This window comes from Hordeum vulgare, chromosome 4H (assembly GCF_904849725.1).
Source record: "Hordeum vulgare subsp. vulgare chromosome 4H, MorexV3_pseudomolecules_assembly, whole genome shotgun sequence".
Classification (NCBI taxonomy): Eukaryota; Viridiplantae; Streptophyta; class Magnoliopsida; order Poales; family Poaceae; genus Hordeum; species Hordeum vulgare.
Genome location: NC_058521.1, coordinates 359058203 through 359130291, shown reverse-complemented (window position 1 = coordinate 359130291; position 72089 = coordinate 359058203). Strand labels below are relative to the sequence as shown.

Below are 72089 nucleotides of genomic sequence, written 5' to 3'. Positions count from 1 at the left end.
AAGTGCTAGTCGTGCGGCAACGTTATATCAAGGTAGGGGAGGGGGACGCAGTGCTCTCAGTGCCACTCCGCCTGGTGCACGGTGCACTCGCTCGCAAGGCGGACGGGAAGACGCCGACACGCGGGCAGGGACGGCGGGGGACTTGCCCTTGTCCTTTGCGGAGAAGAACCCCATGGTGGTGGTGGCTAGGGTTTGTCGCTCGCGGAGGAGCAGGGATGGCTAGATGTGGATTAGAAAAGGACGCTAGTGGGTCGGTGCCGCATGGGCCAACGGTGGGCGGTCGTCGTTAATAAAGATGCCGCTGGCTTTGACCGGGTGCCACGTGTGGACGGGCGTGGACATGAGAAGGCGCGCGTCGTGTCCGCTTCGCATCCACACCGACGCATTTCATGAGCAATTTTGGGCCAAAATGGATCCGTGCGAACGCGATTTGTGTTTGGGCCGTCACTTTTGTCCGCCGCGACCCAAACAGATGCACGGACGAAATGAGTGAGCGCGGCACAATTTCCCTCCTCTTCTCTTCCTCGTTTCCTTCTCGTCCTCCTTGTGCCGCTGCTGCTGCTCTAATTCTTAAATTAAGGAAAAAAACTTGTTAGAGTTGTGTCGAATATGGTGTACAAGGTAGGTTATAGTTGGACTCTGAGTAGTGTTGTGCTTAAACAGGATATGGAGTTGTGTCCTCATAGGACACTTCTATCCTAGGGCTCTCGTATATAACGGGAGTAGACATACGATGTAACCTATGCCACCTATGCCAACATAATAGCACGGGTACGCGGGGGAGCCGGCGACGTGTGCCGGCGCCCGGGCGGCCGAGGTGCGGTATTGTGACGGTGTCACGGGGAGGAGCGCCCGTAGTCAGGCCTCGGTGATGTAGCCATATCGATGAACCTCGTTAACAAATCTGGGTGTCGTGCTTGTGTGATTTCTTGGTCCTCGGTAGATCGACGGAAAGCATCGGATTATTCTAACAAGTGGTATCAGAGCCCAGGTGCCCCGAATAAATCTCAGTGGACTCACGGGTGGTCGGTCATGGTAGATGGGCTGGAACTCTGGTATTAGCGGGCCCATGGGTGACCGATGTGTGAGGGGGAGATTGTTGGGTTTAGTCCCACATCGGTTGTGGGAGGAGACATAACACGACTTATAAGGGTGAGGGTGTCCCCTCCTAACAGGTTAGTCTTTTGGGGGGAGAGGGCCCAAGGCCTGTCATAAGTCGGTGTTGCTCTCCGGTTGGGCCTGTTGACGCATGTGGGTCGGAAACCCTGGTGTTAGCGGACCTGGGATTGCGTAACAAGTGGTATCAGAGCAAGGTTCGATTTGAAGTTGTGGTCGTTGATCTAGAGGTGATGATGCCGAATGGTGCGAAAGAAATCAGTTTGATCCACGGTGTGTCGGGCGATCGGGAGCGATCTCGTGATAGTCGACGAGAAAGCCAAGACGATCAATGGAATTTTCTAAAGCAGCACATGTCGGCGAGTACAAGAAGCAATCCGGAGCGGGCAGGGTCATCGGCTTGTGTGCGTACGCTGGAGGTAGATCGTTGCGGATCAGATCGGCTCAGGGCATGCAGCGGCGTGCAGCAGCTGAAGACCGGAAGAAGCAGCGGAACTGTTCGGCAGGTACGACGGCAGCGGATCGGAGTAAATCGATGGCGGCTGCAAACCGTGCCACGCATGGACCAAGAGGCGTGCAGCAGGTTCGTGCGCATGGCGACTGGCGACCTGGCAGCGGCATGATAGATCGGATGCGACACATCGCGTGAGTCCGAACGCGTGGCCGGGTGGCGCGTAGGTCGAGGCACAGAGGCAGGGTCGCTGAACCCCAGGATGGGCCTGCATGTTCCAAAGGCGGGCATAGGCTGGTCCATGGGGCAATGCTGACAGGCCAAGGGAGAGTGAGCTGAGCTGGGACGTGAAGAGCTGTGTATGCATTGTTCGTGATTTGTTTGATGGAAAAAAGGGAAGCTACATAGCAACAGGCTAAAGCTAGTCACTGGGAGGAAATAGGAAGCCTAATGGACCTACAACCTATGAGAGCACATGATGGAGTTGGAGATTTTAGATCTTTTGATCTTCATGGATAAGTGCACACGGGAAGGCTTATGTGGTGGATTTCGGCTTTATTCTTTGCATACACGTGTTGTGTATAGGGATGATAGCGTAAGGGTTTGTGGTGCGCGTGGCGAGGACGACGTCGTGTATAAGACTTAAAGGAGTCTGGAGCGCGTCATGATGGGATCATGCATACACATGGCGTCCAACAATGCACGGAGTGCGGACGGACACGACGCAAGGTGGGGCATAGTTACAGTCGGATAATTTTCGCCTGGATTGAACTAGACTGTTTGACGGATCGACAGGAATGTCGGTTAAACCAGAAGACGGCGGTGATTTCAGCGACGACGACATAGGAGCGTGATGCTGATGGTGGCCGATTTTTGGGGCGTGGAAACACGTGGTGCAGGCCTGAGGGCTTGTGCGGCTTCGACGGACTATGGCGCAGGATTGATTCAAGGCGATGTACACATGAGAGCTTGAAGTCAAGGAGGCGCGGGGTAGCATGGCCAGCTACATGGAGTCATTTCGAAGGTGGAGCTGGAGTCTAGTGGAAGACTTCACTTTGTATTGATGGATGGGCTACGACGTAAATGCATGGAGAGTCGAAGCCTATTTCAGTGGGATAGTGAGAGACACGTGGATCGGACTAGGTACCAGTGGTCTGATGGAGACGTGACACTCGGCATAGGTCGGTGATGATCGGTGGTTCTCTGCAGTGGGGGTTGAGTGGTGTGGGTTCGCGACCTTGGAGACTCGACCATGACTGCAGAGGCTCGACGCGGTGATAGCGGCGAGGCGTGCGGTAAGCATGGGACACAGCGACAGACCAATGCACTGGTTGTCATACATGTGGTCACACAAATTGTGAAAAGGGTGCTGAAGCAGTGTTGGCGAGTATCGGATTCAAGTTGGTGGTTGGGTCTATCGGTGCCGGTTTGTTGGACGGGAGTTGACAATGGAGAATCTGAGAAAGTGACGGGAAGTCTGAATTGTCATAAGCGGAGAGAGTACATGGCCGTATATTCTGTGGGGTTTAGTGCACATGGCAAAGTGTGTATGACAAGTACAGAAGGAGGCGGAGTGCTATAGCTGTGGGACATATCAGAGACTATCCGAAAAAAGGGTGAGATAGCTACGAATTAGACTCAGGGTGACACAAGGCGACGGTGAAATTCCTTCATACGGACGGCCAAGAAAGAGCAAGGATGTTGAGTTCAAGTAACTCTTATTTGTGGCATTCAATTTGTGGGTTGTTCACTTTCACGCAGGTCAATGATTAGTGTGTGATGGCGTTGAATGGATACTCCGGAAGTTGAGAGCACAAAGTAGAGTAATGAGGAACTTAACTTTGCTTGAGGGTTGACTGTGAAGAAGACGAGAATGGACTACAGTTGCAGGTGGAGTCACATGGAGTCTGGAAGTAGCAGTAGTGCTCATGGCGTATCTCAAGTCCAATGTACATGGAAGTTTGACGCATGGATGAACTCAAGGTGGTGGAGAATATTCGCCAAGGTGGAGTTTGTTAGAGTTGTGTCGAATATGGTGTACAAGGTAGGTTATAGTTGGACTCTGAGTAGTGTCGTGTTTAAACATGATATGGAGTTGTGTCCTCATAGGACACTTCTATCCTAGGGCTCTCGTATATAACGGGAGTAGACATACGATGTAACCTTGCCACCTATGCCAACATAATAGCACGGGTACGCGGGGGAGCCGGCGACGTGTGCCGGCGTCCGGGCGGCCGAGGTGCGGTATTGTGACGGTGTCATGGGGAGGAGCGCCCGTAGTCAGGCCTCAGTGATGTAGCCATATCGATGAACCTCGTTAATAAATCTGGGTGTCGTGCTTGTATGATTACTTGGTCCTCGGTAGATCGACGGAAAGCATCGGATTATTCTGACAAAACTTGAAGATGAAACTCCGTATACTGAAGCTCCAGAAGTTGAGCAAGACCCTCGTTGGTTTTGTGGTGCATGAATGGGCAGCACAGCTGTCAGCTGACGCGCGCCCATTCAGCTATCTAGGCAAGAAGAGGAAACCACGATTTCGCCATGACTTCTGGCTGCATGAAGCAGCTCGCAAGTCTTCCTCTCATGCCAGGTCAGGTGCCTTTCCGGCCCAGAAAAAGGAGACAACCATTTCGGTGAGTTTGACGGACCGCCTACAGGTCACGTAGCGCGGGTCACTTTGTTTGAGGTTCCTAGCGTCGGTCACTAAAAAAAAAAAGATTAACATCCAACAGTTGAAAATAGATCAATGCACTGTTCATCTACAACCGGTCTTCTACTCTTCTTCCTCGCGTACCCCAGGCCTAACCGCCTGCCTCCGTCTCTGTCGCACTAGAAAACAACTCCGACGATTTCCTGTAGCCCCACCACTAATGCGTCTAGGCTTCTTAAAGATAAGATAATGAGATTATGACTTTCTCCATAAGATAGATATAGGCATCTTCAATAGTTTGTATGTAGTCTTGTTAGTAAAATTGTCCATGTCATCAACCAACAAGGGATCATACAACTACTTTAATGGTTCCATCTTAATTATTCAATAAAAAAAAGGAATAAATGCAATTGCCCTTTATGTAACCTTGGAGCTTGTGCGAGAGCTGTTGATTAATCTACATACAACTTTCCTCTTTTTCCTTATTTATTTATTGCCACATCATCATATATCCTAGATGGTAAAATTTACCAACAACTATCTTACAACCATTGAAGATGCCCTAATGGGCTATTTCTCCGACAAGTTCGAGGTGAACTAGAAAAATGAATGACGCTTTGAAAAAGTTCGGGTACGTGACAATAAGAAATAGCAATTTTTTTGAAACGCCGTTCTTAAGGCCCGATCCAATTAAAAAAGGTTGAAGAAAGTTATCCGGTTAATAAATGAAAAACCGGACTAAAATCGTCAGAAAGCGCTCGCTAAAACAAGATACACATGGCGACCTCACAACCTACACAAGAACGCACACACGCCGCTGGAGAAGAGCTCCGTCGAGGTTGCATTCCGACGTCATCGTCATCACGCCTCCGCGAGGGCGACTCCGATTTCACCATCGACGACCACCGATGTAGCCTCCACCGCAGACGAGCGCAGAGGCCTGCATCGGACAACGCCAAACAGTCCACCACACGCGCACGCGACTAGGCAACTTCGACTCTGTTGACGAGCATTGTAGGATAAAAAAGCGCTGGACTTGTGTCGAGCGAGCGCCAGAACCGACCACCCGTCTTACGTCATCGTCACCGCAAGGCTCCTCCTCAAACAACTCCGACTTCAGAAGACAAGAGAGGCACGATGACCCCTCGAACACTGTGACAGCCCGAGACCGACGCCCCAAAAGATTCCCCTTTTATTACGTTCCCGTCGTGTGGTTCGTTTGTCTCTCGCATTCATCATCGCATCAAGTACATCATCCGCATTGCATCGGCACTCCGTTGCCGTCAGTTTTTAAAACTTGCATCCGTTATTAGTTGTCGGTTCTCTCTGTTATCGTCGTTGACCGTTTGAGTCCAACCACACTTGCACGCGTCCGCGGCATCGTCAAATCCTTGTTTTAAAAAGTGTGTATAAAACTTTCTTGGATTGGATCGAAACTTGACGTGTGGTCTTTTTTAGTTATAGGTAGGCCGCCTGCCAATTTTCGTCGCAATCGGAGTCCGTTTGGTACCCGAACGGTCGACCGTAGCGGCACCGTCTTCGGTTATTCTTCGGGCGTGTTTAGGTGTTTTCAATATAGTTGCCGCGCCGCTCCATTTCCCTCTCATCTCCTCCTAGCCCCTCTGCACAGTGCACTGAGCTGCGCGCAACCTAGTCCGAAGGCCTCCCGGAACCAAACCCGACGGTCGTAACCGTTGGATCCGGATCAACGCCGTTTTTCCCTAAACCGTCATTGGTTTGTTCATTGGACTCTCTATCTAGTTTTTTCGACCGTCTGATTTAAATCGGAGGGTCTAACTAGCCCCTAGCCCTTCGTATATATATAGATGCCAACCCTAGGCCGCTTGTCCCATCAATCCCTTCAGCCACCGCCACCCAAATTGATCCACCTCCGGTGCTTCACCCCACCAGCCGCGCCAGCCCCAAGCATGCCCGCTCCCCCAGGTCCTTCCTCCGGTGAGCCACCCCTCGGATCCACCCCGTGCCTCCTTTTTTTTCTCCCTTCCCAAGCGCCTCCCCTGCTTGATCCCGGTGGATCCTCTGCTCGCTCTCATGTCTCTCTTTTGCGCGTTCACGGGATCCAACTACCGGACGAGCGTTGCTGCTCTCGTGCGCCTTCCACCTCCCCGTAGCCGTTTGCCTCATCGGGGACCGAACCTTGCGAAGCTGTTGACGCCGGTGGCCACCTCAACATGCCCCCATGCGCCCCTGATTCCTTCCCTCGCTGGTGCTCTTCCCCTTTCTCCTGTCGCTCACCACTTCCTCTTCTTCTTGTCTGCAGGAACAACCATGGAGCCGGTCGCCCGATCTCCACATCCGCGCCGCCCCAAGCCACCTCGTCGCCGGGAATGAAACCTCCAGTCCGGGATCTATTGATCCCCACCGTTCCCGCGCTGCCGGACTTCATCCCAAGCCGATCCCTTAGCTTGCTTAGTCCCCAACCCCAGCAACAGAGATATCTCTGTTTTGTTTTCAGTTTCTTCAGATTCACGAATAGGTATGGTTCATCTAGCAAGAACCTTATTTTTTAACATTGTCTGCTCGTAGCCTAGTGGCTGCATGTGCTGGCACACAACCGAGAGGTGCTGGGTTCGAATCTCACGCACCCTAGTTTTCTCTAGTTCTTTTTCTTGCGCACACATCTGCATCCGCATACATGTTTTATGTGCATTTGAATAGCCTTCAAAACCAACATTAGTGTGTAGCCGAGCTGGCTTGCTCAGCCTGCCTCTATTTGAGGGATCTTGGGTTCGAAACGTCTTCCTATTTTATATTTTTTGTTTTCCATGATGGTTTTTTTAGTTGCTCACATTTTATCATATGTCGTTTTTTCACAAACGGCCCTAACTTTTAAACCGTGCGTCGTATGCAAAAACCGTAAATATGTAACTCGTGTAGAATTTCGCGTAGATTATGATTTTACAACTTGCATGCATTTTTCGAGCAGTTTGACTTGCCGTATGCCTAGATTTACGTGCTGTCCTAATAGAGATTTGTCCTCTTTTATTTTCGTGCGTGTCCGGATTGCTCAAACCCCGTAGATAAAATGCTCATGTTTTTAGGGACCTTTTTCCATCTATTTTAGAGTAGTTGTTGGTATTTTTGCATGTAGGTTTCCTTCGCTAGTTTATTATATCGCGTTTAGGACATATTCTCGCATATACGTGTGGTGATATTTTTGTTTTGCAACCCCACATGTTATATATATTTTCGGGGTAGAAAAATCCATAGAATTTAACTGTGCATTTAGTTTTAGCTTTTGAGCAAGTTAGTGCGCGTGATATTTTGCCATGTTGCCTTTTGTTTATTTTGTGTGATTTAATCCCTGCATGATTTGAAGGAGTTGTCAACTAGAGATATGCCCTTGGATGTGTAGACTAGCCCCTGGTAATTTTGGTTGCAATAGAAATCCATGTTTAGGTGTGGTTTGCTTGTTCTCAACTTGCTAGGAAATAGTGTTGTTTTGGAGATGCTGAAATATTTCTAAGTCTAAAATCTGTTATATTTTGTTGCTGTCTTTGCGTGAGTTTATATGGTGATCTATAGCTCTTTTAAGGTTGGTGCAATGGATTTAGTTGTAGACTTTAAGATTCTTTAGCATGCTATCAATTTTCATGCCATTTGGAGTCCTGTAGCTTATGGTTTTGCTGCTGTCAATATGCCTTCAGATCGAAAACTGCACTTTCATAAACTGTGGTTTTCATTAAGTGTGAAACAGTGTGTGAGATGCCATTTTCTGACTTCTTTTCCTAGTGATCCATGCTTCCATGCTAGGTGTTACTAGTTGTTTGTTGTAGTGCTTCTTGCCCTCTACCGCCTCATGCCTTGGTTGAGCATATTGGATTTGTGTAGCTCGTAGTTGTGGGGTGTAGAAAATGCTATGTGGCTGATTTTGGTAGATCGTAGTCATTTCTTGTTTAGCTCGTAGTTGTTGAACCGTTGCTCCGTTTTGATCGTGTCCTATATGAAACTTGCTTAGAATATCGTGTATTTTCGTATTATCTTGCTGGTTGTATGATTTCAAATGCTTGTGACTGTCGTTGCACACATATTGCATTCATGCCATCATATCTTCCGGTGTTCGTATCTTTTGAACCATAGCTCCGTTGAAGATGTTCTCGATGTGTAAATTGTTTGTAACGACGCGTAGAATCACGTGTACCTATTTATTTTTCGGTTTAAAAAACGTTTAAACATGTTAGTTTAGATCTGGATAGAATTATAAATTAACGCATGAGGTCATCTCAGAGATGCTATATGTCATTTCTGACCTTATTTAAAATGCCTAGATAGGTAGATTAACTACGATTCACCTCTTTCCATGTTTAACCACATTTAATATTGCCGAGTACCTAATCGGTATAGAACTAAATAAGTCGTGTGTGGAGTTTCGACAATATTCAACTCGTTGCATATTGAAAGTCACTTAATGTGTAGTGTTTGATTGTTGTGAATTGACATGCCTTGTCTTGCATATATTCAGCTGCTCATGCATCATATGTGGTTTGCATCTTGTCGTGCACGTGCCTTGGTGAATATCGTGTGTTGATTCTTGTTTCCGGTTTGCTTCGTCTCGATAGAGTTCCGCAAGCGTGTCGGAAAGTGAGGCCCCGTTCGACTACGTCGGTTCGTCTGCTTCACGGAGTCATTCTTCTTCCAAGCGGGATCTCAGGCAAGATGACCATTTCCCCATATACCATTACTATCATTGCCTTGCTAGTTTTACCATTTCTATCATTATGTCTCGCTGCCTACCACCTGTTAAATATCAGCCTCTCAACATTGTCATGAAAACCTTCAACCTGTTCATAACCTAGCAAACCACTGATTGGCTATGTTACCGCTTACTTAACCATGTGTTAGCATTGCTAGTTGCAGGTGCAGTTGCTTCCATGTGTTAACATGGGTTCCTGGTTATATCACCGTATTAAATGCTATTTAATTTAATGCACCTATATACTTGGTAAAAGGTGGAAGGCTCGGCCATTCTAGCCTGGTGTTTTGTTCCACCTTTGCCCCCTTAGTTTCGGCTACCGGTGTTATGTTCCATAATTGAGCGGTCCTAACACGATCGGGGTTGTTATGGGGACCCCCTTGATAATTCATTTTAGTTTAAAGCTCGTCTGGCAAGGCCCAACATTCATACTATATTTTCCCAACATAATAATTCTGTTAATACTGAAATGCATAGGGAATTAGCGCTACCCGAGGATTAATTCTACATAATACAGGGAGGGCCAGTGCTGATGGTGCTGATCCAAAAGTAGAGCCGTTTGCGGGGCCAACCCGGGGCAACTCGGGAGATGTCTATCAGGCCACCTATGACGCCCTCGATTTAATCGTACGCTAATCATACACGCAAATGCGTACGATCAAACTCAAGGACTCACGAGAAGATATCACAACACAACTCTAGACACAAATAAAACAATATCAACTTCATATTACAAGCCAGGGGCCTCGAGTGCTAGAATACGGAAGCTCGATAAACACACGAGTCAGCGGAAGCAACAATATCTGAGTACAGACATAAAACATGGGGTGCCTTAGAGAAGGCTAGCACAAAAGATACAACGATCGAACGAGGCGAGGCCTCCTGCTTGGGAACCTCCTAACTACTCCTCGTCTTCAGCGGCCTTCACGTAGTAGTAGGCACTGTCGGGGTAGCAGTCTTCGTCGGCGGGAACCTCCATCTCCTGGGCTCCATCATCTGGTCGCAGCAACGGATCAAGGGAGCAAAGGGGGAGCAAAGCAACGGTGAGTATTCATCCAAAGTACTCGCAAGTCTTACATAAGAACTATTCTAAGTATGCATCGGTATCAAAGAAGAGGGGGTGGTTATATGTGGACTGACTGCAGCAATGCGAGAATAAAGAGATAAGGCCTAGTCCTACCAAAGACTAGCATCTTCAGGGTCTTGCAGCAATAGACGAGAGTAGAACAGGTGTAACACAATTAATAGTCATATTGTTGCAGCAATATTAAAGTGAGGTCACGCCGAGAGACCCTCCCTCGACTCCGTGCGAGGAAGCAATCCCGAGGCAACTAATTCCAGTTAAGTAACAATTGTAGTTGTTTAAGATCAGGGCACAACTCCAAGTCGTCCTGTAACCGTGGACACGACTATTCAATAGTTAATTTTCATCCCTGTAGGGGTGCACCACATTTCCCGTCACGCTCGATAACACTCTGGCCGGACACACTTTTCTGGGTCATGACCGGCCTCGGAATATCGACACGTCGCAGCCCCACGTAAGACTCAACAGAGAGGCCAGCCTGCCGGTCTAACTCCTAAGCACAAAGGGTTCGTGGGCCCAGTTCCCCTTCGCGCTCCTGCACGATGCGTGGGCGGCCGACGTCAGTCCTAGCATCCCTTAATCACAAGCACGATGCATCTCAGGACCACTCGGGCGCGCGCCGCTACATTGCTGACATCTGAAAAGCTTCGGCTGATACGGCGACGTCAAGTACCCATAATTCTTCCCGCGTAGCCGGTTATTGCGAAAAGGTCTCCAACCAACCCAGATCAAATACCCAAATCCATTATCATTTTAATTAGGCCATCGACACAATCTTGCGGGAATCCACCCGTCTAACATCTAATCACCAATGATCCCAGTAACATGGTCGAGTAACTATGTGGTTGTAACATCAGGGTGGAATCCGAGGTATCACCCTCGTTGGATTCTGAATGATGTATCCGTCAAGGTGGGCTTAGAGGAATCACCCACAGGGGTCCCACACTTGAGGGGTTGCACGACAGAGGCATCGTCGGGAATGGTGAAAGAGGAATCACCCTCGATAACCACGACCGACTAGCTATACTATAGAGATATTATCAAGAGTACTTAGCGAGGTGTCACCCTCGGTACTCGATAGTATCTCTGTAGCGTCGTACAACTAAGGGGGGTGTATGTGTTGTGTCGGGTGTGGCTTGTCGATCAGGGATCGAGATTTGAAAGCAAGCGGGGCAACTGTACTACGGGGTCAGAAGGGATGATTGCTCCACCTATACTAAGCAGATTTAAAGGTATAGTACTGAAAGTAGCAGTTCATCAAAAATAGGCTATGCATCAGATATAGGAGCTAACTACAACAGTAGCAAAATACTAATGCAAACAGTAGGGAGAAAGACATATGCGATATAGGAATGATCAAGGGGGGTTTGCTTGCCTTGCTGCTGTGCGGCAAAGGACTGGTCGGCAGGGTCGTAGATGTACCCGGCAGCATCGTCAGTCTGGGGGTCTACCGGTAGGAAGAGGGGGAAGAAACAATAAATAATAGCAACGGTGCAACATAATGCATGACATGGCAAGATGCAGGCTAGACATGAGCTAACGCAGCAACATCCGTCATAGACGGGTTGGAAGAATATCTGACAATATTTTCCGGGTTTCGGGCTACTACCGGTCAGATGGAAAACGATGAAAAAATTCCACGTTTGTTATGCTAGGGACGCGTGACAGATGAATGAACCGTGTATCCGGGTTCGTCTCGTTCTGCTGATCAACTTTCATGTTGACAATATTTTGATCTGACTTACGAATTATTTTATATTAATTTTTAAAGTTTTATTCAATATTTAGTAATTAAAAACAGATTTAATTAGATTGATTAAAAGCAATTATGACATCAGCATGATGTCACGCTGACATCAGCAGTTGACTGGTCAACTCACCAGTGGGTCCCATGCGTCATAGACTCAATTTTTAATTAAGATTAAGTAGTAATTAATCAGATTAATTTAGTGGGGGACCCACGTGTCATACTCTAATTACCTATTTAATTAATTAACTAATTAATTAAATAATATATCTAATTAATTATTTATTTATTTAATAAAAACATATTTATTTTTATTTTTAATTTTGATTTTTCTTAATAGCGTGTGGGGCCTCCGTGTAAGTGGGTGTGGAGGTATGGCCCCACCGGTAAGTGGCAGTAGCCACATACACAATTTTTACCTACATACATTAATCATAATGTATTCCTCTCTATACATGATATTACATACTTACATATATACATACGAAATACATACGTGCATCTCATACATACATACATACGGGCATCTAATACATACATACATACATCTTTTTCTTTTTCTTTTTCTCACATCTCATCTCCAACCTCTCTGACATCTCTATGTTCATCCCTCTCATCTCAACACAAAGAGAGAGGGGGCTATCTACACCTACACCTACATGATCTCAACGATGCCGGAACGGAGCGCCGATTGCCGGAATGGAACCGAGACGGCGCAAGAAAGAAGACGGTGGGAGACGCCCGAAAAGGGGCTCACCGGCGTTGATGAAAGGGCCCGGTGTAGCCGGAGTTCTCGGAAGGTGCGGAGGAGTGGGCGTCGGATCCGGCGTGGAGGAGAACGAGGTGGTGGCGTTGGCGGTTCCGGCGAGGTTGTTGACGAAGGGGCCGGCCGGTTGGTGGAGCGGGGCGACGGGGACGGCGCCTCGGTGAGGCCGACGGGGAGAGGGGGACCTCCCTGCTTGATCCCTCCTGGACCAAGTGGGAGGGAGGGAGCCCGATGGGGAGGGGCTCGGCCGGCGGGGGCCGAGGCAGGGCCGACGGAAGGATGGAGCTCCGGCCGGTTGATGCTTGTTGCCAGAAGTGGCGACGGGAGGAGAGGCAGGGCAGGGAGAGGGGCGTCGGGGCGCTGCGAGGGAGCAGGAGGCGACGGGAGGTGGGGCGCGTGAGGGAGGGAGGCCGACGGGAGGAGCTTGCGAGGCCAGGATGTGGGCAGCGATGGGGAGTGGGGGGATCGATGGGATCCTGTGCGCGTGGGGTTAGATGGGAGTGGGGCTCTCGGTGGTGGGTGAGACCGAGAGAGAGGGAGGGTGAGGGTGCGGTAGGTGGGGGGATCACGTGGGGAGGGAGGTGGGTGGCGGCGGCCAGGAAGTTGTGGAGCGAGGCTGGGAGAATTAGGGTTGCCCGGTGGGGGGGGGGGGCTTTATACCCCCACGTGATGGGCTGGATGAGGGGGGCCGGCTGGGCCAGTTTTGGCCTAGTTGGGCCAGGGGGTTTCTTGTTTTTTTAATATTCTTTTATTATTATCTTTGATTACTTTTTTTCCTTTATTTATTTTACACAAATCTTCTCTTTGAAATATATAGGGATCACCTAATAATTTCAATAGTGCCCGATTCACATTTATAATTCCTTAGAGAATTTTTATAACTCCCCGACGTTAACATAAAACCTTTCTCGTTCGACTTTAATTTTAAGTTTCGAATTTTGATTCGGTTTCAACTAACACGATATCATTGATATAATTAACGGTGACGTGGCATTATTAGCGCGGGATCACTGTCGCTTAATTACATGCCTTACTGTAGCAAAAGCTGAGGATGTCACACCACCATACGCTGTGCTTATCTGTCGTGTCGTGAGAACGAGATACGCGGGTCCTATCGGGATCGTCGACACGCCGGGCGGCATTGTTGGATTAGTTTTACCTTTGACGAATGTCTTGTGCATCAGGATTCTGGTGATGCTTTGGGTAATCTCAGAGTTGAGGTTTTCCACTAAGGAGTCCGACGAGATCGCGAGTTTCGCGATCGAGGATTTCTATGCGGCTTGTGGTAATTTGTGATGGATTAGTTGGAGCACCCCTGCAGGGTTAAATCTTTCGGAAAGCCGTGCCCGCAGTTATGTGGCAACGTGGAAACTTTGTTTAACACTGGTTCTAGACAACTTGAAGTTAACTTAGTTAAAATATGCCAACTGAGTGCGTAACCGTGACTGTCTCTTTCGTGAGTTCCTTCTCCGATCGAGGACACGGTGAGGTTATGTTTGACGTAAGTAGGTGTTCAGGATCATTCCTTTGATCATCATTAGTTCATGTCCACTATGCGAAGATCATCCCCCTCTTTATTCTTGTACTCGTAAGTTAGCCACCAAATATATGCTTAGTCGCTTGCTGCAGCCTCACCACTTAACCATACCTCACCCATTAAGCTTTGCTAGTCTTGATACCTTTGGAAATGAGATTGCTAAGTCCCCTCTGGCTCATAGATTACTACAACACCAGTTGCAGGTACATGTAAAGGTTACTTGACGCGAGCGCGTTGATTGTTCATTTGGAGCTGCTTCTTCTTCTTCTTCATCGATCTAGGATGGGTTCCAGGCCAGCAGCCTGGGATAACAAGGATGGACGTCGTTCTCTTTTCTCGTTTGTTTTCGTCCGTAGTCGGACCCTGCTCTTCTTCATGATATTTATGTATTGTACTGATGTGACTCTGATGTAGCTTGTGGCGAGTGTAAGCCAATTCTATATATCTAATCTTTTCAGTACATGTACTTGCAATAATATCCACTCTTGCGAAACGACGAGATGTGCGTCTATCCCTAACGAGGCCCGCGTGTCAAATTAAGGATAGGGTCGCATCTTGGGCGTTACAAACACGTCGGATGAGACCGACTACCAGAACACAACAACAATTCCTACTTCTCTTGAAGCGGCCATCGTTGCCACACAAGAAGCCGCGCAGATCATCCGTATTGCCGTACGGGCCCTAGCCGACTGCAATGTCGCGAGCGTCTAGCCCATGGAGCGTGCAAACGATACCCAAAGCTCTTCAAGACGACGCCCCCAAGGAGAAAGCGACGATGGCAACACTTTTGCCCGACCCAACCAAACCTAAGATTTTCACCCGAAGAACTGGATCCGAGGGTGTGTAAGGAAAGAACTCCTCAACGGTGCCTCCAAGGAGGTGAGACGACGTCCATAGACGCCGACACCGTCGACCGACAAGCTTTCGCCCGGAGCACCTCCCAACACCACATCCCCACGCACAACACCTCCGCTAGCCCGCACGCCTCCCATGAAGCCACCATGCCAAGACCATGTAGAAACCACCACAAACCTCGACGCCGGCCCGAAGAACCAGCAAGCCGAAGCCCGCGGCGTCTGCCATCTCCAGACGGCCTCCCCATGACTGGATCTGGCTGGGGGCGGCACGCCCGCCACCACCAGGGAGCGCCGCAACAGAGGACGGCAACCGGAGCCAGCCAGCCCCTGCGGCGAGCCGGAGCCCCGATACTACAAGGGCCCAAGCCTCACGCACCGAGCCGCGCCACATCAAGGCCGAACCCAGAGCCACCGCCGCCGACTTCGAGGCACGCGCCCCAACCGCATCAGCCACTCCACGCCGCCGCATGCAACCTGCGTCCCCGCCGCAGCTGCCGTCGCCGCGCCCTAAACCCGTGCCGCGCCGCTGCCCGATCCAGACGGCCCGCGCCATCCAGCGTCGAGCGAGGAGAGGAGGAGGCCCCGCCACCGCCCAAACTGACCGGGCTTTTGCCTGCCAGCACGCCGTGGCGGTGACGAGGGGAGGGAGGCACAAGGAGGAAGGAGGAGGAGGGCGCTAGGGTTTCCCCCTGGCGCTGGAGGGGGAGGAGGAGAAATAGAAAAATCATTAGTTCAACCTTTCTCATCGATCGGTGGCCTCCTTCTCCTCCCTTCTATACGTACCGCGGTACATGAAATGATTAAACATAAAAACTTATCTATACCTAATAATAAAGCGGCTATTGCTTCCGTCGGAAAGCCCACCACGACATTTTTATAAAAAAGCCCCTGTAATTTTTGTTATTCAACCCACGCTTGATCATTTATCTGCAATGTAAAAGGAAAAAATGATTCGCTGCAAAAATTATACCCGTACGCATCGCCTCCTCCCGTCGACCCTGGGCCACCCTGGCCTGTGCCCAGGCCGCCACCACACCACTCGCCGCCGCGGCCGACCTCAACCGCCACCGCTGCCGATCTCAACCCACCCGCCTCCGCGGCTGTACCTGTCCCTGATCAATGCCCCCGTTGTGGCGCTCGAGTGCATCGTGTCGACCCTGGTCCACCCTGGTCTGTGCCCAGGCCGCTGCCACACCACTCGCCGCCGCGGCCGACCTCAACCACCACTGCTGTCGATCTCAACCCACCCGCCTCCGCGGTCGTACCTCTGCCCGCTTGCTGCCCCCGTTTCGGCGCTTGAGCACAACTTCTGGATCAAATCAACCCGACAGCTACAGCGACTTGGGATGATGCGTCTGCTCGATGCAGAACGGCGGCGGCGCGCGGATAAGGCGCGACGGAGCGAAGTACTTGCAGGTGGAGGCGGGCCTCCATGCCTCACACGGGGAACTCCGAGGTTATGGCGCGGCAACGACGACTCCTTATGGCCAGATAGAGGCGCCTAACCCTTGCTTCCCTCATCGTATCTCCTCCTCCGGGAGGAACTCATCATCTGGTGAGATCCCCTCCCCATGCCTCCAACCGTGTGCCAAGCACCGGCAAGAAATTTTATTTTGTACGAATTTGTTTGCTGATGAATGAATGTATTGAATGTAAGATTGTATTGTTGTAGAAAGAAAGAATGGAACACCACATTCAGTTTGTCATCTGATCCCACATTCTCTACCCCATGAGTGAAATAAGATAACAGTCCATTGATCAATTCACGTAGCGTCTTTGTTTTGCTTTGCTTCTCCCGTTCAATTTCTCATCATGGTGGAATTAACAATGGACGGGTTGATTTTTCAACAAAATAGGGTAAGACTGACTACATTAGTTAGTTACCTTATTATTTTAATAAATCAAAATGATTATAAAAAATTAAAAGCGTATGGTATTTTTTTTTCTCCCGTTGCAACGCACAGGCCGTTTTGCTAGTTATTTCTAAATAGATCACGCCTAAACAAATCACGCCACAAGATTCAGGTGGGGATCCTCTCCCCCCGGGTGATCGTTAAAAAAATCATGCCACAAGGTTTCTAAAGAAAGAAGAAAAAAATGCAAGAAGTTACACTCTACAACACGATGAATCTGACATGCATCTAACAAGAAAATTATGTTCCAGCTCGTACGATGCGAATGCTCACATGGAGTGGTTTATGAGGCCATGCACGACAAGGAGCCCCATATGATGAGTGAGTGGTCCCGTTGGGCTCGACCACCAGCGTGAGCACGTCCTCGCCGAGGGAAACCCCCGTCACCGTCAGCTTCCTCTTCACCTCCGCCACGGCCAGCCCGGTGGTGTCGTCCACGATCCAGGAGGTGCGCACCGCGTGGCCATCCCTCCTGAACTCGCAGCACGGGTTGCGGCCCCACTTGTTGCTCACCACTGTGAACCACGGCCGCCGCCGCGGCGTGTCGACGCGCTCGGGCTCCTCCCACCCGCTGCAACTTACGTGTACCCCTCCCACCTCGTGAACTTCTTGAGGACCTGGAGCACCACGCGCCCCGTGATTTCCATAAGGTACACGTCTGTTGAACATGTGTACATGTACGTAGGTATGGGTTTTGTATGCCGTACCTGTAGTGTCTCTCTTTTTGTGTATTTACCTGTTTTTTGAAAGAAAGACACCGGTCGCAACCCTTGTACCTATATATATGTGCCTAGTGCATGATCAATGAATCATCGATGCACACAATATTCTCTACATAGTATCTATCGCAAGTCAATCCTAAACCCTAGCTTCCGCCTACCCTAGCCGCCGCCGTCTCGGGACGCCGCCGCCATCTGCAGCCGCCGCCGTCGCCCCACGCCGCCGGCGCCTCCCCTCACCCGCGCCGCGCCTCCCCTCACCCGCGCCGCGCCTCTCCTCCCCCGCCGCGCCGCTCCTCCCGCCGCGCGCCGCCCCCGCCTCCCCTGCCGCGCTGCCGACATGTCCTCCCCCGCCTCCACCTACTCCAACCCCTTCGCCGGGCCGGACCCCGCTGACATCCGTGACATCCCCATCCGCGAGGGTGTCCCCGTCATCCTCGACGCCACCAACTCCTCGCACTTCGCGTGGAAAACATACTTCTCGCTGCTTTTCCGCGAGAACAACCTCGCAGATCATGTTGACGGCACCGTTGACTCTCGCGCCATGGCGGGCGACCCTGAGTGGACCGCGGTTGACGCCACGCTCATCCGGTGGTTCTTCACCACGATCTCCAAGTACCTGTTTCACACGGTCGTGAGTGACGGTGATGACGCCCGCGCCGTCTGGGTCAAGCTCAACGGTCTCTTCACCGACAACAAGCTTCAACGCTGCGTATTTTTACAGCAGGAATTTTTTGACTGTCACCAGGATGAACAGTCAATTGACGACTACTGCCGCCTCCTGAAGACGTTGGCAGATGAACTCCGCGACATCGGCGCCAAGGTTGATGACGACCTCCTCCTCAGCACCCTCTCCGCCGGCCTCAATGAGGACTTCGACAACGCCGCCTCCAACCTCACCTTGATGTCGGACCCCTCCTACCCCAAGTTTGTGGCGTACTTGCGGTTGGAGGAGCGCCAGATGAAGGGAGTGAAGTAGCGGGTGCAGCATCACGCCCTCGTCGTCGGCACTACTCGCGGCAACCAGCCGCTGGCCGCCCCGCCCGCGCAGCGGCAACAACCGCCGCCCCCCGCGCCGCCGGGTTTCTTCCACCCGCCCGTGCCTCCGGCCCCTCCCGCTGCACCACCACAGCCGCAGCCGCCTCAGGGTAGCGGGCATCGCGGCAACCGCCGGGGCGACGGCCGCAACAAACAGCAGCAGCAACCGGCTGGTGGGGGCCAGGCCTACGGTGGGGGGGGGGGATCCTCGTCAGCAGCCGACCCCGCCCTGGACCTATGGCACCAACCCTTGGACCGGCGTCGTCCACACGTACTCGATATCGGTACCTCGGCCTCCCGCCCCGGGCATCCTCGGCCCCCGCCCGCCGAGCCATCAGGCCTACCTCGCCGCGCCTGGCGCCGCCCCCTATCCGGCTGCCACTGCACCGCCGGCCATGGGCGGCTACGGCGCTGCTCCAGTACCCTCCTACGGCGTGGCTCCCTATGGCGGGTCCTACCCGCCCCCGGTGCCGCCGCCGTGGGATCCTTCACTCCTGGCAGCTCTCCACTCAGCGCCATCGCCCGCCAACTACAGTGGTGGCGGTGATTGGTACATGGACTCGGGCGCTACTGCTCATATGACTAATCATCCCGGTAACCTTACCTCTGCCACGCCCGTTCATACTCCTACTCGTATCACCGTTTGTAACGGTTCCTCTATGCCCATTACACATGTCGGTCATATGTCTTTTCCGTCTAGTTCTACTCCCATTAACATGTCTAATGTTCTTGTGTCTCCTGAGCTAGTTGCTAGTCTTGTTTCTGTTTGTTGTCTCTCTTGTGAAAATCTTGTTACCGTCGAATTTGACGGGGTTGGTTTCTGTGTGAAGGACGCCCATACCCGGATGGTTCTACACTGATGTGATAGCCCCGACGAGCTCTACCCGGTGCATCCCTCCGCCACCATTGCCACTCGTCCATCCGCCCTCGCCGCCAGTGTCGACCTTTGGCATGCTCGTCTTGGTCATCCCAACCCTATAGTTTTGCGTCAGATTCTTCAGAGTTTTTCCTTTTCATGTAATAAGTTTGACAACCACACTAGTGAGGCCTGCCGTCTCGGCAAGCATGTTCGTCGTCCCTTTAGCGAGTCCACTACTATTTCCACTTTTCCGTTTCAGTTGTTGCATATTGATGTTTGGACGTCCCGGTTGCTAGCAACACGGGCTATCTATACTATTTGGTGATTTTAGATGATTTCTCTCACTACGTGTGGACCTTTCCCCTTCGTCGCATGTCCGACGCCCTCGCCACACTCACCACCTTTTATTCCTATGTCACCACACAGTTCGGTCGTCCTATCCTTGCTTTACAAACTAACAATGGTAAAGAATTTGACAACGTCGCTGTCCGCAACCTTCTTGCTTCCCACGACACTATTTTTCGCCTCACTTGTCCCTACACCTCCCAACAAAATGGCCGCGCCGAACGTGTCATCGGCACTCTTAATAACTGCGTCCGCACGTTACTCTTCCACTCTAACGTGCCTCCCCAGTTCTGGCCGGACGCTCTCGCCATGACCAGCCTTCTCATTAACATCACCAAGTGTCGCCCCTGTTGGAACTATGTGCCTCATCAGCTTCTCTTCGGTACGCCTCCATCTTATGATGGTCTTCGCATATTCGGGTGTCTCTGTTATCCTAGCACCGCATGTACCACCCCTCACAAACTCGCCCCACGGTCGGTTCCCTGCATCTTCCTTGGCTATCCTTCCAACACCAAAGGTTACGGTGCTATGATCCAGTGTCCCACCGCGTTTATACATCGCGGCATGTGTACTTTGACGAGTTCGTGTTTCCTTTTCATCAGGTACCAGTCGCCGTCGAGCCGCTCTCGGCCTCTCCCACAGCGAGGCTTCTCCCTGCCGGGCCTTCATCTGTTGGCACGGCCCCCGCCGCGGGCGCGGCTGCCCTTCCGGGTGCCCCCGCTGGCCCGGCTCCTGCCGCGGGCGTGGCTGCCCCTCTGGGCGACCCCGCGGGCCTGGCTCCCACCGCGGGCGCGGCTGCCCAGCTGGGCACCCCCGCTGGCCTGGCCGATGCAGGTCCGACTGCCACCTCGGGCGCGGTTGTCCCTATGGGCACCCCCGCGGTCGCGCCTTCCGTCGCCGCCTCCCGTGGCTCGGCGGTTGCGGCCCCCTCAGCAGCCCCCCTTTGGCTCCGGGGGATGCACCCCGCCCCAGTGTGGTTACTCGGGCTCGTACAGGGACACTCCGTCCTAGCACGCGCTACACCGCTGATGAGTACGCGTGTGCTGCCTCCACATCAGCACCGTCTCCTCTACCCTCTTCCGCTCGCGCAGCCCTTCGGGATCTGAACTGGCTTGCTGCGATGCGTGAGGAGTTCGATGCCCTACAGCGCAACTGTACATGGAAACTTGTCCGGCGGCCTCCTCATGCCAATGTCATCACTGGCAAGTGGGTTTTCCGCCACAAGACTCACCCCGACGGCTCTCTCGAGCGCTATAAGGCGCGTTGGGTGGTGCGCGGTTTTCACCAGCGCACCGGTGTGGACTTCACCGACACCTTTGCCCGAGTTGTTAAACCGGGCACGATTCGCGCTGTCCTCCAGCTTGCTGTCTCTCATGCCTGGCCAGTTTGTTAGCTCGATGTGTCTAATGCTTTTCTGCATGGCCATCTCGACGAGGAGGTGTTTTGTCAGAGCCTACTGGTTTCGTCGACACCACCTATCCGGACCATGTGTGCTTGCTCTCCTGCTCTCTATACGGGTTGAAGCAAGCGCCACAGGCCTGGTACCAGCGGATCGCCGCCTTTCTTCAGCAACAGGGGTTCCGGTCCACATGGTCTGATGCCTCCCAGTTTGTCTATCATCAGGGTGCTTCCATCGCATACCTTCTCCTGTACGTCGACGATATCATCCTGACTGCATCCTTCAGCAGGTCACAGCTCACCTAGGCACCGAGTTCGCTCTCAAGGACTTGGGGGCTCTTCACTACTTCCTCGGCATCGAGGTTGTCCGCCGTGCCACTGGCTTCTTTTTGCATCAGCAGAAGTACGCCTACGAGCTTCTAGAGCGAGCCGGCATGCTTAACTTCAAGCCTGCTTCCACGCCTGTCGACACGAAGGCTAAGGTGTCCGCCGTTGAGGGCTCTCCGGCGTCTGACGCCCCCTTCTACCGCTCCATCGTCGGTGCTCTCCAGTATCTCACGCTGACGAGGCCGGATATCCAGTATGTTGTTCAACAGGTGTGCCTTCATATGCATGCCCCTCGCGACACTCATTGGGCTATGGTGAAACGTATTCTTCGGTATATACGTCGCACCACGGCTATGGGTCTCACCTTGACAGCGTCTCCGGACACCTGCCTCGTTGCCTACTCGGACGCCGACTGGGCTGGGTGTCCTGACACTCGGCGCTCTACTTCCGGATACTGCGTCTACCTGGGGCCCTCTGTGATATCATGGTCGTCTAAATGACAACCCACAGTCTCACGATCGAGCGCCGAGACCGAGTACAGGGCAGTGGCGAAGGCTGTTGCGGAGTGTTCCTGGCTACAACAGCTGCTTTAGGAGTTGCTTGTTGAGGTTCCCAAGGCCATGCTTGTCTACTGTGACAATGTCTCCGCGGTCTACCTCGCTGCCAACCCTGTTCATCATCGCCGAACGAAGCATATTGAGCTTGACATTCACTTCGTTCGGGAGCACGTTGCCCTTGGTCGTGTTCGAGGTCTACATGTGCCCACCGATCAGCAGTTCGCCGATGTTATGACGAAGGGACTACCCACCTCGATCTTCGAGGGCTTTCGGTCCAGTCTTTGCGTCACCGGCGACGCTTCGACTGCGGGGGGGGGGGGGGGGGGGGTTGAACATGTGTACATGTACGTAGGTCTGGGTTTTGTATGCCGTACCTGTAGTGTCTCTCTCCCTCTGTATTTACCTGTTTCTTGGGAGACAAGACATCGGTCGCACCCCTTGTACCTATATATATATGTGCCTAGAGCACGATCAATAAATCATCGTGCACACAATATTCTCTACAACGTCCACATAGTGGTGGGAGCCGTAGTTGTCAACGCGGTAGACGACGCGGCCGCGGGAGTCAAAGACCGTGCAGCCGGTCCCGTTGAGCACCAGCGACTTCATCCAGATGAATGTCACGACCGACGGTGGCTAGCTGGTCAGCGGTGAGTTCGAGCTTGGGATTTGGAACCTGAGCGAGATTTGAAATCGGCAGAGAGCGAGGTAGGAGGAGGCGGTAAGTAGGAGAGCGAGAGAGAGAGAGGCAGACAGGGAAGCGAGACGAATATTCTTTTTCACAAACGAGATGCCGACCACCTCCCGGGTCCGGCGCTTATAACCACGCAGTCAAAGTGAACTTACATGGCTCTAGGCCCACACATGGCTCTATGTCCCATTCACCTCGTACTCTAACTCCCGCCAGCCTAAGTCACCGATGCTAGTTCACTAAGCGTCGCACAGACGATCGCGAGCCCAACCCCAACTCCATACTACTTACAATACCCGCCCTTGAAGAACCAGCTTGTCCCCAAGCTAGAGCACTGGGAAACTTGGCCTTGATCACCTCATAAGCTTCCCAAGTTGTTGAATCGGCTGGAACCCCTCACCATTTAACCAGAACTTGTAGGTAAGGAGCATTACCCTTCTTCACTAAACGACGATCCAAAACTTTTCCAGGTAGCATTCCAAGAGCAGATAAATCCACCGGTTTTGGTAAAGTGGTGAACACTGGCATATGATGAGGCACATGGACTTTGAGCTGAGATACATGAAACACAGGATGTATCAGACTTCCTATGGGTAGATCAAGTTTGTAAGCTGCTTCACCAATCTTTTCCAGAATCTTGTATGGCCAATGCTAGTTTATGACAGGGTCTGTTCACCACAGAAGACTGCGCATAAGGCTGCATTCGCATATACACCATCTCACCTGCAGCAAACACCCGTTCGGAACGTTTGTTGTTAGCAAAGTGTTTGTAATTGCAGTCAGCCTTGGCCAAATGTTCTTTTAGTGTTGTAGTGTGTTGAGTATGCTCTTCTAACCAGGTTTTGACATCAACGTTGCTGGAGCTTCGATGACCCACCAGCTCTCCTATATTTGGATCATGTCCATAGAGTGCTTTGTAGGGAGTGCAACCCAATGAAGAATGATAAGTGGTATTATACGAAAACTCTGCCTGAGGAATCCATTGGCCCCATCTTGTTGGAGAATCATGCACAACACACCTCAAATACATCTCCAAACATTGATTTACCCTCTTAGTTTGGCCATTAGTTTGTGGATGATAAGAAGTGCTCATGTGAAGTTCTGTACCCCACACCCTGAACAATTATTTCCAAAAGGCACTGTTGAACACTTTGTCTCTGTCAGACACAATAACCAACGGCAGCCCATGCAATTTAGCAATGTTGTTGAGGAAAACTTTGGCAACTGATGCAACAGTGCATGGATGTTTCAAAGGAAAAAATGACTCATTTTGGTGAAACGATCAACCACCCCAAGAATTGCTGAGCATCCATCAGACTTAGGCAAACCTTCAATAATATCCATACTGATCTCTTGCCAAGGACTATCTGGTATGGGTAAAGGTTGTAACATTCCTGGTTTCTTGAACAATTCATGTTTGACTTGTTGACAGATGCCACATTGTTTTACAAAACTCACTACTGCTGCCTTTAAACCTTGCCAACTAAACAGTTGCTTCACTTTGTGATAGGTAGATAAGATACGTGAATATCCACCTATGGGGCTGGTATGAAAAGCTTGAATGAGTTTGGTGTGAAGTCCAACATTGGCTCCCACCCATATCATGTCCTCCTATTTAATGAGTACTTCCTGGAGTTGGAAACCAGGACAAGCATCTGCATCCCATGCCAACTTTTGTAACATATCCTGAGCCACATGGTCCATTGTATAAGAATTCAATATCTCCTGTAGCCAGACAGGCCTACTTGCAGATATGGATTGAGTAAAAAATAGGTGAGCTACTCTAGACAAAGCATCTGCCACAGTATTTTCCATCCATTTCTTATACTGAATAGTGAACTGTAGTCCCACTAGTTTGGTCATGGCTTTCCTATGAAGATCTGAAGTTAAGTGATGATCTCCTAGATGACACAAACTCTGGTGATTTGTTTTTGTAATAAAAGGAGTCCTGGACAAATAGGATCTCCATCTGTCCACTGCCATCATAATATCCAAGAACTCCTTCTCATAGATGGAAGTTTTTTGACTAGCTAATCCCAAAGCCTTGCTGTAGTAAGCAACAGGGTGACCTTCCTGAGACAACACATCTCCCACTCCAGTATTGCAGGCATCACTTTCTACCACAAAAGTCTTCTCAAAATTGGGCAGAGCTAGCACATGAGTGTTTGCCATAGCGTGTTTGAGATGTTGGAAAGCCTGTTCTGCTATTTCAGACCATTCAAAAACTTGTTTCTTGAGTAAAGTATTAAGAGGTTTTGCTAACAGCCCATAGTTTTGGACAAACTTCCTATAATACCCAGTTAGTCCCAAGAAACCTCCCAGTTCAGTGACTGTTGCTGGCACAGGCCATTTCAGCATGGCTTTAGTCTTGGCAGGATCAATTGCCACTCCCTTATCAGAGATAATGTGACCCAAGTACTCCATGGATTGTTGGGAAAAAGCACATTTGCTTTCCTTGACATACAAATGATGCTCTTTGAGAATATCAAACACAGATTGCAAATGATCCTGATGTTCCTCAAAAGTTTCACTAAAAACCAGAATGTCATCCATGAATACTAAAACATATTTTCTGTTTGGACCAGCAAACACAAAATTCATCACACACTGAAATGTACCTGGTGCTGTTGCCAAGCCAAAAGGAACTACTCTGAATTGAAATTGCCCATGGTGAGTTTTGAAAGCGGTTTTATACTCATCTTCCTCTTTCATCCTGATTTGATGATACCCACCTCTAAGGTCCAATTTTGAGAACCATTTAATGCCTCCCAATTCATCCAGTAATTCCTCAATCACTAGCAAAGGAAATTTACTTTTGATGGTTAATGCATTTAACTTTCTGTAGTCTACACAAAACATCCAGGTACCATCTTTTTTCTTAACCAAGAGAATAGGAGAAGCAAAAGGGCTAATGCTGGGTGTGATCAGACGAGCTTTCAGCATATCTGCCACTTGTATCTCAATTTCATCTTTTTGCAGTGGAGAGTACCTGTATGGTATGCAGTTTACTCGTACAGCATCAGGTACCAAATGAATAGAATGATCCAAGGCTCTATGAGGAGGTAGTGGTTTAGGCTCTTGAAACATAGTTTGATTGTTTTCCAATAGTTGTTGCACTGCAGGAGGTACATCCACAGATGGTGCCATGACAATGTGATTCAATATAGCTGTAGCCCACACCTCATTGCCTTTTTCCCACTTGATGAGTTGTTCAACAGATATTTCCTTGATTTGATTTTGTTGCACATGTAGGACCCATTGTAACTTGATTTCCTGGCCTTCATGTTGAAACTGAATCCATCTCTCAGCCCAATGGCATTTCATCATTCCCCATTGTTCCAAGCAGTCCATACCTAGGATAATGTCATGTCCACCTATAGGAAACACTTGCATGACATTGCTGAAACTGTGTCCTTGTATCCACCAAGTCAGCTGAGGTACTAAATAAGTATAGGATACCAGATCTCCATTTACCACCCTAATTTGCAAAGGTACTGACAGTTTCTTAGTTTTTACTGCTACTCTGTTCAGCAAAGCTTGATCCACAAAGGTGTGTGTACTGCCAGAGTCAATGAGAATGAGCACCACCTGATTGCCCACAAAAGCTCTCAGCTGAATTGTTTTAGGATGAGTAGCACCAGACAAAGCAGTAGTTGAGATTGTTTCACATTCTTCAGAGTTGTCATGGACCAAAGCATCCAGTACTGCATCCAAAATTATCTCACAACCTTCAACTGCCCCAGGCACAGTCTACTGATTACAAGTGTGGCTTGGTATAAACTTCTCTCCACATTTGTAACATAAGACATTTTCCCTTCTGTATTCTTTCATCCGCATAGCTTTCCAAAGTTCCCCTGTAGATAACTATCCTTTTGTCTCAAACTTTCCCATAGTAGATTTCCCATAGTATGCTCTTGGTTGTTTCTGTGTCAACAACAGTCCTTCCTGAACAGAGGCATACATTCCTGCCAATTGAATAGTAGTAGGCAACTGGAGCTCAACTACACTCCTTAATTCCTCCTTTACCCCATGGTAAATCTTGTGACAAAAAAGTGTCACTGAGAGTTGGTTCATATAACTTCACATGATACACCAATTGTAGGAACCGTTGCTTGTACAACTCCACACTGTCAATCTGTTTCAGAGACAATAGCTCCTTCATTTTCTGTCTGTATACATTCACATGAAATTCCATTATACCAGCTGCACAAAACTTATCCCATGAGTGAACTGCTGTTGATTGCTTAACTGACTGATACCAATGTGCCGCATTATCAGTCAGATACAGAGATGCATATGTAACCTTGAAATTTTCAGGAATATTGTACAGTTGAAAGAAGGATTCACACTTATCTATCCAAATCCGGACCTCAATACCATCAAATCTAGGGAAATCCATCTTAGGAATCCACCCACGTTTGCTACCGGTGTCCTCTACAGGAAACTACATCTCTTGGTCAAGATGTTGCTCACGTACCTGAATATGAGGATATCAAATCGGAGGTGGTCGCTGCATGAGCAACATAGGAGGAGCGCCAAGTATGCCGTCAGACACCTCTGAAGCTGTGGGTGATGCACTCTCCCCACTACATGACCCTTGTGTCTGCTTCCCTCCTTGCGCCGTACATGACGGTCCTTGTTGAGCCCGTCCAATCGCATCACATGATAGGTTGACCTTCATCTGCACTTGATCCAGGCGAGCGGCTTGCTCGGTTAGCATGACATCGAGTGCCTCCAGTTGAGCACAAATGCCACCCACCACATCCCGCTTGCACTGCGCTGCACAAATGTAAGCGAACTCTTGCAGCATCCGCTCCAGGAACGCCTCCATCTGCTTGACTAAGCAGCGGCGTCGGCGGATTCGGCTTGAACGCTGCCGTGTTTATTCCCCAAATCAGGCCACCTCAGGTCTGGATTTACGCAAATCGAACCCTCAGGTGATCCGCTACCTTCGCGTCGGATTTGTCAGGCGATTCAGGAAATTTTTTGGGGACGCCGAGGACCGACGACTCTGATACCAGACTGTCACGACCGGTGGTAGCTAGCTAGTCAGCGGTGAATTCAAGCTTGGGATTTGGGATCTGGGCGAGATTTGGAATCGGCAGAAAGCGAGGTAGGAGGAGACGACAAGCAAGAGAGCAAGAGAGAGAGAGGCACACAGGGAAGCGAGACGGATACTCTTTTGCATAAACGAGATGCCGACTACCTCCCGTGTCCTCCGCTTATAACCATGCGGTCAAAGTAAACTTACATGGCTCTAGGCCCACACATGGCTCTATGGCCCATTCACCTCGTACTCTAACTCCCGCCAGCCTAAGTCACCGATGCTAGCTCACTAAGCGTCACATAGACGATCACGAACCCAACCCGAGCTCCATAGTATTTACAATGAACACCTCCCTCTGCTGGCTCCTGTGCTCTTCCCCTTCCCCTTCCCCTTCGTCTTGGTCTTTGACTACATGACACCCGCCGCCGCTGGCGCCTCGGCTGGAGGGGCACCGGCGGCCGGCGTGTCTTGTAGGAGTAGCTGGTGCTGCGACGAACACGAGGCCGAGGAGTGTACATTGACCTTGGGCGTCGAGAGTTCAGCACCAAGGCACCATCTTGCACCTCCCATGAGTTGCAGATTAGCTCGATCTTCTACTACTTGATTATGGAGGTATTGGGGTTTCTGACTTTCTGTAACCATTGAGGTCTCAGTGTGACAGTGTGTGTGTAACACACACACAACTACACAAGGGAAGGTGAAAGTCTAGAACGGAGAGAGTCAACCTTCGATGAGCGGGTCGGTCTCCCGTACCCCCTCGCGTCGCCTCCCCTGGGGCGACGCTAGGGGCCCCCGAAGCCCTAGCCGCCAGAGCGCTTCCCTCCTTCCTCGGCCGCCGCTGCCGCCGGCAAGGCCCGCGGTGGCGGCGGTCCCTACGCCTTAGAGCCAGGGCGAGTGGTGCCGCGGAGCCCCAGCGAGGCGGAGGGGCCGTCGCGCGCGGGGAAGACGGGGGCGGCGGTTAGGGCGGCGGACCTGATGTGTGGCGGCGCTCGTAGCCTCATGGCCGGCCGTGGTCAGGTTGGATGGCGGCGGAGGCGCTCCATCCGGCGAGGGCAGCGGCTGCGCGCAAGGGCGGCCATCGAGGGCTGTGGATCTGGCGTTTCCTGCCCAGATCCGTCACGGCTTGGACTTCTTCATGCGGTGGCGCGAGGAGGATCGGTGTGGGGCGGCGAGGCCCCTGCCGGCATGCCGACGGCGGTCTTCGTCTACATGACGTGCCTCCCTCGGTTCCATCCAGCCACGAGATCGGGGGGTCGCGACTTCCGGTGAAAACCGCGCCGACCTCGGTCATGGAGGACGATGGCGGCGTCTAGGACGTCGTTACCAGCCCATGTCATCGTTGTTGCAGGTTGTGGCACCACACTCGTGATGCTCCGAGGGAAACCTTAGATCTGCATCTACCGGTCGGACGATGATGGCATCTTCGATGTCATTTCCGTCCTGAGGGCATCGTTTTGGAGTACGTGCTGGGTGGACGGGACAAGAGGAGGAGCGGTGTTTGGTCTACCGTGAGCCATACGGTGTAGCCCGGCGGCATGGCGCTGCGGTGCTTCGTCGACAGGCACGTGTAGGCGGACATGTGCAGGATGGTGACGCTGTCTGACACCGTGGTGGCGTCGACGGCGGACCTCGCAAGGATGATGCGTTTGTTCTAGCTGTGAAGAGGGTACGGTGGTAGATGGTGGAGGCGGCCTGTGCGCCGGACCAGTTTGGGATCCAGTCTCAGTGGTGGCTGGGCTGAAGCATCAGACTATAGATGTTAGGATTTGGTGCGATATCTGTTTGGTATTTGGCCCGGATATTCAGCACACCTTCATCAAGGGATAGGAGTAGCAACATGTGTTGTCTAGATGATGGCTTCAGGCTGACTGATGTATTACTTTGTATGGTCTGTGTGAATAATTAATAAAATGGCTGTATGCATCGTCTAGATGCAGAGGCCGGGGGTATATCCTCCTTTTCTAAAAAAAAAAGCTTAAACGTGTGGGAGATAGAGATAGGAAGTAGTAGATGGACAAATAACATGTGACAAAAAAAAACCAATACCCTGAAAATGCACCTTTTCAAAATATTGACTTTGTTTTTTGTCACGCTTTATAGAAATGTTACTTCAAATTAAAAAAATTGCATGTATTTAGAACTTTTGTCAATATTAATTACAAAATAAATTCAGAGTTTTTTAAATATTTTTTGATTTTTTTTTAGTTTTACTGTTCACCGAGAAAGTTACTTTCGGTAGTAGATGCGTTTGTTTTCTACGTTGAGCTCGTCAGCCGTACTCCACTTACCGCATTTAATTTATGTCATGCTTATCAAGTTGGCACACATTACTAGCTACTATCCCTCTATATCTATAGCTGATGCGGAGACTTTTTCTGTACTCGCAACTACGGAGTAGTGCTTACTGCTACGTACTGATTAAAGTTTACTATATTCGCAAATTCGTTTTAGGGATTACTAGTACTAGCAAAAGGCCCGTGCGTTGCAACGGGAGAAATAAATACCACACGTTTTTAACTTTTTAATAATTATTTTGATTTATTAAAATAATGATGGAGCGGGGTTGAATAATAAAAATTAAAATGGTTTTTTTTATAAAAATGCCGCGGTAGGTTTTTCGACGGAAGCAATAGCCTCTTTATTATTAGGTATAGATTTGTTAGTGCAGCCCCAGTCGCACGCCAAGGGAGGCTGTCAGAGCATTTGTATCCGCACTCCTCAAACGTTCGCGAACGCGTTTGAATATGTCCGCGGACGCATCCAGACCATCCTTCATATTTTACTTGGTGTGTCCATATATCTCATATCCGGACTTTAAAATCCATACAAAACCATGCACGTCGATCATCTGATATAAATTGTTCAAATTTAAGAGTTAAAAAAAACAATGATAGCATAGTTCAATCAAACACACATGTCAAAATGAAAACAATGTCCGACCGACAAGTGCTGTCGGATCACTCGCGAGACGAGTTTGTTCATGCGTCCTGCTCCGCCTGGGCATCCATCTCCGCTTGCATCCGGACCTCCTTCGTCTGCATCTTGGCAACGGTGGTTGCCTACATCCTGGCCTCCTGCTCCGCTGCCGCTGCCGTAGCCGTCCTGGCCGCTTTCAACGCTCTACGGTCGTTGATTTCCTTTTTCCTGCCCACAAGCCATTTTTCGGCTTTGTTCATCCAAAGTGGATTTATCTGCGAGCATGATTTTTTGCATCCTCCGCATCGCGTGAGAATTGCAACCTCTCCTTCTCGAGCTCAATATCTTCAAATGCCCTCGCCTTCTGGAGTTATCATTGGATCGCTGCCTCTTGCTTCTACAACTCAATCTTCTCCCTCTCAATTTGAAGCCGCCTCTTTGCCTTTGTCCGAGCCCACTTCATCCTCTCCCTTTGCGCGTCTAACATAAGCTTGTACCTCTCCTCTTTCTTGGTCTCCCTTGATGAAAAAATGCCCGTTCACGTGGACAATATTTTGTAGCCGCGGCGTCACGGGCGCTCCTTGCCTTCTCCCACTTAGTTCCCATGAGTAGTCGGTTATCCTTTGGAACGGTAGCTTTTACTTTGGTGACGACAACATCATCGTCATCATCGTCCAACACAATGGATTGGTGTGATCTTGAGCCATCATTCTTCTTCTTTCCGGCCTTGAGGTCGGCCACAACTTGTTACCACTTTGGTTTGCCGTTGACATCAGATTTTGGCATGCAAGAAAATATAATTAAGATGGCTTCAAATAAGGAAGTGTTCTACATGAAAAAGTTTTTTAGTGTTGACATGAACGTTCTCTAAGTTTGGGCCATCGTCAGCTGATTTCATCTCGAAGGCCGAAACTGTGCTCAAAGTACAGTTATTCCATATTCAGAGTACTGTTTGGACGATTAAGCCCCCAAGACGACCTCACATTACAAAATGTTCTACACGGATTGTCTTCTCCTCATTGAAACGATCGATTTTGATATAAAGATCGTCTCAATCGGAGGTCGTATGCAACCTGTGGAGCCAAAACAAGACCAATAGCAGAATGTGCACAGTCATTTCAGATCCACCGAGTTTTCTGACTCGGTGACACCGAGTTGACTCGGTAATTCCGAGAAAAGTCACTCGAAAATTCCGAGTGAGATGCAGAAGATTACATAAAGTTGTTCATGTTAACTCGATGGGACTGAGAAAAATCACTTGGTGGCTCCGAGTTGGTCCGGAAAATAGCTAAAGTTTCCTGTCCGAGTTAGGTTAGGCTTTTGGATGTTTTGGGCAGGATTTTTAGTCCTTTGCTTGTACGGGAAGTCCAGCCGCCTCTTATATATATTGGAGGTGATGGCTGATTGAGACAACACACAATCGAACAAATCAATCTACTACTTTTACCCTTTACTTTTACCTTCTCCCTTGTTCTTCTTCTTCCTCGTTCTTCGTTCGTTCTTTGCATCGGAGGGCAGCGATCCACGAGGCCCTAGGGGCGGTCAGGCCGACCTAGGGCAACCCATAGCCGCCGCACTCCCTGATGGGGTCCCTCCCAGGCGTGTGGGGCTTTGGGTCTTCAAAAGCATCCACCGACTGTCTTGCGTATCACGCTGTCAGTCGGATATCCTTCGACGTAAGCTGCGGTGCATCACCCCCGGCGTCGAGGGTACTGCTACCTCTTGATCTTGCATTGGTTTTCTCTTGAAGAGGAAAGGGTGATGTAGTGAAGTAGATAAGTACTTCTTTCAGTTTGTTGAGAACCAAGGTATCAATCCAGTAGGAGGAACAAGCAAAACCCCAATTGTAGTACCTACACAAACAATCAAACACTTGCACCCAACGCTATAAAGGGGTTGTCAATCCCTTCAGAGTTATTTGCAAGGATGAGATCTGATAGAGATAGTTTTAAAAGATTGCGGAAACAAAAATAAATAAATTGCAACAAAGTATTTTTGGTTTATAGATATGAAAATATAATATGGAAAATAGACCCCCGGGCCATAGGTTTCACCAGAGGCTTCTCTCACAAAGGAAAGTAATACGGTGCGTGAACAAATTACTGTCGAGCTATTCATAGAAAAGTGAATAATTATGAAGATATCCAAGGCAATGATTATGCATATAGGCATCACGTCCGTGTCAAGTAGACTGAAACGATTCTGTATCTGCTACTATTACTCCACACATCGACCGACTCCTACCTACATCTAGAGTATTAAGTTCATGAAGAACAGAGTAACACATTAAGTAAGATGACATGATGTAGAGGGATAAACTCAAGCAATATGATGAAATCCCCATCTTTTTATCCTCGATGGCAACAATACAATACGTGCGTGCCTCGCTACCCCTACGATGTCACTGGGTGAGGACACCGCAAGATTGAACCCAAAACTAAGCACTTCTCCCATTGCAAGAATTACCAATCTAGTTGGCCAAACCAAACAATAATTCGAAGAGATTGCAAAGATATGAAATCATGCATATAAGAATTCAGAAGATACTCAAATAATATTCATAGATAATCTGAATATAAACTCATAATTCATTGGATTTCGACAAACACACCGCAAAAGAGTATTACATCGGATAGATCTCCATGAAGATCATGAAGAACATGGTATTGAAGATCAAAGAGAGAGAAGAAGCCATCTAGCTACTAGCTATGGACCCGTAGGTCTGTAGTGAACTACTCACACATCATCAGAGGGGCAATGGAGTTGATGTAGATGCCCTCCGTGATCAATTCCCTCTCCGTAAGATTACCGGAAAAGGCTCCCAGATTGGATCTCACGGGAATAGTGGCTCCGAGCGGCGTAAAAGTATTTTCGTGGCTCCCTTTGGCGATACGGGAATATTTGGGAATTTATAGGCCAAAGAATAGGGTTAGGAGACCTGCAGGGGACCCACAAGCCAGGGGGCGCGGCCACCCCCTAGGGCGCCCTGCAGGCTTGTGGCCTCCCGACAGATGCCCTGCCCCCTACTCCAAGTCTATTTCGTTTCTTCTAGTCCAAGAAAAATCATTCCGGAGATTTTATTCCGTTTGGACTCTGTTTAATATTTTTTATCTGCAATACTAAAAAACATGGAAAAAACAGAAACTGGCACTAGGCTCTATATTAATAGGTTAGTCCCAAAAATAATATAAAACAACATATTAATGCATATAAAACATCCAAAGCAGATAATATAATAGCATGTAACAATAAAAAATTATAGATATGTTGGAGACGTATCAGGTACACGTGACATGCTTGTGTGTCAACACACTTCTTGGCGACTTCGTTGGGGAGATGGTCTCCAGCCCGTTCTTGCTACGAAGAGATCGTCATCTAGGGTTTGCAATCTACAAAGGTAATATGAATACCCAATTCACTTATGTAGATACAAATAATGCATATGTTGTTGCTAGATCGTTTGATGAGCACAATGTATTGGCTGGCCCTAGTTTTATACATCATGCATATAATTATGTGCAACACCCGATTCAGAATAATCTCCATGCTTCAACTTCATATAATTTTAGCAACATGCAACATATGTATTCCAACTCCCATGCATCGGCAATCCCACAAATTTGTATGCTGATGAACCACATGATGAGTTTAGTTAATAAAGTTCAAACACCCCATGTAGATACTTCCAATAGCATACAACAAAGTGTTTCACCATTTTATTCATCGACAACTAACTTGCAATATGTTGATCCAAACATGTCGATTGTTATCCCCCTTTTTAGGGATCTTGATCTTATCCCTTCGGGATATGACCTTATTCCTTCTAGGGGGGGGGGGTCTTGGTGCGCCTTGACCAGGGGTGTGGGGCCTTCCCCCCACTACCCACGTTCATGTGGGTCCCCCCATGCAGGTGGGCCCCACTCCGCAACCTTCTAGAACCTTCCCTATACAATACCCAAAAATCCCGAACATTTTCCGGTGGCCAAAATAGGACTTCCCATATATAAATCTTTACCTACGGACCATTCTGGAACTCCTCGTGACGTTCGAGATCTCATCCGGGACTCCGAACAACTTTCGGTAACCACATACAATTCCCATTACAACTCTAGCATCACCGAACCTTAAGTGTGTAGACAGTACAAGTTTGGGAACCATGCAGACATGACCAAGACACCTCTCCAGCCAATAACCAATAGTGGGATCTGGATAACCATATTTTCTCCAACATGTTCCACGATGATCTCATCGGATGAACCACGATGTCGTGGATTCACTTAATCCCGTATACAATTCCCTTTGTCTATCGATATGATACTTGTCCGAGATTCGATCGTCGGTATCCCTATACCTTGTTCAATCTCGTTACCAGCAAGTCTCTTTACTCGTTCCGTAACACATGATCCCGTGGCTAAATCCTTAGTCACCTTGAGCTCATTATGATGATGTATTACCGAGTGGGCCCAGAGATAGCTCTCCGTCACACAGAGTGACAAATCCCAATCTCGATTCGTACCAACCCAACAGACACTTTTGAAGATACCTATAGTGCACCTTTATAGTCACTCAGTAACGTTGTGACGTTTGATACACCCAAAGAATTCCTACGGTATCCGAGGGTTGCACAATCTCATGGTCTAAGGAAATGATACTTGACATTTGAAAAGCTCTAGCAGACGAACTATATGATCTTGTGCTATGCTTAGGATTGGGTCTTGTCCATCACATTATTCTCCTAATGATGTGATCCCGTTATGAACGACATCTAATGTACATGGTCAGGAAAGCATGACCATCTATTGATCAACGAGCCAGTCAACTAGAGGCTCACTGGGACATGGTGTGGTCTATGTATTCACACATGTATTACAGTTTCCGGTTAATACAATTATAGCATGAACAATAGACAATTATCATGAACAAGGAAATAAAATAATAAAAAATTTATTATTGCCTCTAGGGAATATTTCCAACAGTCTCCCACTTGCACTAGAGTCAATACTCTAGTTCACATCACTATGTGATTGTAAGGAACCTAACACCCATATAGTTCTGGGGCTTGATCATGTCTTTCTTGTGAGAGAGGTCTTAGTCAACCGGTCTGAACCTTTCAGATCCGTGTGTGCTTTACAAATCTCTATTTCATCCTATAGATGCTGCTACCACGCGCCATTTGGAACTATTCCAAATGACTACTCCACTATACGAATCCGGTTTACTACCGAGAGTCATCCGGATTAGTGTCAAAGCTTGCATCGACTTAACCCTTTACGACGAACTCTTTTATCACCTCCATAATCAAGAAAAATTCTTTAGTCCACCAGTTACTAAGGATAACTTTTGACCGCTGTCCAGTAATCTATTCCTGGATCACTTTTTACCCCTTGACAGATTCATGGCAAGGCACATATCAGGTGCGGTACACATCATAGCATACTATAGAGCCTGCGGCTAATGCATAGGGGACGACTTTCGTCCTTTCTCTTTCTTCTGCAGTGGTCGGACTTGTAAGTCTTACTCAAAATTACACCTTACAATGTAGTCAAGAACTCCTTCTTTAACTGATCCATTTTTCACTCCTTAAAAAAAGTTGTCAAGGCATGTATTCATTGAAAGTTTTATCAAGTGTCTTGACCTATCCTCATAGATCTTGGTGCTCAATGTTCTAGTAGCTCAATCTAGTTTTATTTTGAAAAACACTTTTCAAACAACCCTATATGCTTTCCAGAAATTCTACATCATTTCCTATCAACTCATCAGAAATTCTATAGTGCTTCCACTCACTTCTTTGGAATACAAGTTTCTCATAAAATTTGTATAAAACCAAAATCTTTGATCACCTCATCAAAGCGTATATTCTAGCTCCGAGATGCTTGCTCCAGTCCATAGAAGGATCGCTGGAGCTTTGCATACTTGTTAGCATCCTTTAGAATCGACAAAACCTTCTAGTTGTATCACATACAACCTTTCCTCAAGGAAACCATCGAGGAAATAATATTTTTACATCCTATATCCAAGATTTTATAAATGGTGCAACAACTGCTAACATAATTCCAACAGACTTTCAACATCACTACGAGTGAGAAAGTCTCATCGTAGTCAACTCTTTGAACTTGTCGGAAACATCTTTGCGACAAGTCGAGCTTTCTTAATGGTGACTTTTCACCATCATCGCCTGTCTTCCTTTTAAAGATCCATTTGTACTTAACAGTATTACGACCATCAAGTAGTTCTTCCAAAGTCTACACTTTGTTTTCATACATGGATCCTCTCTCGGATTTCATGGCCTCCAGCCATTTGTCGAAATTCGGACGCCTCATCGCTTCTCCGTAGTTCGTAGGTTCATTGTTGTCCAACAACATGACCTCGAAGACAGTGTTACTGTACCACTCTCGAGCAGTACGTGACCTTGTCGTCCTACTAGGTTTGTAGTAACTTGATCTGAAGCTTCATGATGATTCTTACCAGCTTCCACTTTAATTGGTGTAGGAGCCACAGGAACAACTTCATGCGCCCTGGTACACACTGACTGAAGTGAAAGTTCAATAATCTCATCAAGTTTCCACCATCCTCCCACTCAATTCTTCCGAGAGAAACTTTTCCTCGAGAAAGGACCCATTTCTAGAAACAAACACTTTGCTTCCGGATCTGAGATCGGAGATATACCCAACTATTTTGGGTGTCCTATGAAGATGCATTTATCCGGTTTGGGTTCGAGATTATCAGGCTGAAATTTTTTCACATAAGCATCGCAACCCCAAACCTTTTAAGAAACGACAACTTAGGTTTCTCCAAACGATAGTTCATACGGTGTCATCTGAACGGAATTACGTGGTGCCCTAATTAAAGTGAATGTGGTTATCTCTAATGCCTATCCCAAAAATGATAGTGGTAATTTGATAAGAGACATCATAGTATGCACCACATCCAATAGGGCGCGACTATGACGTTCGGACACACCATCACAGTATGGTGTTCCAGGTGGCATTAGTTGTGAAACAATTTCCACAATGTCCTAATTGTGTACCAAACTAGTAACTTAGATATTCATCTCTATGATCATATTGTAGACATTTTATCCTCTTGTCACGACGATCTTGAACTTCACTTTGAAATTACTTGAACCTTTCAATAATTCAGACTTGTGTTTCATCAAGTAAATATTCCAGTATCTACTCAAATCATCCGTGAAGTAAGAACATACCGATATCCACTGCGTGCCTCAACACTCATTGGACTGCATAGATCAAAATGTATTACTTCCAACAAGTTACCTTTTTGTTCCATCTCACTGGAAAACGAGGCCTTTAGTAATCTTGTCCATGTTGTTCGAATTGTATGTCTGGAGTGATTCAAAATCAAGTGAGTCCAAACGATCCATGTGCATGGAGTTTCTTCATGTGTTTGTAAAAATAGACATGGTTCGCATGTTTCAAACTTTTCAAAAATGAGCGAGTCCAAAGATCCATCAGCATGGAGCTTCTTCAAGCGTTTTATACCAATATGACTCAAGTGGCAGTGCCACAAGTAAGTGGTACTATCATTACTGCTTTTTATCTTTTGGCATCAATATTATGAACATGTATATCACTACGATCTAGATTCAATAAACCATTCATTTCAGGTGCAAGACCATTGAAGGTATTATTCAAGTAAAAAAAATAACCATTATTCTCTTTAAATGAATAACCATATTGTAATAAACATAATCCAATCAAGTTCATGCTCAACGCAAAACACCAAACAACATTTAGGTTCAACTCTAATCTCGAAAGTAGAGGGAGCGTGCGATGGTGATCACATCAACCTTGGAAACACTTCCAACACATATCGTCACCTTGACTTTAGCCAGTCTCCGTTTATTCGTAGCTTTTATTTCGAGTTATTAACACTTAGCAACTGAACCGATATCTAATACTCGGGTGTTACTAGGAGTACTAGTAAAGCACACATCAATATCATGTATATCCAATATACCTTTTGTCGACTTTGCCAGCCTTCTCATCTACCAAGTATCTAGGGTAGTTCCTCTTCAGTGACTGTTCCCCTCATTACAGAAGCACTTAGTCTCGGGTTAGGGTTCACATCACATCCTTTTGGCCATATCACATCACATAGCATACCCTGCAAAAGCAAGTTAGACGTCCTCTAATTGTTGTTGCAAGTTTTACGTGGCTGCTATGGGTTTCTAGCAAGAACGTTCCTTTCCTACGTCACAGCCACAACAGTGATATGCCAATTTCTATTTACCCTTCATAAGGACCCTCTTCATCGAATCGGATCCGACTAAAGTGGGAGAGACAGACACCCGCTAGTCACCTTATGCAACAAGTGCATGTCAGGCGGTGGAATTAGTCTCACGTAAGTGTACGTGTAAGGTCGGTCCGGACCGCTTCATCCCACAATGCCACCAAATCCAGATAGGACTAGTAAAAGTAAGCAAATTGAAAAAATCATCGCCCACAACTTACTTGTGTTCTACTCGTGCATAGAATCTACACTTAGACCTAGCTCTGATACCACTATTGGAGAACGTAGTAATAATTCAAAAATTTCCTAAGTGTCACCAGGATCAATCTAGGAGATGCTAGCAACGAGAGATAGGGAGTGCATCTTCATACCCTTGAAGGTCTAAGCGGAAGCGTTGCAAAGAATGCGGTTGACGGAGTCATACTCGCGGCGATTCAAATCGCGGAAGATCCGATCCAAGCGCCGAACGGATGGAACCTCCACGTTCAACACACGTACAACCCGGGGATGTCTCCTCCTTCTTGATCCATGAATGGGAGAGGAGAAGTTGAGGGAGAGCTCCGGCAGCACGATGGCGTGGTGGCGGTGGAGCTCGTGGTTCTCCGCAGAGCTTCGCTAAGCACTACGGAGGAGGAGGAGGTGTAGGAGGGGGGGAGGCCTGCGCCAGGGGCTAGGGGTAAGATCCCTTGTGCCTTCCCACTATATATAGGGGTGGAGGGGGGCGGTTTCTTGCCCTCCAAGTCCATTGGGGCATTGGCAAAGGTGGGAGGAAAGAAATCCCATCCTTTCCCTTTCCCACAGATTGTTATTCCACTTTTTAGGGATCTTGATCTTATCCCTTCGGGATATGATCTTGTTCCTTCTAAGGGGGATCTTGGTGCGCCTTGACCAGGGGTGTGGGGCCTTGCCCCCACTACCCATGTTCATGTGGGTCCCCCCATGCAGGTGGGCCCCACTCCAGAACCTTCTAGAACCTTCCCAGTACAATATCGAAAAATCCCGAACATTTTTTGGTGGCCAAAATAGGAATTCCCATATATAAATCTTTACCACCGGACCATTCCCGAACTCCTCGTGATATCCATATCTCATCCCGGACTCCGAACAACTTTCGGTAACCACATACAATTCCCATTACAACTCTAGCGTCATCGAACCTCAAGTGTATAGACCCTAAGGGTTCGGGAACCATGCATACATGATCGAGACACCTCTCCGGCCAATAACCAATAGTGGGATCTGGATACCAATATTGGCTCTCACATGTTCCAAGATGATCTCATCAGATGAACCACGATGTCGGGGATTCACTTAATCCCGTATACAATTCCCTTTGTCTATCAGTATGATACTTGTCGGAGATTCGATCGTCGGTATCCCTATACCTTGTTGAATCTTGTTACTGGCAAGTCTCTTTACTTGTTCCGTAACACAATATCACGTGGTTAACTCCTTAGTCACATTGAACTCATTATGACGATGTATTTTCGAGTGGGCCCAGAGATACCTCTCCGTCACACGTACTGACAAATCCAAGTTTCAATTAGTACCAACCCAACAGACACTTTCGGAGATACCTGTAGTGCACTTTTATAGTCACCCAGTTACGTTGTGATGTTTGATACACCCAAAGCATTCCTACGGTATCCGGGGGTTGCACAATCTCATGGTCTAAGGAAATGATACTTGACATTAGAAAATCTCTAGCAGACGAACTATACGATCTTGTGCTATGCTTAGGATTGGGTATTTTCCATCACATTCTTCTTCTAATGATGTGATCCCATTATCAACGACATCTAATGTCCATGGTTAGGAAACAATGACCATCTATTGATCAACGAGCCAGTCAACTAGAGGCTCACTAGGGACATGGTGTGGTCTATGTATTCACACATGTATTACGGTTTCTGGTTGATACGATTATAGCATGAACAATAGACAATTATCATGAACAAGGAAATATAATAATAACCATTTTATTATTGCCTCTAGGGCAATTTGTGAGGTGAACACAACCACTATGAGGGAGGAGGGCTTCGGTGCCACGCGCCAAGTGCGGGGCGCGGGTCAGTTCGACTGAAGTCGCAGACACAGCCTCGACAACAATGTTTGGAAGCGCAAGCCGGAGACGGGGAACTCTCGACGACGAGGGCCCTCGGATGTGACGATGCTAGATTCGAGAGGTGGGACGAAGCGTGTGGAAGGATGTAACCCCTCCCTCCTCCTCGTGAGTGGCGGGGGCTGTAATCTGGTGAGAACAGTGACCCGCGCGCTGCTGGGAAGAATCCTACCCACCAAAAGGGCGATCATATTGCCCATGTTGGTAACACCAGTCCTCTCCTTGAACCCTGCCAGATGTGCAACTTTAGATGCCATGCTATTTCTAAATTCCCGCAAGCTTAGTGTGAGAAATGCAAGAAGAGAGGGCACCTAACTGTGACTAGCTTTGAATTTTTGCCTTCGAACTACTTACCTATGATGTGTGCTTTCCAAGAAAAGGGGCAGGGGTTCTTTTATATTCCTGGTCTCCACATAGATAGGAAAATCCATGAGAGGAACCACAATGTGGTTGTCACAATTGTGGAAGGGTCGGCCCGAACCAAAGATATCGAGCATGAATTGAGTGTTTATGTGGGGCAAATGTGGCGTTTCTCTGCTAAATTCTTTGCTCCCCAAAAATTTATGACGAGGATGCCTAATCCTAGAGAGGTGGATAGGGCTGTGTTCGTAGAACATGTGAGGCTTAAAAAATGTGGGGTTGTTGTTTAGTATCCCCCTTGGTGTGAGGGCATGGATGCTGAAGGCTTATTAGATACTGCTTGGGTTAAGATTGGTAGGATCCTTGCTAATAAAATATGTGATAAAACCGTGGCTTATGTGGGTGGTCTTGTGGGAATCACTTTGGAGGTTGATATGTCTACTATCAATCGTCCCTCCTCGGTTCAAGCTAAAATTGGTTCCCGCTACATTGACCAACTTCTTGCAATGGCAGAGAGTGTAATTGGGGGACGTTTCTATAAGTTTACATATGAGGTGGAAGAGGTTCTGGTGAGAAACCCTATTGAAGCATATGCAAATGTTGTTGTGTCTCGAGAGGGTAATTACTAAACCTGACCAAACTACGAAGCGCAAAAGAGCAGAGTAAGATAGAGATATGAGTCAATCTAACTCCTCGAGTGTGGATCGGGGGGGGGGGTACCTCATACCGGAGTGCAAGACCTGTCCTCTGCTGCCTTTGGAAACATAAGCACCAATCTCATATTATAGTGATGTTAATTCTTCGTTGTTCATTGAATCTATGCAGAAAGATCATGATATGCTCATACACTTGGGGCTCTCCAAGGAAACTAGTTGGATTATTCCAGTGGAACCTTTTGATTCAGCCCCCTGTTGGGGTTTTCAATCAAGTCAAGGGAGTGCAGGTGAATTCTATATCTACTGCACACTATTCTTTATCTTATGCTGTTGTCATAGCTAACTCCCCTCAGGTCATGGAGGTGGACCCGACGTTGAAGATCCCTAGTGATTACATGGTACAATCACCTACCCCTGAGTGTAGTGATGAATTCATTCTCACTCCTCCCCTTGCACTCGAGGCGGTGTTAAGATTCAGCAAGCACACTGTTCAGGGGATGAAGGAAAATATTGAAGCTAAAGCCACAAACCTCGCAAATAAATGAGACATGGAAGGTAATAACCAAACTTCCTGCAAGAACTCTTTTGATGCTCTTTCTAATACTGAATTGCTAAGTAGGGCGATTAGCATAGGGTTTGATATTCATGATAATAACTTTGAAAGCATTGATAAGTTGAGAGAGCTTGAAAAAGTTAGAGGGGATATAGAGGAGAAGAAGAAGAATATTGATGATAATAGCAACGACCAAGAGGGTGACCTGTTTGTCACCAATGGTTTGCGAAAAGGTGTTCCTGTTAATCTAACTTGGCTTGACCATGAGGAAACGTAACATGAGTATATTTCTTCTGGTAAAATAAAAAGGAAAATGAAAAAAAACTGCAATCAAACTCTCTAGGCATGCGACTAGGAGTGAGAAGAAAGAAATCCTTAAAGGGGATTTGGATTGTAGCACTACACTGCCTCCTGGTAGGGCTACTAGATCAAAATTTCATAAGAAACATTCCAAATGAGAGAAATTATTTGGAACTGCAGGGAGGAAGGCAAGAAACGAATGACCACTTGTCTTTCTGATCTTATTAGTGATCATTCCCTGGATTTATTGGGTTACAAGAAACTATGAAGATAAATTTTAGTGCTAAATGCCTCGGGAGAATTGATCCCATGACTTGTTCAAATGGGAGTGGATCCCATCTGTAGGGAAGTCTCAGGGTATCCTATGTGGTGTGAGGCAAGAAAACTTAGATGTTATCTCTTGTGGGAAAGGTAAATATGTCATGCAGCTAGTTGTGAGACACATTAGAAATATACTTGATTGGGCCCTATTGGTGGTTTATGGGTCTGCACATTAAGAATTCAAGGAGGAGTACCTAGTAGAACTAGCTGCCATGTGAGGAGAATGACCGTGCCATATGTTGTGGGCGGGGACTTCAATATCCTTAGGCATGGTGGTGAGAAGAACAAGAAGATGGAGGGTATCAAATCTGTTGATATCTTTAATTCCATCATCAATGTTCTAGCTCCGAGAGAGATACATATTAGTGGGGGGAAATATACCTGGACCAATAACCAGGCCCACCCTACCTTGGAAAAACTGGACCGCATCCTGATGTCTGAGAGCCGGGAGGACTTGTTTCCTTTAGTCTATGTTTAGGAAACTAGTTCGTGAACTCTCTTACCATAATCCTTTGCTCCTTTCTTTTGGTGAAGAGGGACGTGAAGATCCCAAACCTTGTGAGTTTTGTTTCAATCTTACCTGGATTAAATGTGAAAAGTTTCTGATAATTTTTAACAAAATTAGGTCTAGAAAAGTCAATTCCCAAGACCCCATTGATATCTTGAATATCAAATGAAAAAGGTTTAAGACCTATTTCAAAGGGTGGGGATCCAACAAGTTTGGACATGATAAGAAGAAGAAAGAGGACCTTAGGGTGGAGCTAGCTATGTTGGAGGAGTTGGAGGAAGAGGGTCCCCTATCTCCCGAGCTATACCATAGGAAAATGGATGTTAGCTTTGAATTACATGAGCTGCTGGTGAATGAGGAGTGTGGCTATAACAATCACACAAGCGATGGCTGCTCAAAGGCAATTTAAACGTTGATTACTATCATAAGATAGCGAATGGGGGAAAGAGGAAAAATACTATACATTCCTTGAAAGCTGGGGATGTGGAAATAAAGGCTACTAATAATCTGATATAGCATGCCCAAACTATTATAAAACTCGGTTTGGCCCTGCTCCTCGTACCATTTCCTATCTGAAACCTAATACTTGGTCAGAGGATGACAAGTTAAATGTTGGGGATAATACTGACCTTTGTCGCGAATTCATAGAAGAAGAAATTAAGGATGCTCTATTTGCCATGGCCCCTAATAGGGCCCCGGGCGTCATAACATCCCGCTGGAATTCTATCAATCTTGCTCGGACATAGTGAAGCATGATCTTATATTTCTGTTTGCCCATTTTCATAAAGGGGACTTGGATGTACAACGTCTTAACTATGGCCTTATTATGCTGCTACCAAAAACCTCGAGTGTTGATAAGATCAAACAACTTAGGCCCATCTGTCTGCTGAGATGTCCGTATAAACTGATTACTAAGGTTTTAGAGAGACGCGTGGAATAATATGCTGGCAAACTAATTAGTTCTGCCCATAATGCTTTTTTGCAAGGAAGGAATGTTATGAATGGTGTTCTATCTCTCCATGAGATTCTAAATTATACACATGTGAAAAGGGTGGGAATAGTGTTGAAACTAGACTTTGAGAAGGCCTATGATAAGGTGAACTCGGAGTTTTTTACTTGAGTGTCATAAATTGCATTTTAATGACACTTGGTGTGGTTGGATCAAGAAGAGCATGTACAATGGCAATGTAAGTATCAAACACAATGGTTGTGTTGGGCCATACTTTCAGAGTGCCAAGGGTGTTCGCCAGGGGGACCCACATTCTGCTTTTTTTTGTTAAACTAGCTGTTAATTGTCTTGCAAAAATGATCACTAATGCGTAGAAACACAACTTGTTGGTTGACGTCGCCTCGTATCTCATTCCAAATGGGGTGGTTTTGCTGCAATACGCAGATGATACAATCATTTGCTTGGGGCATGATGTTCACAAGGCAGTAAACCCGAAGTTGTAGTTGTACATGTTTGAGATGATGTCTGGACTGAAAGTTAACTTCCATAGAAGTGAAATATTCACTATTGTTGGTGATGAGAATGTGATTAAAGAGTATGCTACCTTATTTAATTGTGATATAGGTAGTTTTCCTATCAAATATCTGTCCATGCTTGTGAGTTACTCAAACTTAGAAATTCAGACTGGGAGTTTATCCTCGATAAGTACCTTAAGTATTTTGAGGCCTGGATTGATAATGCTGCCTCTATGGGAGGTAGGCTTATTCTACTGGAGTCGGTTGTAACCCATATTTCCGTGTACCATATGTTAATGTGGCTTATGAATAAAACTTTCATTGAAAAACCTTATATACATAGAAGGAAGTTTTTCTGGCAAGTATGTAACAAGAAGATAAGATATTCCTGGTGAAATGGGGTAGGAATTGTAGATCCAGGGACAAGGGGGGTATAGGTGTCAAAGACCTTCGAAAACATTAGCTTGATTGTCCAATGGTGGTGGAAGCTTGAAACACAAGAGGGCTTGTGGCAAGATATTGTGCGGGCAAGATACTTAAAAAACAAATATGTGGCCTCTGTGGTGCCCAGATTTTCAGATACCCCTTGTTGCAAAGCTCTTTTAAATGTTAATTTCTTTTATATGGTGGGTAGGAAGATTGATATTGGGTCTGGAAATATCTCAAGAGTCTTGAAAGATCCTATTAATGGCATGTCTCCTCTATAAGACCAATACCCCTTGTTATTTGATATTTGTCACGCTCAGGATGGTACTTTGGAGAAGTTCAATCCAACTGACACCACTTTATTCAAGAGGAGATTGACTCTTGAGTAGCAAAACAATGGGGGATATGTGTAAGATCATCTCTGACATCCATCTAACCGAGGCTACTGACAGAGTGTTTTGGGGGCTTAGTAAAAATGACAAATTCTGCACAAAATCTGTGTATAGATTGCTGGATAGTTCACTCAGTGGGTGCCACTATAGATGGACCTAGAAAGCAAAAATTCCCTCTTAATATGAAAATTTTCTTGTGGCAAATGTCTCGGGATGTAGTGCTCACCACGCAAGTCATGGAAAAAAGGAAGTCGGCCGGGAATCCATGTTGCTTCTTTTGTAGTAATGTAGAAACCTCTGAGCATTTGTTCATTACTTGTCTAGTGGACAAAGTGGTTTGTCGATTTGATGGGGTGGTCCTGGGCACTAATCAATGACCAAACAATTATTGGCAATATTTTGCATGGTGCCATATGTTTCTCCCCGGTGGTGAAAAGTACTATATAGTTGGCATGACGACTGCTTGTTGGGCGATCTGGCTTGCCCGTAATCGTGCCACTTTCGAGAAAAAACTCATCAAAATTCCTTTTAAAATTTTCTTTTCTATGTTCTCTTTCTTATGATACTGGGAAAGACTTCAGCATGATGATGCTGTTGGAGATGTGCACAGGCACTGAGATGATCTGACCGAGCACGATGCATCTAATGAAGTTGTTCAACAACGTGCATCAGGCGATCATGGGGGAATAACTGCGCCTTTACTTCAATGAAGATAGAGATCTTTTGGCTTTAAGGCCCTTGCAGAACTTGTTGCCTTTGTGTTTGGTTGTAATAAGTACCCTAGACCTGATAATTGTTATAGTGCTCTCAGGTTTTCGTCTCATGATGTTCGTCACGATGTCGGGCGAACGTAGTGGGTTTCCTGGCAGTACTCGAACTCGCTTCCCCTTCCCCTCTCCAAATGTTTCTAGAACTGTGTATTTTCATTCATCTGCAATGGGAAGGGGCACACCCCGGTTCAAAAAAGAAACAAGAAATGAACAATCTTTGTTTGTCAAAAGGTGGAAACTAACAACGACATTGATGTTGACGAACACAAAACTTCAACTTTATGTTTTACTACATCCAAGCAGGACACGTGAAAAGTGCATCCAATGATGCTCTCCCTTTTGCATAAAATACAGAAATGTATGTTTGGATCTCGCACACAAGATGATGACAATATAATAATCTTAAATGGCCAACTATGGAAAAAGGACATCCCAAACAATTTACATACATTCGCGTTCCACGTATTCTAAGGCTACTCACAGTTAGTCAGGAGTATCATACATATGATATTAGTGCATGATACTACCTTTACAATGCATAGTTGTAAAAAACCAAGACCGACGCTCCAGAATATTCCCCCTTTATTCCATTTTCGTCGTGTGACTTATTTGTTTGTAGCATTCTCATCGCATCATTCGCATCATCCGCATTGCATTGACACTCCGTTGTTGTCAGTTTTGGAAACCTGCATCCGTTATTAGTTGCCGATTCTATCCTTGACCGTTTGAGGCCAACCACACACACACGAGCCCGCGACATCAATTAAATATTGTTTGTAAATCTTTGTATCAAATATTCTCGGATTGGGTTGAAACTTAGCGTGCGGTCTTATTTTAGTGTAGATAGGCTGCCTATCAAATTTCATCACAATCGGAGTTTGTTTGATACCTGAACGGTCGACCGTAGCGCCACCGTCTTTGGTTTATTGTCACACGTTTTTCGGTGTTTAAAAATATTGTACCAGGCCGCAAACCCATCTCTTCTCTCAGCCCATCATGGTTACACAGCCCACCTAGCTCGTCAACACCATCCCCACGTTCGGAGTCGTCTGATCGAGATCGTACGGCTCGAAAACGGGCTAATTCCCGTAACCCTAACCCCCTTTCCCTATTTAACAACCTCCCCATGCCAAATTTGGGAAAACCCTAGACTACCCAGCCTCCTCCCACCTAGGCCTCGTGTTCCACGCTGGCGCCGTCCGCCGCTGCCACTTGGCGCGCCACCCAGCCGCCGCAGCCGTCACTCGTGGCCAATAGGAGGCTGCCACCTCGCCCTACGCCACCACCTCCTCCGCGGCCCATAAAGTCGGCGTTCGGCCCGCCCGGGCCCGAACTGCTGCCGCTTGCCCGCGAGCGAGCCACCCTGAGCCTCCCCGCTCATGCCCCGCCCGTTGCCCCGATCTGGATCGAGAGCGGCTCGATCCCGCGCCCGAGCCGTCGCCCACGGCTGGATCAACACCGGCCACCGGCCGTCGCGGGTGAGCTACCAGGCCAGTACCCCGTGCCACGCCTCTCCTCCTCCTCTCCTTCTTCTCCCCGCTCCCTGTAACCTCTCTCCCTGCAGGAAACTCCATGGCGAGTCGCCACCAATATCCTCGCTCCAAGTCACCGCCCTACTGCTGTTGGATGCCGGCCGGACTAGATCTGGGCACCGGGGACCCGATCCGCCTCCTCCCGTTACTCCTCGCGCAGCAGTGTGTCGTCGGGGCCTCGAAACCGCCGCCGCCGCCCCGTCGTCCTTGGTCCCAATCGGGATCGGGAGGACGAAGCACCGGCACCGCTCACATTGACCTGCGCCGCAACGCCCCGGCCCAGCCGGCCCGCTTCACCCCGCCTGGCGGAGTCGTTGGCCGCGTCAAGGCCCAGTCAAGCCGCTGCTCCAGATCTGGCCCGATGGCCCTCTGGTGAGCAAACCCCTATGCCTGCCCTATTTTGTGTGCTAGGCGCTAGATAGTTGTACTACGCACCACTATAGCCCAACTGTAGCAGATTCGGCCCGTTTAGTCTTTTTTTAAGTCGTGCGATTTAATTCTTTTTCACGAAAATGCATTATTTAAAAACGTCTGTAGCTTTTAAACCATGTGTCGGATCGAGACGAGTTATATATGTAAAACGTATAGAATTCCACGTAGATTAATATCATCCAACTCCCATGCATGTTTAAAACTGTTAACCGTGCTGTTTGCATTGGTTTGCGTGACAACGTGTTAAAAACGGTTTAATTCGTAGCTAGTTAACCGTAGCTCTCTTGGAGATGAGCTATATATGTATACCGACTAGAATGACATGTAGTTTCACGTGAACCACTTTGTTTTGCCATTTAATAAACTTAAAATAAGTTTAGGATAGATCTGAACATATTACAAAGTTAATGCGCGGGGTCATTTCGGAAATGCTATATGTTGTTTCTGGCCTCATTTAAAATGCCCAGATATGTAGTTTATTTGTACTTCACCTCCTGCCATGTTTAACAACATTTAACATTGACGTGTACCTAAACGAGAATGAACTAAGTAATTCAAATGTGAAGTTTCCTCAATATGCAACTCGTTGCATATTGATCTTCACTTAATGTGTAGTGTTTGATTGTTTTGAATTGCCATGCCATGCCTTGCATAATTGAACCGATCATGCATCATATGAGGGTGTGCATCATATCGTGCATGTGCCGTGGTGAATATCCTGTGTTGATTGTTGTTTCGGTTTGCTTCGTCTCGATAGAGTTCCGCAAGCATGTCAGAATGTGAGGATCCGTTCGGCTACGCCGGTTCGTCTACTTCACGGAGTCGTTCTTCTTCCAAGCAGGATCACACGCAAGACGACCATTTCCCTAGTTACCTTTACTATGAATGCCATGCTAGTTGTCTCGTTTCTTTTGTTATGTCTGGTTGCCTACCACCTGTTAAATGTCATCCTCTCAACATTGCCATTAAACCTTCAACCTTTCTACAACCTAGCAAACCACTGATTGGACATGTTACCGCTTGCCTAACCATTGGATAGCGTTGCTAGTTGCAGGTGCAGTTGCTTCCATGTGACAACATGGGTTCCTTGTTATATCACCATATTAATGCTACTTAATTTAATGGACCTATATACTTGGTAAAAGGTGGACGGCTCGACTTTCTAGCCTGGTGTTTTGTTCCACCTTTGTCACCTTAGTTTAGGCTACCGGTTTTATATTCCATAATTGAGCACTCCGAACACGATCGGAGTTGTCATGGGGACCCCCTAAATAATTCGTCTTAGTTAAAGCTTGTCTGGCAAGGCCCAACTTTGGTACTACATTTGCCTAGTAACTAATAAATAGCATTGGGACCCCTCGGCACCCATGGATAATTAATCAACCCCCGGGCCAGTGCTCCTCATGAGTCTTGGTCCAAAAAGGGCAGACTGCAGGGCCACCACGGGGCAACTCAAGGTTTGGTTTTACTTGTAGTGTGACCCATATGGTTGTGTCCTGAGAACGAGATACGCGGCTCCTATCGGGTTCGTCGACACGTCGGGCGGCCTTGCTGGACTTGTTTTATCTTTTACAAAATATCTTGTGCATCGGGATTCCGGTGATGTGTTGGGCTATCTATGAGTTATGGTTTTCCACTAAGGAATCCGAGGAGATCACGAGTTTCGTGATCAAGGCTTTCTATGCGGCTTCTGGTAATTTGTGATGGACTTGTTGGAGCACCCTTGCAGGGTCAAATATTTTGGAAAGCCATGCCCGTGGATATGTGGAAAACTTGGAAACTTTGTTTAACCTTCGGTTCTAGATAACTCGAAGTAAGCTTAATTATAATATGCCAACTGTGTGCGTAGCCGTGGGTGTCTCTTTCGTGAGCTCCTTCTCCGACTAAGTGTTGGGGAACGTAGTAATTTCAAAAAAATTCCTATGCCATACCAATGATCTATCTAGGTGAAACCATCAATGAGCAAAGGGGTAGAGCATCTTCATACATTTGACGATTGCTAAGCGGAAGCGTTGCTAGAACGCGGTTGACAGAGTCATACTCGTTGCGATTCAGATCGCAGCGTATTCCGATCTATGCACCGAACAACGGTGCTTCCGCATTCAACACACGTGCAGCCCGGTGACGTCTACAACGCCTTGATCCAGCATGGAGGGACGAGAGGTTGAGGGAGAGATCCGGCAGCACAATGGCGTGGTGACGGTGGACCTGCATGGTACTCCGGGAGGGCTTCGCCAAACTCTACGGAGGACGACGAGGAGGAGGAGTAGGGCTGCGCCGTGGAGGTGGAAGGAGTTGTGTGTTGCAGCCCCAAAACCCTCCAATATATATAGCAGGAGAGGGAGGAGGGTGCCCACCCCTAGGGTTTCCACCCTAGGAGGGTGCTGCAGCCCTAGATGGGCAAGGGGCAGCGACCAAGGGTGGAGGAGGTGGGCTTGGAGCCCAAGGCTGCCCCTCCACGCCTAGGGTTTGGCCCCCTCCACCCCTTGTGCGCCTTGGGCTGATGGTGGTGGCGCACCAGCCTACTTAGGGGCTGGTTCCCATGCACCTTTTGGCCCATGTAGCACTTTGGGGCTGGTGGCCCTTCCCGGTTGTCCCGGTGCATTATCGGTGACGCCCGAAACACTTCCGGTGATCAAATCCTCACTTCCTATATATGAATATTTACCTCCGGACCATTCCGGAGCTCCTCGTGACGTCCGGGATCTCATTCGGGACTCCGAACAACTTTTGGTAACCACACATATTATTCCCATATAACCCTAGCGTCATCGAACCTTAAGTGTGTAGACCCTACGGGTTCGGGAACCATGCAGACATGACCGAGACACCTCTCCGGTCAATAACCAACAGCGAGATCTAGATATCCATGTTGATTCCCACATGTTCTACGATGTCCTCATCGGATGAACCACGATGTCAGGGATTCGATCAATCCTGTATGTAATTCCCTTTGTCTATCGATATGATACTTGCCCGAGATTCGATCGTCGATATCCCTATACCTTGTTCAATGTTGTTACCGGCAAGTCTCTTTACTCGTTCTGTAACACATCATCCCGTGGCTAACTCCTTAGTCACATTGAGCTCATTATGATGATGGATTACCGAGTGGGCCTAGACATACCTCTCCGTTACATGGAGTGACAAATCCCAGTCTCGATTTGTACAACCCAACACACACTTTCAGAGATACCTGTAGTGCACCTTTATGATCACCCAGTTATGTTGTGACGATTGATACACCCAAAGCACTCCTACGGTATCTGGGAGTTGCACAATCTCACGGTCTAAGGAAATGATACTTGACATTAGAAAAGCTTTAGCACACGGACAACACGATCTAGTGCTATGCTTAGGATTGGGTCTTGTCCATCACATCATTCCCCAATGATGTGATCCCGTTATCAATGACATCCAATGTCCATGATCAGGAAACCATGATCATCTATTGATCAACGAGCTAGCCAACTAGAGGCTCACTAGGGACACATTGTGATCTATATATTCACACATGCATTACGGTTTCCGGTTAATACAATTATAGCTTGAATAATAGACAATTATCATGAATTAGGAAATATAATAATAACCACTTTATTATTGCCTCTAGGGCATATTTCTAACAGTCTCCCACTTGCACTAGAGTCAATAATCTAGTTATATTGTGATGAATCGAACACCCATAGAGTTCTGGTGCTTATCATGTTTTGCTCGTGGAAGAGGTTTAGTCAATGGATCTGCGACATTCTGATCCGTATGTACTTTACAAATATCTATATCTCCATCGTGGATGTATCCACGAATGGAGTTGAAACGGCGCTTGATGTGCTTAGTTTTCTTGTGAAAACTAGGCTCCTTTGCAATTGAAATAGCTCCAACGTTGTCACAAAACAGAGTCGTCAGACCCGATGTACTTGGAATCACTCCTAGGTCGGTGATGAACTGCTTCAGCCAGACTCCTTCCTGTGATGCTTCCGAAGCAGCTATGTACTCCGCTTCACATGTAGATGCCGCCACGACGCTTTGCTTGCAATTTCACCAGGTAACTGCCCCATTATTCAAAATATAAAAATATCCGGTTTGTGACTTGGTGTCATCTGGATCTGTGTCGAAGCTAGCATCAATGTAACCCTTTACGACGAGCTCTTCAGCACCTCCATAAACGAGAAACATATCTTTAGAGCTTTTCGAGTACTTTAGGATATTCTTGACCGCTGTCCAGTTATCCACTCCTGGATCACTTTGGTACCTCCCTACCAAACTTACGGCAAAGTTCACATTAGGCCTGGTACACAACATGACATACATGATAGAGCCTATGGCTGAAGCATAGGGGACGATACTCATCTTTTCTCTTTCTTCCGCCACGGTCGGGCGTTGAGTCGTACTCAACCTCACACCTTGTAATACAGGCAAGAACCCCTTCTTGGCCTTATCCATATTGAACTTCTTCAATATCTTGTCAAGGTATGTGCTTTGTGAAAGACCTACGGGGCGTCTCGAGCTATCTCTGTAGATCATGATGCCTAATATGTAAGCAGCTTCTCCAAGGTCCTTCATTGAAAAACTCTTATTCAAATAGTCCTTTATGCTTTCCAATAGTTCTATATCATTTCCCATCAACAATATGTCATCCACATATAATATGAGAAATGCTACAGAGCTCCCACTCACTTTCTTGTAAATACAGGCTTCTCCATAAGTCTGTACAAACCCACACGCTTTGATCACCTCATCAAAGAAAATGTTCCAACTCCGAGATGCTTGCACGAACCCATAGATGGAGTGCTGGAGCTTGCATACCTTGTTAGCATTGCTAGGATCGACACAACCTTCTGGTTGTATCATATACAATTCTTCCTTAAGAAAGTCGTTCAGGAATGCCGTTTTGACGTCCATTTGCCAGATTTCATAATCATAAAATGCGGCAATTGGTAACATGATTCAAACCGACTTCAACATCGCTACGGGTGAGAATATCTCATCATAGTCAATTCCTTGAACTTGTTGATAACCCTTAATGACAAGTCGAGCCTTATAGATGGTCACATTACCATCCGCATTAGTCTTTTTCTTAAAAATCCATTTATTTCCTATGGCTCGCCGATCATCGGGTAAGTCCACCAAAGTCCATACTTTGTTCTCATACATGGATCCTATCTCGGATTTCATGGCCTCAAGCCATTTGTTGGAATCTGGGCCCGCTATCCCTTCTTCATAGTTCGACGGTTCACTGTTGTCCAACAACATGATTTCCATGACAGGATTGTCGTACCACTGTGGTGTGTAACGTGTCCTTGTGGACCTTCGAGGTTCAAAAGTAACATGATCTAAAGTTTCATGACCATCATCATTAGCTTCTTCTCTAGCCGGTGCTGACATGTGAGAAACATTTTCTTGTGCTGCGCTACTCTCCAGTTAATGAACTCTTTCTCTAGAAAGGATCCGTTCTTGGCAACAAATATTTTTCCCTCGGACCTAGGATAGTAGGTATACCCAATAGTTTCCTCAGGGTATCCTATGTAGACTCATTTTTCCGCTTTGGGTTCAAGCTTCTGAGGTTGAAGTTTCTTCACATAAGCATCGCAGCCCCAAACTTTCACAAACGACAGCTTAGGTTTCTTGCAAAACCATAATTCATACGGTGTTGTCTCCACGGATTTAGACGGTGCCCTATTTAAAATGAATGCGACAGTTTCCAACACATATCCCCAAAATGATAGCGGTAAATCAGTAAGTGACATCATACATCGTACCATATCCAATAGAGTGCGATTACGACGTCCAGACACACCGTTCGCTGCGTTGTGCCAGGCAGCATGAGTTGTGAAACAATTCCACGTTTCCTTAGGTGCGTGCCAAACTCGTGACTCAAATATTCTCCTCCACGATCAGATCGTAGAAATTTTATTTCCTTGTCACGTTGATTCTGCACCTCACTCTGAAATTCCTTTGTCACATCCCTCGATCCCTAACTAGGGTTTAGTATTTGTGCTCATGTTTTCTTCCATTGCATTCAAGAATTTGAAACAAACTCCAAAGAAGTGGTGCAACTCAAATAAAAAAAAACCCTAGCCACTTCTTATTCTAAGGAAATTCAAATCTTGCGAAAATCAATGAACCCAAAATGGCCTTCTTAAAAGTTCAATATTTCTGATAAATTTTGAAAACAAATTATCAGGGGAGAAAACTATTTTCAAACCACTTTTGGCATTTTATTTAAAACCAGCAAGTCCGTGAATTCAAACTTATATTTGAATTCAAAAATATATAAGCTTTCAAAAATGCTGAAAACTTTATGGGTGATTGGAAATATTCCAACTAACACCCAAACATTTTTCAAATTATTTTTAGTTTTGATTTAGTGCCAAAAATAAATAGCAACAAGTATCAGCAAATAAAACAGAAACAGAAAAATGGAAAAGTCCTATCCTACGCTCACCTTGGCCCAGCCCACCTCCACGCTTGTCTTCTTCCTCCTCGCCAATGTGTAGAAGGAGGTGGCGCCGTGTTCTCCGGCGCGCGCACGGAGCTGCACGCCTGCCTGCCTCGCCTGATGCACTGGAGGGTGGAGATAAACCTCCCCGCAGATGTGCCCAAGCTCTCCCCCTCCTCATTCTTCCCCCTGCTCTCTCTCCTCTCGGCCGCCATTGGACCCCGAGCAGAGCTCGAGCTCGCCGTCGCTCTGGCCTGCCTCCTTCCCTCCTGAGCCGTGCAGAAGAACCGCCAGGGTCCTCTGAAGTTTCCAAGCCACGAGCTCGATGCCGAGACACAATGAATCACTGAGAAGCCGCCTTCTTCCTCCTCGGGTCGCCGACGTTCATCGCCACCGTTCTTCCTCCTCAGGCCTCACCCGAGCCTACTTTCAACGCCTCTGCAATCCTCGTGAGCTCAGGATCCTTTCCTCTCTATTTCCCCTCTCGATTCCGAGCCCTAGCACCTGATTCCACCGGAGCCCGACGATGACCGCCGCGGTAGCTCGTCGCCGGTGGCTCTTCGATGATCGGCTCGATGATCTGAGGCTTGCAAACGCTTCAGCACATCGCGTAGATGTTGTAGGAGCCTAGCACCACGCGTGATGCCCCTGTTTCGATGACCCCGATGATGCCCGAGCTTTGGCCGCCGCCAAGGTCGTCGCCGGCATCATCTCCGGCCAGATTAGACCCAGTTCTATGCAGAAATGGAACGGCGGGTGAACGCTGGTCAGTCTGGTGCCTTCTGCCGCACAAATGGTCGTCAGAATGGGATTTCCGAGCCCCTCCGCCGTTCTGGTGGTCGCCGGAGGCTCACCGACGGCGAGGACGACCTCGCCGCTGGTGGATCTAACCCCCCTGAGCCTATGACAGGTGGGGCCAGCCCCTGGTTAATTAAGTTTAGGATTAGTAAAAACAATTAATTAAATAAAAACATAAACAGTCACTGACATGTGGGTCCAGCCCTGATAATTAATCTATTAAGTGAAATTTAAACTAAAAACTGGGCAGAGTCACTGACCAGTGGGTCCCACTGGTCAGGTTTGACTTTCAACGGCCAGTTGGACCTGCTGAGGTCATGCTGGTGCAATAAAGCTTTTTCTGATTTAAAAGAATTCCAGAAAATGCCCAAAATTTGTAAAAATCATAGAAAATAATCTGTAATTCCAATGAAAATAATTTATATATGAAAAAGGATCAGAAAAATCCAAGGAATCTGATTTTGATATTTCCAAACTTGTTTGAAAATGTTAACATCACCAAACATATTAAATGATGAATAGGTTAACCTTATTAAATAATTTGGAGTTGGAATTTGAAATCCATTTGAATTCCACTTCAAACATTATGACCAAACAATGATCAAGAACAATCAGCACCTCAAAATACCATCTTCATGCATGCTAAAACAAGATTACCTGAGCATCAGGCCGAATCAATTAAAAGGGTATTTGAAAATACCTTTTTTGAAGTGATATTTGAATCTTGATTCAAATCAACTTCAACTTAAGAAATGGTAGTCACATTAGCCTACCAACTTTCATTTTCATGCCATGCTCATGCATCATCTTGTTGCATATGATTGTTATTGATTGATATTGTTTTTACCGTTAGGCCCCGCTCCTCCGGATTCCACCGAATATCCGACTGGCGGATATTGTCCCTCTGCTGAGCAACAAGGAAAGCAACCATTTTGATCATCCCGATAAATCCCATGTTCTCGCTCCCGCACTTACTTATTGCATTAGGATCAAATGCTTCAAATGCTTTTGCCATGTTAGTTGAACCCACTTCCTTTGCATGACCTGTCCTTGTCACAGTAAATAGCTGAACCTTGCAACCTAGCATACCTGGTAGATGCTTGAGCCATGATGTGCCTTATCCTGCTATGCATGCTATGCCTAGAGTTGTGTATGGTCTTTCAACTGGGTGATGACCGGAAATGTCAGAATGTGTTCAGTAAGTAAAGGCTGTGTGGTTGAACCTGACTTGGTAAAGGTACCGGTGAAAGGCTATGTAGGAGTACATGGCGGGTTGTTTCATTGGAACCGTCCTTATGAACTGAGTTCCGTGTATGTAATCCAAGACTAGATACTACCACACGTTGGGATACTTAATTGACCCTCTCGACTTATTAATCGCTTGGTACTCGGTCCAGGAGTTGCAAGTAGTTTCTGGTGTTTATAGTCATGCTGGAGGACGTGCGTAGCGCTGACCTTGAGGTGGGCTATGATGCGGTAGGCAGTGGCACGGTGTACCAAGTGGCACCCGGATGGTGGGCTTGGGAACCGTACGCACATTGTTTGGGGCCGTGGCGGAAACCTCGGCCGGACTTCCGTGCGGGTTACCCTCACATAGGCGATAGACCTGGACTAAGTATTAGCGTGGTTAACGGTCGTGGTCGACTCCCTCGCTGGGCTTCCGCTTGAAGGTTGACGAGGTGCATGACGTGCACATGGCGATAAGTGGCGAGAGCGTGTGTGAAGAAGTACACCCCTGCAGGGTTATGATCTATTCGAATAGCCGCGTCCGCGGATATGGAATACTTGGAGACATATGTTGTTAATAGATAACTATATTGGCTACTCATAAAATTGTCGAGATAAGCGTGAGTGTCGTGGACGGCATTTCCGTATGGAGACGGAATGGTTCCACGATGGAGTATTGTTGTGGTGTTAGTGGACTCGTGTGCGAGAAATCAAAGTTGTCAAAACTATTTAAAAATGCAAGTTGTCTAGCCAAGAGTCAAATGCTGGCTTCCCGCATGAAACCCCACAATTCCTTATTGATACATTGCATTAGTAGATAGCTTATCCTAAAGTCTTGTTGAGTACTTGTGTACTCACGTTTGCTTAATAATTGTTGCATAGGTTGTTAATGACCCTAATGGAGGGTTCTATCTAGACATCGACGATGATGAGTAGCTGGTATCCCAGCTACGATCTGGTCCTAGGATGGGTCTGTAGATAGTCAGGCCATGTGCCTTTGTCTTTCCCTCTATCTGTACTCAGACAGTTTTACTCTTCCGCTGGCTTGTAAGAACTGTGTGTATGACTTTTGATGATGGGTCGTGAGACCCCTACCTTGTAATATTATGTGTGTGGCTCTTCCGAGCCTTCTAAATAAAGTTTGTATGTTTATGGTTATGTTGTGATGCCAACGATGTATCTATACATATTGGTATGCCATGCATACGTGTGTTGTACTTGATATGTATGGGGTTCGATTACCTAGCCGTAAGCTTTAGTAGCACTCCTTACATATCGGTACGCTGGATTCCTATGGCTTAGGATCGGGGTCTCGACAGCGTTGGTATCAGAGCCTGACTGACTGTAGGATTACTAAGCCAAACTGGTCGAAGTTGAGTCTAGAATTGCTTTAGTTATATATAAGGGAATTGTTTGTGGAAGGGAACATAAGACTCTTGCTTCTCTTCTCAAGTTATTCTATTCTGGTCATCCTCGTCTTTTCTGTGGGGATTAAGGACTAGGTTACTTATCTTCTCTTAGGCTCGTGTTTCTGATCGGTAGATTATAGGACAACGGGTCGAGAGTTACTTCGGTTTTCTTTTATCCCTAGGAAAAGGAAGTAAGTATTGATGATCAGAGAATTGAACTTGATAGTTGAGTGGTTACGTTATCCTATTTTTATGGGTTGTCTCAAAATTGTTTTTGAGCAATTACAACTGTTATGCTGCCCAATTTTGTCTTCACAGCTCTAATGCTTTTGCATCATTCTCTATTTTCAGATGCCTGGCCGTCCTTCTCGTCAGGTGGTTCGTCTGACTAGGTGCATTGATGTGCCGGGTCATACGGCCATGCTTGTCAGGATGATGTCAGTGTCCGGTTACCGCTGGTACCCAGAGTACACAGTGGAGGAGCAGTACCAAGATTTTAATCAGAGCCAGTACCTCTGCATTGTTAGGGTATTCCCAGATTACCCTGGAGCTGAGGAGCCGATCCATTGGTCTTATGGATTGGGGGTTACTGTTGACATGGCAGTACAAGATGCTGCCTATTCAGTGCTGACCATCATGAGGGCTAGACATGCACTGCTGCAGAATTCAGAGTTCTGCTATGTTCCTGCCTCTTAGCCAGGTGAAGAAGGATACCTCAGTGGGGTCTACTTTGATTCCTCTATGGAGGATCCGCTGCTGAGATGCTAGAGAATAGAGACAGGGATGCTCGTGCCCTTCGTATGGAGCTCTATGATACACGTGCCTGTCTATGGACGGCTTTGACGCAGCTGGCACTTGTAGTCCAGACAGGGTATGGAGATATGGAGATGCTGAACCCTGTTAGAACCCATCTTCCGGCTCATGTTGACTGGCCTGCTATAGGAGGAGTCACCCCACTTCGGGGACCTCTACTACCACCAGTCAGGGGACCAAGGCCACACCCGTGTCCTTATGGATCCCAGGGGTCTTAGGCTGGAGTATTTCCTGATCCGCAGGTTGAGCTTCCAGGCCATGGAGGCAATCTTTATGAGATGTTCAATGCGGATGCCTGAACCGTGAGTGGAAGGATAGTATGGTAGTAGCTGTACTTTCACAGTCCTGTGTGACTTGTGAAGTATGTTTGTGTCGTGAAATGAATTCCGGAGGCATAGATAAATAATGTATAGGAAGCTTGGAATCCTCTGATGAGTAGTTTCATGTTTTCAGTAGTTTGCTCTTCGGTTAAGGTTGTACTGAACTATGTAATGGTGTGTATGAACCATGGTGTATATATAGCAGCTGCTTGTTACCATGTTGTTCGGATATTCATTTCCGCATTCCATGTGTTCAGTGCATTCTTAATCCATAGTTAGTATTAATGTTAATATTGGTCTAAGCTGTGAGTTTGTTTTGAGGATGGTGTTCACCAGGTTGAACCGTGCCCCTACTCATGAGCAAGGCGAGGGTAGTCAAGCATCGCAGGAGGAACTGCCTCACCCGCCCTCTCTGGCGGAAGTTATGTTTGAGGCAGAGAGAAACAAAAGGGAGACCAACCGTCTGTTAGAGCGTATTGAGCAAAATACGGCTCGTCAGCCTAGGAATGCTGGAGTGTCCTCAATGACTTTGTGAAGCTGAATCCTCCAAAGTTCCATCACTCCGTCGATCCCCTCGACGCTGATGGTTGGCTGTGCAGTATATCACACAAGATTCGCTCTGCGAATGTTTCTCAGGCCGACAAGGTGACCTTTGCGGCGTACTTTCTGGAAGGACCCGCCAATCTATGGTGGGAGAACTTTGAAGCTATGCGTCCTGCTGAACCAGCAGCCACATGGGCAGACTTTAGTGCAGCCTTCCGTGTGCACCATATTCCAGAGGGTCTGATGGACAGAAAGAGAGAGGAGTTCTGTGCATTCACCCAGGGAAAGTTGACCATGGATGCCTATAGCCGCGAGTTCGGTAACCTTGCCCGCTATGCAACAGAGGAGGTGTCTACTAATGCCAAGAAGCAAGCAAGATTCCATAAGGGTCTGAGCCCTCAGGTTTGTCGTGATTTGCGCCTCCACGAATGTACAAGCTTCCAAGCCCTGGTCAACAAGGCGATCATTGCCGAGACTGGTCATACCGACTATGAAGCCACAAAGAAGCACTCCCGTGACTCTGGCTCGTCATCTGGTTCCGCGTTCCCAAAATGCAGGTTGTGGGTTCCAAATAGTTCTCTGCCGCCAAGATACACTCCGAGGCCATCCTATGTGGCGCCTCAGACGAATCAGACCAGCCCTCCAGCAAAAACCTATGGTGGTCCAACTAGCATGCACCACGTGCCAATCAGGTGAGCTGTTACAAGTGTGGAGAACCAGGGCACTATTCCCGAGAGTGTCCTCAGAATGTGGGTGCCAGGCAACCCGGAAAGTCCGTTGGGCAAGGCAAGTCGGGCAAAGCTTATTATGTGAAGCCAACTCCTGCACGTGGCCGTGTGAACTATGTTTCAGCAGAAGAAGCTGCAGAGGACCCCGACGTCATACTGGGTATGCTCCTTGTTAATCATCACCTAGGGTCTATTCTTTTTGACACTAGGTCTTCTCATTCCTTCATTTCAGAAAGTTATGCACAGTTGCATAACATGTCTTTTTGTGATATGCCAATCCCATTGGTTGTCCAAACCCCTGGTAGTAAGTGGCAAACCTCCAGGATAACCTATGACAATGAAAACTAGTAGACAGGCTAGTTTTTCTAGCATCCTTGATAGCCTTGAAATCTTTGGATATCAATATCATCTTGGGCATGGACTGGATGTCAGCTCACTATGCCAAGATTGATACTCATTCTAGAAATGTTCAGCTTACCCATCCCTCGGGTGAGATAGTCAATGTCTCTACTCGAGTTGCCAAATGCCAACTCTATTCCCTCAATGCCAACCCTCTTCCAGAACTTGAAGACATTCTGGTAGTCCGTGACTTCCCGGATGTTTTTCCAGAGGAACTGCCAGGAATTCCACCCGACAGAGATGTAGAGTTTGTGATAGACCTTGTTCCGGGAACCGTTCCAATAACCAGAAGACCATATAAGATGGCACCCCTGGAGCTAGCCGAACTTAAGAAGCAACTAGATGAGGCCTTGAATAAAGGTTTCATTCGTCCTAGCTCTTCTCCTTGGGCTTGTGCCGTCCTCTCAGTCAAGAAGAAAGACGGAACGGTCGGATGGTTGTAGATTACCGACCAGTTAATCTGGTCACCATAAAGAACAAGTATCCGCTCCCCAGGATCAACATATGTATGATCAGCTCGCTAGATCCCCAGTCTTCTCAAAAATGGATTTGAGGTTGGGATACCATCAAATCAAGATCAAGAACGGGGACATTCCAAAAACGGCTTTTATCACTCGTTTTGGCCAATACGAGTACACCGGCATGTCCTCCGGTTTAACCAATGCCCCAGCCACCTTCTCTCGCTTGATGAATTCAATCTTCATGGAGTATTTGGATAAATTCGTCGTAGTATACCTCGATGATATTCTCATCTACTCGAAGAACGAATAAGAACATGCCGACATCTAAGGCTGGTATTGATGAAACTTCGAGAGCATCGCCTTTATGCCAAGTTTTAAAAATGTGAATTTTGGTTACCAGAAGTGACCTATCTAGGTCACATAATCTCTAGTAAGGGTATTGCTATCAATCCCGAGAGAGTTCAAGCTGTCCTTGATTGGACTCAACCTGAATCGGTTAAGCAAGTTAGGAGTTTTCTTGGTCTAGCGAGCTATTGTCGCCGCTTTGTCGAGAATTTCTCCAAGGTTTCAAAGCCTCTAACTGAACTCCTCAAGAAAGATAAAAAGTTCGAGTGGGCAACACAGTGTGAGCATAGTTTTCAGGAACTGAAAAGATGCCTGACTTCCGCACATGTGTTGCTACCACGAGATTTCACTAAGGACTTTGTTATCTACTGCGACGCCTCGCGACAAGGATTAGGTTGCATTCTCATGCAGGATCGTCATGTGATTGCATACGCATATCGACAGTTGTGTCCACATGAGGATAATTATCCCACACATGATCTTGAGCTTGCAGCAGTAGTCCATGCACTTAAAACCTGGCGACATTACCTTCTTGGTAATCGTTGCGAAATTTTCACCGATCACCAAAGTCTGAAATATGCCTTCACCTAGCCGGATTTGAATGTCAGGCAAAGACGGTGGGTTGAGTTGATCACGGATTACGACTTAGGGATAACTTACACCCCGGGGAAGGCCAATGTTATGGCTGATGCACTAAGTCGTATGTCTTATTGTAACAATTTGATGCTACAACAAGGTCAACCACGTCTCTGTGAGGAATTTCGGAAGTTAAATCTTCATATTGTTCCTCAAGGATTCCTTTCTACCCTGGTGGCGAAGCCTACTCTTAGGGATCAAATCATAGCCGTGCAGGCATATGATAAGGGAATATCCCGGATCAAGGAGAATATTGCTAGCGGAAATGCTAGGGATTTCTCCATCAATGAGAAAGGTGTTGTGTTCTTTCACAATCGTTTAGTGGTTCCTAAGAGCAAACGTCTGCGGCAATTGATCCTTAAGGAGGCTCATAATTCTCCTCTCACTAATCATCCTGGTAGTACTAAGATGTATCAGGACCAATGCCAGAGGTTTTGGTGGACTAGGATGAAGAGAGAAATTGGTGGGTTCGTTGCTAACTACGACGTTTGTCGTCGAGTTAAGGCAGAACATCAAAGGCCTGCTGGCACCCTTGAACCTTTAGCTATTCTTGAATGGAAACGGGATAAAGTTAGTATGGATTTCATCACCGGATTTACCAAGACCAAGAAAGGAAATAATGCTATCTTTGTGGTCATTGACCGTCTCTCCAAAGTAGCTCATTTTCTTCCAGTTCGTGAGAGTATAACAGCTAGCCAGCTAGCAGAGTTATATATCTCTCGAATAGTGTCTCTTCATGGTGTTCCTCTGGAGATTAACTCAGACCGTGGAAGTATCTTTACTTCTCGCTTCTGGGAGAGTTTTCAGAATGCTATGGGGACTCACTTATCTTTTAGCACTGCTTTCCATCCTCAATCAAGTGGTCAAGTAGAAAGTGTGAATCAAGTCCTAGAAGATATGCTCCGAGCTTGTGTTATATTGTTCGGTATGAATTGGGAGAAGTGCCTTCCATTCGCCGAATTTTCCTATAACAATAGTTATCAATCAAGCTTGGGCAAAGCCCCTTTTGAACTTCTCTATGGACGAAGATGTTGAACACCTCTTAATTGGTCAGGAACTGGAGAGAGGCAACTCTTTGGCCCGGATATGATCCAGGATGCAGAAGTGCAGGTTCGCATTATTCGTGAAAAGTTGAAAACAACCCAGTCTCGTGAAAAGAGCCAATATGATCGTCATCATAAGGCTGTGACCTTTGAAGTTGACGAGAAGGCTTACCTTCGGGTTACACCTTTGAAGGGTACCCATCGATTCGGTATCAAGGGCAAGTTGGCTCCTCGTTACATTGGTCCTTTTCTCATTCTTGCCAAATGAGGAGAAGTTGCCCACCAATTGGAACTTCCTCCGCATATTTACAAATTTCATGATGTCTTCCACGTCTCGCAACTCAGGCGTTGCTTTTCGGATCCTATCCGTGAAGTGGACCACGAAACGCTTGATCTCCAAGATAACCTTTCATACCGAGAATACCCTGTGCGTATTCTTGATCAAGCTGAGCGTACCACTCGACGTCGGAACCTCAAGTTTCTTAAAGTTCAATGGTCAAATCATTCCGAAAAGGAGGCAACATGGGAAAGAGAGGGTCGTCTCCGACTTGAGTATCCTGCGCTATTCCCGACGACTTCCAAATCTCGGGACGAGATTCTTTTGAGTGGGGGTGAGTTGTCACATCCCTGGATCCCTAACTAGGGTTTAATATTTGTGCTCATGTTTTCTTCCATTGCATTGAAGAATTTGAAACGAACTCCAAATAAGTGGTGCAACTCAAATAAAAAAAACCTAGCCACGTCTTATTCTAAGGAAATTCAAATCTTGCCAAAATCAATGAACCCAAAATGGCCTTCTTAAAAGTTCAATATTTCTGATAAATTTTGAAAACAAATTATCAGGGGAGAAAACTATTTTCAAACCACTTTTGGCATTTTATTTAAAACCAGCAAGTCCCTGAATTCAAACTTATATTTGAATTCAAAAATATATAAGCTTTCAAAAATGCTGAAAACTTTATGGTTGATTGGAAATATTCCAACTAACACCCCAGCATTTTTCAAACTATTTTTAGTTTTGATTTAGTGCCAAAAATAAATAGCAACAAGTATCAACAAATAAAACAGAAATAGAAAAATGGAAAAGTCCTATCCTACGTTCACATTGGCCCAGCCCACCTCCACGCTTGTCTTCTTCCTCCTCGCCAGTGTGCAGCAGGAGGTGGCGCCGCGTTCTCCGGCATGCCCACGCAGCTACACGCCTGCCTGCCTCGCCTGATGTGCTGGAGGGTGGAGATAAACCTCCCCGCACACGTGCCCGAGCTCTCCCCCTCCTCATTCTTCCCCTGCTCTCTCTCCTCTCGGCCACCATTGGAGCCCGAGAAGAGCTCGAGCTCGCCGTCGCTCTGGCCTGCCTTCTTCCCTCCTGAGCCGCGTAGAAGAACCGCCAGGGTCCCCTGAAGTTTCCAAGCCACGACCTCGATGTCGAGACGCAGTGAATCACCGAGAAGCCGCCTTCTTCCTCCTCGGATTGCCGACGTTCATCGCCACTGTTCTTCCTCCTCAGGCCTCCCCCGAGCCTACTTTCAACGCCTCTGCACTCCTCGTGAGCTCAGGATCCTTTCCCCTCTATTTCCCCTCTCGATTCCGAGCCCTAGCACCTGATTCCACCGGAGCCCGACGATGACCGCCGCGGTAGCTCGTCCCCGGTGGCTCTCCGATGATCGGCTCGTTGATCTGAGGCTTGCAAACGCTTCAACACATCGCGTAGATGTTGTAGGAGCCTAGCCCCGCGCGTGATGCCCCCTGTTTCGATGACCCCGATGATGCCCGAGCTTCGGCCGCCGCCAAGCTCGTCGCCGACATCATCTCTGGCCAGATCAGGCCCGGTTCTATGCAGAAATGGAACGGTGGGTGAACGCTGGTCAGTCTGGTGCCTTCTGCCACGCAAATGGCCGTCAGAATGGGATTTCCGAGCCCCTCCGCCGTTCTGGTGGTCGCCGGAGGCTCACCGCCGGCGAGGACGACCTCGCCGCTGGTGGATCTAACCCCCCTGAGCCTATGACAGGTGGGGCCAGCCCCTGGTTAATTAAGTTTAGGATTAGTAAAAACAATTAATTAAATAAAAACATAAACAGTCACTGACATGTGGGTCCAGCCCTGATAATTAATCTATTAAGTGAAATTTAAACTAAAAACTGGGCACAGTCACTGACTAGTGGGTCCCACTGGTCAGGTTTGACTTTCAACGGCCAGTTGGACATGCTGATGTCATGCTGATGCAATAAAGCTTTTTCTGATTTAAAAGAATTCCAGAAAATGCCCAAAACTTGTAGAAATCATAGAAAATAATCTTTAACTCCAATGAAAATAATTTATATATGAAAAAGGATCAGAAAAATCCAAGGAATCTGATTTTGATATTTTCAAACATGTTTGAAAATGTTAACATCACCAAACATATTAAATGATGAATATGATAACCTTATTAAATAATTTGGAGTTGGAATTTGAAATCCATTTGAATTCCACTTCAAACATTATGACCAAACAATGATCAAGAACAATCAGCACCTCAAAATACCATCTTCATGCATGCTAAAACAAGATTACGTGAGCATCAGGTCGAATCAATTAAAAGGGTATTTGAAAATACCTTGTTTGAAGTGATATTTGAATCTTGATTCAAATCAACTTCAACTTAAGAAATGGTTGTCACATTAGCCTACCACCTTACATTTTCATGCCATGCTCATGCATCATCTTGTTGCATATGATTGTTATTGATTGATATTGTTTTTACCGGTAGGCCCCGCTCCTCCGGTTTCCACCGAATATCCGACTGACGGATATTGTCCCTCTGCTGAGCAACAAGGCAAGCAACCATTTTGATCATCCCGATAAATCCCATGTTCTCGCTCCTGCACTTACTTATTGCATTAGGATCAAATGCTTCAAATGCTTTGGCCACGTTAGTTGAACCCACTTCCTGTGCATGACCTGTCCTTGTCACAGTAAATAGCTGAACCTTGCAACCTAGCATACCTGGTAGATGCTTGAGCCATGATGTGCCTTATCCTGCTATGCATGCTATGCCTAGAGTTTTGTATGGTCTGTCATCTGCGTGATGAACGGAAATGTGAGAATGTGTTCAGTAAGTAAAGGCTGTGTGGTTGAACCTGATTTGGTAAAGGTACCGGTGAAAGGCTATGTAGGAGTACATGGCGGGTTGTTTCATTGGAACCGTCCTTAGGAACTGAGTTCCGTGTATGTAATCCAAGACTAGATACTACCACACGTTGGGATACTTAATGTTGGGGAACGTCGCATGGGAAACAAAAAATTTCCTACACGCACGAATACCTATCATGGTGATGTCCATCTACGAGAGGGGATTTCCGATCTACGGACCCTTGTAGATCGCACAGCAGAAGCATTAAGAAACGTGGTTGATGTAGTGGAACGTACTCACGTCCCTCGATCCGCCCCGCGAACCGTCCCACGAACCGTCCCGCGATCCGTCCCACGATCCGCTCCGATCTAGTGCCGAACGGACGACACCTCCGCGTTCAGCACATGTACAGCTCGACGATGATCTCGGCCTTCTTGATCCAGCAAGAGAGACTGAGAGGTAGATGAGTTCTCCGGCAGCGTGACGGCGCTCCGGAGGTTGGTGGTGATCTAATCTCAGCAGGGCTTCGCCCGAGCTCTGCCGAAACGCGATCTAGAGGTAAAACCGTGGAGGTATGTGGTCGGGCTGACGTGGCAAAAGTTGTCTCAAATCAGCCTTAATACCTCAGTATATATAGGAGGGAGGGAGGGGAGGAGGCAGCCTCAAACCCTCAAGGTTTGGCCGAAATTTGAGGTGGAGGAGTCCTACTCCAATCCTACTTGGAGTAGGATTCCACCTTCCCACTTGGAAACTCTTTCCACCTTGTGTTTTTCCCTTCTCAAACCTTATGAGCCTTAGTGGGAACTTATTCCAGCCCACTAGGGGCTGGTTTATCTCTTGCCATAGCCCATGAGACCCCTTGGGGCGTGACACCCCTCTCGATGGTCCCCGTCACCCCTCCCGGCACTCCCGGTACACTACCGATGAGCCCGAAACTTTTCCGGTAATGCCCGAAAACTTTCCGGTAACCAAATGAGGTCATCCTATATATCAATCTTCATCTACGGACCATTCCGGAAACCCTCGTGACATCCGTGATCCCATCCGGGACTCCGAACAACATTCGGTAACCAACCATATAACTCAAATACGCATAAAACATCGTCGAACCTTAAGTGTGCAGACCCTGCGGGTTCGAGAACTGTGTAGACATGACCCGAGGGACTCCTCGGTCAATATCCAATAGCGGGACCTGGATGCCCATATTGGATCCTACATATTCCGAAGATCTTTATCGGTTGAACCTCAGTGTCAAGGATTCATATAATCCCGTATGTCATTCCCTTTGTCCTTCGGTATGTTACTTGCCCGAGATTCGATCGTCGGTATCCGCATACCTATTTCAATCTCGTTTACCGGCAAGTCTCTTTACTCGTTCCATAATACAAGATCCCGTGACTTACACTAAGTCACATTGCTTGCAAGGCTTGTGTGTGATGTTGTATTACCGAGTGGGCCCCGAGATACCTCTCCGTCACATGGAGTGACAAATCCCAGTCTCGATCCATACTAACTCAACGAACACCTTTGGACATACCTGTAGAGCATCTTTATAGTCACCCAGTTACGTTGCGACGTTTGATACACACAAAGAATTGCTCCGGTGTCAGTTAGTTATATGATCTCATGGTCATAGGAGCAAATACTTGACACACAGAAAACAGTAGCAACAAAATGACACGATCAACATGCTACGTCTATTAGTTTGGGTCTAGTCCATCACATGATTCTCCTAATGATGTGATCCCGTTATCAAGTGACAACACTTGCCTATGGTCAGGAAATCTTGACCATCTTTGATCAACGAGCTAGTCAACTAGAGGCTTACTAGGGACAGTGTTTTGTCTATGTATCCACACATGCACCGTGTTTCCAATCAATACAATTATAGCAAGGATAATAAACGATTATCATGAACAAAGAAATACAATAATAACTAATTTATTATTTCCTCTAGGGCATATTTCCAACAGTCTCTGACTTGCACTAGAGTCAATAATCTAGTTCACATCATCATGTGATTTCAACGAATCCAACACCCATATAGTTCTGGGGTCTGATCACGTCTTGCTCGTGAGAGAAGTTTTAGTCAACGGTTCTGAAACTTTCAGATCCGTGCGTTCTTTCCAAATCTTTATGTCATCTTATAGATGCTGCTACTACGTGCTATTCGGAAATGCTCCAAATATCTACTCTACTATAGGAATCCGTTTCACTACTCATAGTTATTCGGATTAGTGTCAAAGCTTGCATCGACGTAACCCTTTACGACGAACTCTTTAACCACCTCCATAATCGAGAAAAATTCCTTAGTCTATTTAGTTACTAAGGATAACTTTGACCACTGATCAGTGATTCAATCCTGGATCACTCTGTGTACCTCTTAACAGACTTTGAGTCAAGGCACACATCAGGTGCGGTAACCAGCATGGCATACTTCAGATTCTACCTCCAAGGCATAGAAGACGACCTTCGTCTATTCTCTTTATTCTGTCGGGGTCGGGTTCTGAGTCTTACTCAAATTCACACCTCACAATGCAACCAAGAACTCCTTCTTTTCTGATCTATTTTGAACTCCTTCAAAATCTTGTCAAGGCATGCATCTTGTTGAAACTTCTATTAAGCGCTTTCGATCTATCTCCATAGATCTTTGATGCTCAACGTTCAAGTAGCGCAATCCAGGTACTCCTTTGAAAACTCCTTTCAAACAACCTTGTATGCTTTACAGAAATTCTACATTACTTCTCATCCACAATATGTCAACCACATATACTTATCAGAAATTCTATAGTGCTCCCACTCACTTCTTTGGAAATACAAGTTTCTCATAAACCTTGTACAAACCCAAAATATTTGATCATCTCATCGAAGTGTATATTCCAAATCCGAGATGCTTGCACCAGTCCATTGAAGGATCGCTAGAGCTTGCATACTTGCTAGTATCTTCAGGATCGACAAAACCTCCTAGTTGTATCACATACAATGTTTGATCAAGGAAACCGTAGAGGAAACAATGTTTTGACATCCTATGTGCAATATTTCATAAATAATGCAGCAACTACTAACATAATTCTAACAGACTTTTAGCATCGCTACGAGTGAGAAAGTCTCATCATAGTCAACTGTTTGATCTTGTCGGAAACATCTTTGCGACAAGTCGAGCTTTTCTTAATGGTGACTTATCACCATCATCGTCTGTCTTCCTTTTAAAGATTCATCTTTACTTAATAGTCCTATGACCATCAAGTAGTTCTTCCAAAGTCCACACTTTGTTTTCATACATGGATCCTCTCTCGGATTTCACGGCCTCGAGCCATTTGTCGGAATCCGGGCCCACCATTGCTTTCTTCATAAATTGTAGGTTCATTGTTGCTCAACAACATGACCTCCAAGATAGGGTTACCGTACCACTCTGCAGTAGTACGCGACCTTGTCAACCTACGAGGTTTGTAGTAACTTGATCCGATGCTCGATGATCACCATCATCAGCTTTCACTTCAATTGGTGTAGGCGCCACAGGAACAACTTCCTGCGCCCTGCTACACACTGGTTGAAGTGATGGTTCAGTAACCTCATCAAGTTCTACCACCCTCCCACTCAATTCTTTCGAGAGAAACCTTTCCTCAAGAAAGGATCCGTTTCTAGAAACAAACACTTTTCTTTCGGATCTGAGATAGGAGATGTACCCAACTGTTTTGGATATCCTATGAAGATGCATTTATCCGCTTTGGGTTCGAGCTTATCAGACTGAAACTTTTTCACATAAGTGTCGAAGCCCCAAACTTTCAAGAAACGACAGTTTAGATTTCTCTAAACCTCAGTCTATACTGTGTCATCTCAACGGAAATATGCGGTGCCCCATTTAAAGTGAATGTGGTTGTCTCTAATGCATAACCCATAAACGATAGTGGTAATTCGATAAGAGACATCATAGAATGCACCATACCAAATAGTGCGTGGCTATGACGTTCAGACACATCATCACACTATGATGTTCCAGGTGGCATGAACTGCGAAACAATTTCCACATTGTCTTAACTCCGTACCAAAACTCGTAACTCAGATATTCATTTCTATGATCATATCGTAGACCGTTTATCCTCTTGTTACGACGAACTTCACTCCGAAACAGAATTGAACTTTTTAATATTTCAGACTTGTGATTCATTAAGTAAATACTCTTGTATCTACTCAAATCGCCATTGAAGTAAGAAGATAATGATATCCACTGCGTGCCTCAGCACCCATTGGACTGCATACATCAAAATATATCACTTCAAACAAGTTACTATCTTGTTTCATCTCAATGAAAACAAGGCCTTGCTCATGTGGTATGATTTCCATGTCACTAGTGATTCAAAATCAAGTGAGTATAAAGATCCATCAGCATGGAGCCTCTTCATGCAATTTATACCAACATGACTCAAGCGGCAGTGCCACAAGTAAGTGGTACTATCATCATTACCTCGTATCTTTTGGCACCAATATCATGAACATGTGTAACACTACGATCGAGATTCAATAAACCATTGAAGGTGATTATTCAAGCAAATAGAGTAACCGTTATTCTCTTTAAATGAATAATCGTATTGCAATAAACACGATCCAATCATGTTCATGCTTAACGCAAGCACCAAATAACAATTATTAAGGTTTAACACCAATCCCGAAGGTAGAGGGAGCGTGCGACATTTGATCATATCAACCTTGGAAACACTTCCAACACGTATTGTCACCTCACCTTTAGCCAGTCTCCGTTTATGCCGTAGCTTTCATTTCGTGTTACTAATCACTTAGCAACCGAACCGGTATCCAATACCCTCGTGCTACTAGGAGTACTAGTAAAGTACACATCAACATCATGTATATCAAATATACTTCTTTCGACTTTTGCCAGCCTTCTTATCTACCAAGTATCTAGAGTTGCTCCGCCTCAGTGACCGTTCCCCTCATAACAGAAGCACTTAGTCCCGGGCTTGGGTTTAATCTGGGGTC

At 46.9% G+C, this 72089-nt stretch overlaps 1 pseudogene; it reads right to left on the bottom strand.

Annotated features, from left to right (window-relative positions):
- Nucleotides 1-17107: 17107 nt before the first annotated feature.
- Nucleotides 17108-28389, bottom strand: LOC123446719 (annotated as a pseudogene).
- Nucleotides 28390-72089: the final 43700 nt, after the last annotated feature.